The 72,089-nt window shown below is 32.7% G+C and overlaps 5 protein-coding genes across 6 annotated transcripts; all 5 read left to right on the top strand.

The window, feature by feature from the left end:
• Positions 1-7,264: 7,264 nt before the first annotated feature.
• Positions 7,265-8,775, top strand: LOC142637154 (uncharacterized). Its single transcript, XM_075811433.1, has 2 exons — positions 7,265-7,370; positions 7,949-8,775. The coding sequence occupies exon 2, from the start codon at positions 8,003-8,005 to the stop codon at positions 8,585-8,587; it is 585 nt and encodes a 194-aa protein (XP_075667548.1). The 5' UTR covers positions 7,265-7,370; positions 7,949-8,002; the 3' UTR covers positions 8,588-8,775.
• A 3,989-nt stretch (positions 8,776-12,764) lies between these two features.
• On the top strand, positions 12,765-17,432 carry LOC142637254 (F-box/FBD/LRR-repeat protein At5g56420-like). The gene is made up of 4 exons (XM_075811536.1): positions 12,765-12,853; positions 13,343-14,295; positions 16,877-17,041; positions 17,145-17,432. The coding sequence occupies exons 2-4, from the start codon at positions 13,357-13,359 to the stop codon at positions 17,430-17,432; spliced, it is 1,392 nt and encodes a 463-aa protein (XP_075667651.1). The 5' UTR covers positions 12,765-12,853; positions 13,343-13,356.
• Positions 17,433-27,164: 9,732 nt separating this feature from the next.
• LOC142634511 (glucose-6-phosphate/phosphate translocator 2, chloroplastic) lies at positions 27,165-30,724 on the top strand. The gene is made up of 5 exons (XM_075808823.1): positions 27,165-27,875; positions 28,397-28,622; positions 28,840-29,062; positions 29,800-30,013; positions 30,393-30,724. Exons 1-5 carry the CDS (start codon positions 27,372-27,374, stop codon positions 30,402-30,404), a joined length of 1,179 nt encoding a protein of 392 aa, XP_075664938.1. The 5' UTR covers positions 27,165-27,371; the 3' UTR covers positions 30,405-30,724.
• A 16,804-nt stretch (positions 30,725-47,528) lies between these two features.
• On the top strand, positions 47,529-54,049 carry LOC142634510 (beta-glucosidase 46-like). Of its 2 annotated transcripts, none has more exons than XM_075808822.1 (12): positions 47,529-47,767; positions 47,880-47,946; positions 48,035-48,093; positions 50,610-50,685; positions 51,055-51,129; positions 51,328-51,415; positions 51,528-51,780; positions 51,895-52,010; positions 52,128-52,383; positions 52,465-52,567; positions 52,657-52,765; positions 53,628-54,049. In XM_075808822.1, exons 1-12 carry the CDS (start codon positions 47,612-47,614, stop codon positions 53,851-53,853), a joined length of 1,584 nt encoding a protein of 527 aa, XP_075664937.1. In that variant the 5' UTR covers positions 47,529-47,611; the 3' UTR covers positions 53,854-54,049. The 2 variants fall into 2 exon arrangements, with proteins under 2 accessions (XP_075664937.1, XP_075664936.1); XM_075808821.1 differs by having other exon boundaries at positions 52,645-52,765.
• Positions 54,050-58,667: 4,618 nt separating this feature from the next.
• Positions 58,668-65,395, top strand: LOC142634512 (beta-glucosidase 46-like). The gene is made up of 12 exons (XM_075808824.1): positions 58,668-59,106; positions 59,321-59,387; positions 60,221-60,279; positions 60,881-60,956; positions 61,045-61,119; positions 61,289-61,376; positions 61,718-61,970; positions 62,298-62,413; positions 62,731-62,986; positions 64,282-64,384; positions 64,467-64,575; positions 65,036-65,395. The coding sequence occupies exons 1-12, from the start codon at positions 58,951-58,953 to the stop codon at positions 65,250-65,252; spliced, it is 1,575 nt and encodes a 524-aa protein (XP_075664939.1). The 5' UTR covers positions 58,668-58,950; the 3' UTR covers positions 65,253-65,395.
• The last annotated feature ends 6,694 nt before the right edge of the window (positions 65,396-72,089 follow it).

Here is a 72,089-nt window from a genome sequence, read left to right as displayed (position 1 = left end):
TAGTGATTTATAGTAATCTATTTTTTTTCTATTTGTATAGTACTTTACTTTCAAGAAATTGAGTATTGGTTAAATTTTTTTTTTCACTTTTTTTTTTCATTTATAAATTTTAAATTATTAAGGGGAATATAAATATTTAAGATAGTAACTAGTATTTAGAGTGTAGACTCTAGAGTGATTTATTTATTTTTTTCTTTTTCTTTTTGTAAGGTACTTTACTTTCAAGAAATCAAGTACTGGGTAAAAAAATATTTTTCACTTTTTTTCTTTTGTAAATTTTATATTATTAAGTGGATTATAAATATATAAGATAGTAATTAGTATTTAGAGTATGGAATGTGGAGTGATTTATCTTTATCATTTTTTTTCTTTTTGTATAGTACTTTACTTTCCAAAAATCAAGTATTGAGTAATTTTTTTTTCATATTTTTTTCCTTAGTAAATTTTATATTATTAAGTGGATTATAAATATTTAAAATAGTAAATAGTATTTAGAGTGTAGACTCCGGAGTGATTTTCTTTTCCTTTTTCTTTTTGTAATGTACTTTACTTTCAAGAAATCAAGTACTAGGGAAAAAAATATTTTTCACTTTTTTTTCTTTTCTAAATTTTATATTATTAAGTGGATTATAAATATAAAAGATAGTAATTAGTATTTAGAGTATGGAATGTGGAGTGATTTATTTTTATCATTATCATTTTTTTTCCTTTTTGTATAGTACTTTACTTTCTAAAAATCAAGTATTGAGTCAATTTTTTTTTTTTCACATTTTTTTTCTTTAGTAAATTTTATATTATTAAGTGGATTATAAATATTTAAGATAGTAATTAATATTTAAATTATGGACTGATGAGTGATTTATCTTTATCTCTTTTTTTCTTTTTCTTTTGTGTAATACTTTTACTTTCAAGAAATCAAGTACTAAGTAAATTTTTTTTTTCATTTTTTTCTTTTGTAAATTTTATATTATTAAGTGGATTATAAATATATAAGATAGTAGTTAGTATTTAGATGTAAATGTGGAATGTGGAATGCGGAGTGATTTATCTTTATTCTTTTTTTTTTCATTTTCTTCTTGTATAGTACTTTACTTTCCAAAAATCAAGTATTGAGTAAATTTTTTTTCACATTTTTTTCTTTAGTAAATTTTATATTATTAAGAGGATTATAAATATTGAATATAGTAATTAATATTTAGAATGTAAACTTTGTAGTGATTTATCTTTATCTTTTTTTTTTTTTCTGTTCTTATAGTACTTTATTTTCAAGAAATCCAGTACTAGGTGAATTCTTTTTTCGATTCTTTTTTCTTTTGTAAATTTTATATTATTAAGTGGATTATAAAGATTTAAGATAGTAAATAGTATTTAGAGTATAGACTCCAGAGAAATTTATTTATTTATTTTCTTTTTCTTTTTGAACATTACTTTACTTTCAAGAAATAAAGTATTGGGTAAATTTTTCTTTTTCACTTTTGTCAATTTTATAATATTAAGTGGCTTATAAATATATAAGATATAAATTAGTATTTAGAGTGTGGAATGTGGAGTGATTTATCTTTATCATTCTGTTTTCTCTTTATATGGTACTTTACTTTCCTTTCAAGAAATCAAGTACCGGATAATTTTTTTTCCCTTTTTTTCTTTTATAAATTTTATATTATTAAGTGGATTATAAATATTTTAGATAGTAACTAGTATTTAGAGTATAGAATTTGGAGTGATTTATTTATTTTTTTCCTTTTCTTTTTGTAAGGTACTTTACTTTCAAGAAATCAAGTATTGGGTAAAAAAATATTTTTCACTATTATTTCTTTTGTAAATTTTATAGTATTAAGTAAATTACAAACATATAATATAGTAATTAGTATTTAGAGTGTGGAATTTGGAGTGATTTATCTCTTTCATTTTTTCTTTCTTTTTGTATGGTACTTTACTTTTCAAAAGTAAAGTAATGAGTAAATTTTACTTTTCACATTTTTTTCTTTAGTAAATTTTATATTATTAAGTGGATTATTAATATTTATGATAGTAAATAATATTTAAATTGTGGACTGAGAAGTTATTTATCTTTATCTCTATTGTTTTCATTTTTTGTTGTATGGTACTTCACTTTCAAGAAATCAAGTACTAAGTAAAATTTTTTTTTCTTTTGTAAATTTTATAATATTAAATGGATTATAAATATATAAGATAGTAATTAGAATTTAGAGCGTGGACTGATTTATCTTAATCCTTTTTTTTTTCATTTTCTTTTTGTATAGTATTTTACTTTCCAAAAATCAAGTATTGAGTAAAAAAATTTTGCACATTTTTTTCTTTAGTAAATTTTATATTATTAAGAGGATTATAAATATTGAATATAGTAATTAATATTTAAAATGTGGGCCTTGTAGTGATTTATCTTTATCTTTTTTCTTTTTTTTTTCCTGTTTGTATAATACTTTACTTTCAAGAAATCTAGTACTAGGTAAATCATTTTCTTCACTTTTTTTGTCTTTTGTAAATTATATATTATTAAGTGGATTATAAATATTTAAGATAATAACTAGTATTTAGAGTGTAGACTCCGGAGTGATTTTTTTTTTTTTTTTGTCATTTCGTAAGGTACTTTACTTTAAAGAAATCAAGTACTGGGTAAAAAAATATTTTTCATTATTTTTTATTTTGTAAATTTTATATTATTAAGTGGATTATAAATACATAAGATAGTAATTAGTATTTAGAGTGTGGAATGTAGAGTGATTTATCTTTATCAATTTTTTTTCTTTTTGTATAATACTTTACTTTCCCAAAATCAAGTATTGAGTAATTTTTTTTTTCACATTTTTTTTTCTTAGAAAATTTTATATCATTAAATGGATTATATTAGGAGTATTGTGTGATCATAGAATACCTATTATGTTAAAGAAAAAATTTTAGAAGACTGTTATATGACCACCTATGCTCTATGGTACCAAATGTCGGGCTGTTAAGAAGCAACATATTCATAAAATAAGAATAGCTGAAATAAGAGTGAAAATGCACGGAAAAATAAGATTTAAAATAAGAAAATCCGCTTAAAGATAGGGATACCCCTGTTGATGAAAAGATAAAGGTTAGTCACTTAATTTATCAAAATTTTAGTACCTATCAAAATAAATAAATAAATAAATAAATAAAGGAGATACACTTGAGATGGTTCGGTTATTTTGAGAGGAGAGAGACTAACTAATGCACCAGTATGAAAGAATTGGGTGATCTAAGTTGAGGGAATAAAAAAAGGTAAAGTATGACCAAATATTACATGTGGCCAATCCTAACCAATTTGTCAATTAAGGAACTAACAAAGAGTACGACTTTAGATAAAATAGAATGGAAGAAAAGAATACATGTGGCTGATCTTAATTAATTTGTTAAGGATCCATAGCTGACTCCTAAATTTTAGGTCCAAGGCTTGTTGCTGCTGTTTCAAATTTGTTGAGTCAGCTTAAGGGATAAATAGTTCTCAATATTCAAAGTCGACAGGTAAGGATACTGGGGTGTGGAAGATGAAGGAGTGGAAGTCATTAGTAAGGGTTATCAAGAAGAATTGTGACCAATTGACTCTAATGGCTATGATATCATGAACCTCTTAGTCTTAGACAACTATTGGAACAAGGCTGTTAAAATATTAACCATTCTCTATTGATACATTTGACAATATATACAAAAGAGTAAGATAAGTATTTCCTAGTCTGGTAAAGCGGTAGAACAGAAGCTTTTTGTTTCTAGCAATTTGAACTATAGTTAACTTATATAGTAATGTCATGCTCATCTTTATTCTTATCTAGCTTATTCATATGCTCAATGAACGACTTATCCTGACCTCATCTAATCCTTACCACTTTGAGCCAAATACCTGCATCAGTACATGATTGGAAATTACTTAAGTTCTTGTTTAATTCTAATTTATTCTTCTTGTTGCTTATCTCGTATTCATTAATCAAGCATCCATATTTGCATGCTGTTTTAAATGCAGTTATCTTCTTGTATTCTTGCCACAGAAAGTCTCTTAATTATAATACATTGCTGTTCATAGGCTTTAACATATGCAGTAGAAGTTGTAGAACTCCTACCTCATATGCCTATTGTTAGGAACCCGGTGGTTCCTAATGGGGATGGATATGAATTATAGGAGGATTGATGGAAATTGTAGGGAAATTGACTTAATTCGAGGTAGTTACCCTCCATAGAGAAATAGAGATTAAGAGGGAGAGAGAGAGAGAGAGATGTACTAATGCACTAAGAAGTTGGTTTATTCTTCAATTGATATCTCATATTGGATTACAATCATGTATTTATAGGAGATTAGCTCTAATCTCATTAGCCCGCATGGCCTCATCCTATTGTAACTATTATTCCCCATGTGCATTAATAATACCAACATGTGTTAAATATGATTAACATTGGTTCTATTATTTCCCATGTGTATCAATAATTCCAACATATGCTAAATGTGTTTAACATGCTTGGAATTATAACTAACTAACTAACTCTCAATACAACAATGCTTGTAGCATTCCTAACATTTCCCTCCCCTTGAAAACACCTTGCCCACAAGGTGTTGTTGTAAGATGACACCTTCATTAGGGGAAACCAACCACTAAACCAATACGCCAAAGCATCTTGACCGTTGATTACACGAATAGCTCCAAAGCAATTCATCATAGCCCATGACATAGGAGCATAACGCAAAGCAGTCATATTGAACTTAATTTTCAGCAATATAGAACTCAATTTCTTATAAAAATTGTGATCATCTCGGCTATAGAATCCATCATTTATCCCACAACTACCACTAAGAAAAGAAGCATCTAATTCCTTGGCTTTGTGACAACCACTAATGAGCAAGATGTGGCCCCCATAGCAAAGTCCAAATTCAATGGAATTGCTACCAACATGCATGACTGTTAAGTCTATGCCTTCATTCATGATTATATAAGCAGTCCCATTTGTTGAAGCATGAGTTTGGCCAACATCAAACCCCATTGGATCACTTGTATTCACACCAACAGTGTGTTCTTGATCCACGCCAACAGCAACAGGTTCATGTATTGTGGATTCTTGGTCGGTCAAATCAAGAGATTGTAGCTCCTCTTCCGTCAAATTCTCAAAAACCTCTTGCAATCTTGAGAGCTCTTCATTCATGGCCTTGTTAGATTCAGCCAAGGTGTTGAATTTCTTTGAAATAGTCTCGCTAGATTCTGTCAAGGCCTTTACCTTCTCTGAAACTTCATTCACCATTTGTTGTAAATCTTTCAAAATTTCTTACCGGTCATATTCATCCGTCTCAAGATTGACGGCTCTGATACCAATTGTTAGGAACTCGGTGATTCCTAATGGAGATGGGTATGAATTATAGGAGGATTGATGGGAATTATAGGGAAATTGACTTAATTCGAGGTAGTCACCCTCCATAGAGAAATAGAGATTAAGAGGGAAAGAGAGAGAGAGATGCACAAATGCACTAAGAAGTTGGTTTATTCTTCAATTGATATCTCATATTGGATTACAATCATGTATTTATAGGAGATTAGCTCTAATCTCATTAGCCCACATGACCTCATCTTATTGTAACTATTATTCCCCATGTACATTAATAATACCAACATGTGCTAAATGTGATTAACATTGGTTCTATTATTTCCCATGTGTATCAATAATTCCAACATGTACTAAATGTGTTTAACATGCTTGAAATTGTAACTAACTAACTAACTAAATCTCAATACAACAATGCTTGTAGCATTCCTAACACCTATCTTCAAAAACCTGAAGTATTTGATGTTGATGAATCGCTGGTTAATCTTGACAGTGTAGCACTGTTGAAGATATTGCAAAAATCTCCGTGTCTTAAGACAATGGAGTTTTATGGGGTAACTTCACTAGCACTACATTGTTTATTATCATGTATGTGTTCCATATTATTTTTCTGATTTACTGTGATGGTTAAAACATTCTCTTTTTAATGATAATTTAGGAGATCAATCTATTCTCAGATTATGAAAGGGATGATAGAATACTGGATCCAGTGCCTCCATGTTTCTGCTGTAAAGATTTTGCTCAAGAATGCAGTGGTCTTGGACAAAATGGTCATATCTTGTTCACATCATTTTGCAAAGGACTTAGAGAAGCTGAAGAAGGTTCACGAACAGTTATTAAAGCTACCCAGAGGGTCAAAACATTGTGAATTGGTTTTTGATTTGAACCTTTCTTGAGCTTTTACCTCCAGAAAAGTCATTAATTCCTATTTCATTATACTTCGAACTTCAAAAACTAAATTCCCTTTTTTCCTGTCTTGGCCTTCTACGTACCTATATAACTTTTTTTTTTTTTTGAGGACATACCTATGTAACTTGCTATTATATAATGATTTTTTTGTTATTTGATAATATAGTTTTGAATTGTCCAAGCTATAGGCTTACACTCAATTTATGTGCAGTACAGTGCCTCCTAGTTATGAAGCTAAAACAGATGTAATAATTCTAGCTACTAAAGGAAGAAAATAAATGGGTATGCTCAAAATGTGACGATCATATGGTCTAACTGAGAAGATGGGGTAATGAGTAGGAAGATATGAACAATTTCCTTTCGACTTTCTAGCTTTCTTTGTATTATTGGTGATAAAATATATATTTGGTTCAATTTAGGCTACTGGTTATTAGCATGAAGATATGACAACAATAAGTAGTCTCCATGCATATGTAGTGAGATCTATATGTTATGGGAATACCTATAAATCAGTTCTTTAAAATTCTTCTTTCTATTACTGCTTTATGTTGAATATTGACACTAGAGTTTTAGCCTTGCTGAGAATGCAGTGACCATTTAGGCAACATTGTCTTTGTCTGTGCAACTAAGGGTCTTCCTAGTTAGGCAATTTGACAATTTGGGTATATACACATATAAAACCGCATATTGTGAGAGACATGTGCATATAAGTTATATAATATATAAGCATATATGTGATAGCCCAACAATAATAACATCCTCGTACTTGTGGTTTGAACTCTTCTTCCACTTCTCTCACAATTTACTTATTAAAAAAATAATAATAAACATATATCCTTCAGCCAAAAAATAAAAAGACAATAACTGAATCATCCTTGAGTTGAGCGAATAAAATCCAAGTGGGCCTGAATTGTAAGCCGACAATGACAAGCCCAGGTCCATCACATCTTCTCTCCCAAACGCTGTCGTTTTAAAAACCCATTTCACCGTCAATTTGGAGGGAATTCTCTACCTTGTTTCCCACCAAACCAAAAACCCTCTCTGCTTTCTTTTCTCACATCAAACACTGAAACGCCACTCCACCGACGTCGTTTTGGTTCCTGCCAGTGTCACAAACGGTAATTATCTACCCATTTCGTTACCATCCTTATATGCTAGTATTATATAGTTCTTGTTCAGTGATTATCTTGTGTTCTTAATGCATTGAATTTTTCAATTGATCCAAATTTGGCCAAAAGATAAAAAAAAATTGTGACAATCTAAATACATGGCTTTGGAATTTCTGTTCTTTTTATGATTTTGGTAATAATGTTAGAAATGTAAACAAGACCCAGTAGGAATTTTAAAAAAAAAAAAAAATTTATTTAATGGTGGTGATTTTGTATAATGATAGGTCAGTCTAGTCAAGATTCCAAAAAGCTATACTTGTTGGAATTGCTCATGTTTATAGCTATAAAAACAAAATCCAAAATTTTGGGGTTTGTTATGGATTCGCGACAAATTAGTTAGGGTCTGCCATATGTTTGTGAAGTAGCTTAAAAAAAACTTATGTTTTTAGCTATTTTGCATCTCACTATGTTCTTAATATAGTAGCTGTTTCTGGGTCTTGTATCTGATAAAGCATTATGTATATTAAAGGAATTGTTCAACTATCTACAACTATATTGTGCCGTAACTATTGTTTGTACACATGTAGGAATGTCCCTAGGCAACAACCGTTCGCAAAAAAGGTTTGCTGAATTTTGCTTCCATGGAAATCATGTTTGAAGGCACAGTTGCAACGGAAAAAAATGCATGGACCCCAAGTGGTCAAATACCAAAGGAAAGCATCGAAGAGTCTGGGGACTCCATTGATAGCAAAAAATTTGTTGACCCCCAATGTCAGCCCCCTGCGGATGTTGACCCAATGGATGTTGAAGGCCCATCATTGTCGAGGACAGGACCGACAACGAATAAGGGAAAAGGCTTAGCAAGAGGTGTCCACCTCTTTAGGGGAATTCACAAGAAGCGTGGTAAAAAACATTCAATTGTGCAAGAGATGTCCGACTCTTTGAAGATCATTTCAGACTTTATCATTGAAAGGATCATTGAAAGTAGAAGGGTAAGTACTCGTACACCATTTGCTTCTGCAGCAGCTGTTGAGGTTCGAACAGTTATGGACATGGTGTTGAGTCTTCCTGGGGTGCAACCGGGTGATCGCCTTCATATGTTCAGCTCTTTCTTTTTCATGGAAAACCAAGAGGCTATGCACACGTTTGCAGCACATAGTCATTCTAAAGAGTTCCAACTGAAGTGGCTAGAGAAAGAGTACCAAAAAAACCCTGAGCTTTGGTGAAGGAAAGGGGATTGTTTTGATAGGGGTTGCTTGGAATGGTGTTGTAGTAATAGGATTTTCTCTATGTAATTGTTGCTCGTTTTTGTTTTTAAATTTTATTGGCAGACACTATGCTTACCATGGGTGTGTGTATGTAACTGTTGGGAACTCTTTCTATTCTAGTAGTAATTAAAAACGTTGGATTTGTGCTAATAATCTCTCTCTCCTTATGTTTGCAATGTTCTGCTATCTGCTTTATTTTAAAATAGCTTGTGAAACCATAATCCTCCTTTTTCCTCTTTGCATTTTCGGGATAATTTTCTGACCATATTAGTGATGACCCTTTCTATTATTTTAGGTTTTATTGTTATTTATTTGCTGAGTTGCATCTGTATGTAATGACATGTATCTTTATAATATACCAATTTTGCTTATATGCTATAAAATGAAATTATTGTATTTCAATATTGTCTGCAAATGACCTTTAGAAAATATTAAATGATATGAAGCTCATTTTAGTTGAATTGATGCTAATTAATTCTGCGTTAAGGTGAAAAACTGAAATTCATTATTTTATTTTTCTGGCAGCTGTAAGCTGAATGCAGAATTCTTGTATGTGAGCCAGGCTCCAAACACAGGTTGCAAAAGTTGTAGCTCAATTTTCCTAGGTTAGTTGTTTAACAAAGCCAACCGCCATAGTTGATTGGACCCAGCTGGACTTTTTCATTTGATCTCAATTATAGTAATCTAATCATAGAAGACTTGAAAGTGTTGCATTTGAACTCAATGCCAAGCATGACTCTCTTGCTGTTCTGAATAGATTTGCACATGCAAGAGCCACAAGTTTCTGGGACTGTTGAAAAGCAAATATAGCCTATTCAGATGGTCCACAGTGATTTGCTAAAGTCTATCCTAAATGTTTCCTTTAAATTTTGTGTCTCAATTAGATATTATTAGGACAAGAAGGAGGGTACTTGTTGACTTTTAAGCTAGTCCTGCATGATTCTGTCCAATCCCTAAAAAATTGTTAACCTCCTAGACTCAGTGTTGTTACTATTGGGATTACCATTGCCACTATAGTGCATATGGCGAGTGGATTTATTCAGCAAAATTTTTTGAAGATCATAGGGGCATAAACCTTGGTTAATTAGGACTTCTCTAACATTTGCAGTAGACAAAAGGGTCTCTTTCTAGCCCCATTACTTGCCATGCAAAAGGTTTATTACGCAGTGCTAGCCCACTGCCCAGGTTAAAGCAAGGTCTTGGGAGGGTGGCTTGGTACAGTTATTATATATACCGTTCAACTCTTTTTGCATGAAGTAGCCACTCTCAAGATTCATTCCCTCACGTTTGCATTTGGCATGTGAGATTTTACCATTACAGCACCATGAGACATAACATAAGTTGTCATTAACTTGTTAAAACATATGACAGCAGTAATAACCATTACTGCATCCTCTGTTTTCCTAAAACTACATTTTGTTGTAAAATGTAATGTTGTAACTTTGTAAGTGATAATCTCTGGTATAAATGTAACATCTAATATTTGATTTATAAAATTTATCATTCAGCCATCCAAGTTAGTATCAGAAAATTTTGACAGTATTCTATATTGAAAATTTCATTATGCTTTGTGGCAGCGAAAATGTGTCATTTGCATTGAAAGACAGCAAGGAGGTTCCATGTTTGGTTTGATTCGGGTTTTGTGCAATATGGACAACATCCTGAAGTTCTAGACTCACTATATCCAATGGCTTAGGAGTCCCAGTGTTAGTGATGGTTTTGTCTTTCCATTTGCATCTCATTAACTTTCCTAAGCATTCCCCATCCAACGTCTATTCAATAAATAAATGTAAATAAATAAATAAATAAAAAAGGAATAATTTTTGAACTAACAAATAAGGGGTGGGGATTTTTGGGTGGGGCAGGGAGCAACCCCCTCAACCCCCTTGACCCAAGAAATCCTAACTGAAGAGAAAGCTGTTACCATAAATTAATGGCATAAATGCACTTTTAGTTTTTACATTTTGACCCAATTTCTATTTTGGTCATTACATTTTATTTTTACCACTTTTAGTCTCTAAACCAATTAATGCATGACGTTTAAGTCCTTACTGTCAACCAACTAACAGAAAATGCTGATGTGACTAACGGAACACCCTATTAGCTGACGTGGCGCTGATGTGGCACTGATGTGGTAATTAAAATATTATTAAAATTATAAAAAAACCTTAAATCTAATTTAATTTTAAAAAAAAATATTACTTATCATTAATAATTTTCATAAGAAAATTACAAACTGTTCTTCTTGATCTTCCCAATCAAACCCAGCAACAACAACTCAAACCCAGATTACAAGAACACAAACCCAACAACAAGAACTCAAACCCAGATTACAAAGAACACAAACCCAACAACCAATAACTCAAACCCAGATTACAACAACACAAACCAAAAAAGAAAAAAAAAATAGAGATCAAACAAGAACAACAAGAACAACAAAGATAAAAAAAACAGAGATCAAACAAGAACAACACGAACAACAAGAACAAATTTACATTACAATAACTCTTTCATTGATGAACCCAAGTTCTCCCATTCATTCCCAACAAGAACAACTCTCTCGGTCTCAAGACCAAACAACATGACCACTCAAAATCATGATCAACTCTCATGGTCTCAAGACCCAAACAGCATGACCCATAAGACAAACCCCAGCAAAACCCAGCAAGACCCAAATAGAATGACCGATCTGACTGATCTGAAGAAGAACGTTGCCGCAAGATCCATCCATGTCCACCAAAACCCCAAGCCGCCACTCCAAAATCACCCTAAGCCGCCATCCTTATCTTCTTTGCCTTCGCCCACTACCATTTGCCAACGCCGCCACCCTAGGCAGTAGCTCCCAAACCCACACCTCCCTCTCTAATTCTCTACCCTTCGCCCACTCTCTCTCTTTTCCTTCTAATCTAAAGGGCCAGTAAGAGAGGAAAAGAAAGCTCACTCTCTCTCTCTTCATGATCTAATATGAAGGGTCAATAAGAGAGGTAAAAAGAGAGGGTGAGTTAAAGAGAGAGTCTGAACTTAAACCAGTTTGAAGAGAAAGGGCTTAAGACAATTTTGAATCTATATTGCTAGTGGGTTGGGATTTTGATCTAGGTTTGTAGGGTTTCAAAAGTTTTCAAAAAAAAAAATTGTGTCTAAAAACTGGTATATTTAATTTTGTGAAAAGAGAGAAGAAGGAATTGACAGAGTTGCAAAGTGGGAAGAAGAAGAAAAATAAAGAAGAAAAAGAAACTAGGCACAAACATAACATAACAGACCTAAGTTCCCCACTTTTTTGTTTTTAATTATGTTTTTTTGTTTTTTATAATTTTTAAAATTAATAAAATTATTTTTTAAGATTAGATACTGATGTGGAAGCTGACGTAGATGGACACGTTAGCATTTTTAATATTATTTTAATAGACACGTCAATATTTACTGTAACAACAGTGCACTCGTTTGCCACGTCAGCTTTTGCTGTTAGTTGAGTGATGGAAATGACTTAAATGTCACGCGTTAATTGGCTTAGGGACTAAAAGTGGTAAAAATAAAATGTAGGGACCAAAATAAAAATCGGGTCAAAATATAGGAACTAAAAGTGCATTTACGCCTAAATTAATTGCTTTAATCCTAGGGTCACAACATTTTCATAACAACAAACATTTAAGCCCACAAATTAAAATAATAATATAAAAGAAGAAAAAGAGACTACATTTGGACTCACCATAATTCACAACAATGTGTGAAATTTTATTTTAAATAACAAGAAATAGGAAAAGAATTAGTCACATTTACATTATATCTCAAAAAAAAATTAATAGATTATAGTAGAACATTTCAAACATAAAGTGGGAGAGATTATTTTCTCTAGTTGTTTTGTGCTAATAAATTTTGATTAACATTCCATTTGTGCAGGTAAAAGTTTAATGCACTAGCTCACAGATAACAAAATTAACAAAAAAAGAAAAACAGATTGTTGAAAATAAAATATATAAAACCGCTGAATTAAAATCCAAGTGGGACTCGTAACCAAAAAAAAAACTAAGTGGGCCTGAATTGTCAGCCAACTATGACAAGCCCAGGTCCATCACATCTTAAAAACCCATTTCACGGTCAATTTGGAGGGAATTCTTTACCTTGTTTCCCACCAAACCAAAAACCCTCTCTGCTTTCTTTTCTCACATCAAACACTGAAACGCCACTCCACCGACGTCGTTTTGGTTCCTGCCAGTGGCACAAACGGTAATTATCTACTCATTTCTTTACCATATTTATATACAAGTATTATATAGTTCTTGTTCTGTGATTATCTTGTGTTCTTAATGCATTGAAGTTTTCAACTGATCCAAATATGGCCTAAAGATAAAAAAATTGTGACAATCAAAATACATGGTTTTGGAATTTCTGTTCTTTTCTTGATTTTGGAAATAATGTTAGATATGTAAACAAGACCCAGTAGGAAATTATAAAAAAAAAAAAAAAAAATTATTTAATGGTGGTGATTTTGTATAATGATAGGTCAGTCTAGTCAAGATTCCAAAAAGCTATACTTGTTGGAATAGCTCATATTTATAGCTATAAAAACAAAATCCAAAATTTTGGGGTCTGCCATATGTTTGTGAAGTGGCTTGTAAAAAACTTATGTTTTTAGCTAGTTTGCATCTCACTATGTTCTTAATATAGTAGCTGTTTCTGGGTCTTGTATCTGATAAAGCATTATGTATATTAAAGGAATTGTTCTAACTATGGATGAAAGTGGTCTTACTCAACAACCCAAAAAGCAGAAGCTAAATGAAGAACGAGACGTTGTTGACAGGAACATCAAATGCTTACGTAATTTACCGGAGGAGATTCTTCGATACATCCTATCCTTACTTCCAACAAAAGATGCTATTAGAACTAGCGTACTTTGCAAGAGGTGGGAATACCTCTGGACCTCCATTCCCAATCTTAATTTTAGCGGGTTGAAGCCGGATAAGAGAAAGCAATTCATGAATTTTGTGGAAAGAGTGCTTCTTCTTCGCGACTCTTCTGATATAAAAACATTCACTCTCTATTGTGATGTGCTAGGTGATGCATCTCATGTAAGTGCGTGGATCTCTGCTGCGGTAAGGCGTAATGTTCAACAGCTGTATATTGGCCTTTACAATTTCAGAAAACCATTTTCATTGCCTCATAGCTTGTTTACTTGTATGACACTGACAGAGTTAGAACTTGCAATGCCTTGTATCCTCAAACTTCCTCCTACAATTTGCTTCACAAATCTCAAGACCTTAAATTTTAGCTATGTTACATTTACAAAAGAGCACTCAACCGAGAAGCTTTTTTCTGGGCTGCCGGTCCTTGAGGAGTTGGAATTAGAGAACTGCAACTGGGTGAATCTTAAGGTTGTGAGTATTTCTGCTCCAAAGCTTCTTTCAATTCGTATAGTTGAGGATTGGGAAAATCAGAATGATGAAAATGGTTGTCAGGTCATGATTTCTGGAGTTAGCCTCAATTACTTTCATTATTCTGGTGAATTCTGTAATGAATACCATGTACACAACTCACCCTCACTTGTAGAGGCATCAGTTCTTGCTAGTTGGTATAATGAGAGAAAAAGACAAATTGCCCACCGCATGTATATGCTTCTTACTGGGTTCTCTGGTGTAAAAGAACTGACACTTGTATTCTGTGCTGTTGAGGTATGCTTTCTTCTCTCTTTATAAGCTTGTTTATTGTTTTTTTTAGTTTATTTTTATTTTTATTTTTTAACTGTATCAAGTGTTTAATTTCTCCTTTGCATTGCTTGCATAATTATGTATCATTTACATTAAATTGGAAAAGGTAACTGATTAAAGGTTGAAGCTAATGTCAGAATAGCATTTTGTGCTTTCATGTTTGTTGAGTTTTGAATCTTGTGATGCATGTTTGAAGCATATTCTTATGGATGAGGAAATTTTATCACATAATGAGTCTTGACCCCTGAGTCCTCAACAATTAATTATATGCGAATAAAACTTTCCTAAGTTTAAACATTATGTTTAACACTTGAACAAACATTTCATCATATAGTAATCAATTTTTTTCTTAACTTTTGCTTACAAGCCACTGCCTTTGTTGGTATCTAAGCCAAAATCCCATATAAAAGTTCAATATACCTTTTAAAACTTGGAATATTATTGAACATAAAAGAGAAATTCAGAAAGGAAGAACAAAAGAGATTATAATGGTGCAGTCATTAAGACCTACATCCACAACATCAAAATTCAAATGGCTATATCTTTCATTCACTTGATTTATACCACTTTACAAGGCAATCCATACTTGTAATGGAATTTCCAAAATTTGAAAATAGCTCAACTATAAATTTATTACATGTATATTTTGAGTTGAGTTGGAATTTTAGATCAATAAAATTGATGGTCAATCAAATTAGATGAATGATAGAATTATTAGTTTTTATTTGCCTTTCTAACATGGCATTATCTCTTTGCACTAGCGATAGATGAACTAACTAAATTGATCCAAGGGCAGGTCCCTTCATCTATATTTTTTACAGATGATATAGTTTTTAGTGGATTAAACTAGAAATGGAGTTAATGCCAATTTAGAAATTTGGTTAGACGCTCTATAATCTAAAGGCTTTTAATTAAGTAGCACTAAGACACAGCACATGGAATGTAAATTTAGTAAAAGTGGAATAGAAACGAAGGAGTGGCAAGAATTGATGGTAAAGAGATACTAAAGGGCGACAACTTTCTATATCTTGGATCAACAATTCATACTATATCTTGGATCAACCATTCATAAAGACGGGGAGATTGAAGAGGATGTGAATCATCAGATAAGAGTAGGGTAAGTGGAGAAGTGTATCAGGAGTATTGTACGATCATAGAATTAAGTTAAAAGGAAATTTTTGTAAGATTGCTATACAACCAATTATTCTCTATGGTAGCGAATGTAATGTTGGGCTGTTAAGTTGCAACATATTCACAAAATAAGTGGAGTGAAACGAGAATGTTAAGATGAATAAGTAAAAAATACACGAAAAGATAGGATTTGAAATGAGGAAATCCACTTTAAGATAAGGGTAGCTCTTATTGATGAAAAGATGAGGGAGAGTGACTTGAAAGGGTTTGGTCGTTTTTAGAGGAGAGAGACTAATGCACCGGTCTAAAAGAGTAAGTTGATCCAAGTTGAAAGAATGAAAAAATGTAGAGTTTGACCAAAAATAACATTAGTGAAAGGAATAAAAAAAAGCATGTCTATTAAGTAAGTAATAGTAAGAATGACTTTAGATAAAATATAATAGTGGAAAAGAATAAATGTGGCTAAGGGATACACAGTTCCCAATGTTCAAAGTTGACAGGTAGGGATACTGGGGTGTGGAAGATGAAGTAGTGGTAGCCATTAACAAGGGTTAAGCTGGTCATCAAGAAGAATTGTGAGCAATTGACTCTAATGGCTCTGAAGATCCTTTGGGTTTTCTTGGGTCTTGCCTGGATCGGTTGCGGATACTCTTTTCAGTTGGTAGAATTGGCCTGGAAGGCATTTGTCTAGCATTTGGAATTTAGTCCCTTTATGCTTGATGTGGTATCTCTGGAGGGAGCGCAATAGGAGGACATTTGAGGACATGGAAAGTTCAGATGACCAGCTTTTGGCCTCTTTTAGTGGCACTCTGTTTGATTGGTCTAGGGCTTGGGGACTTACCTCTAGTGATTTTCTCCCTATGTTTTTTATCTCTCTCCTGTATACTTAGTTTCTTTTCCTTTCCTTTTCTTTTTACTCTTTCTTTTCCCTTTGTATTTTTCTCTCTGCCTTATGTTTTTCTTCTTAAGGTAGTGTTGTTGAATTTATATCTTTTTTACCTATCAAAAAAAAAAAAAAAAAGTCTTAGAAAACTATTGGAAAACGGCTGTTAAAGTATTAGCAGTTCTCTGTTGATACATTTGACAATATATACAAAAGAGTAAGATAGGTATTTCCTAGTCTGGTAAAGCTATAGAACAGAAACAGCTTTTCTGACAATTTGAACTACAGTTATATGGATCCATATGCTAAATGAATGACCTATCATTCCTGACCTCATCCAATATCTTACAAACTGATCCAATACCTACATCAGTAAATGATTGGAAATTACTTAAGTTTTTGTTTTTAATCTTATTGTTGCTTATCTCATATTCATTAATCAAGCATCCATATTTGCATGCTTTTATAATTGCAATTGCCTTCTTATATTCTTGCCGCAGAAAGTCTCTTAATTATGATTGTTGTTCATAGCTTTTAACATATGCAGTAGAAGTTGTAGAACTCCTACCTCATATGCCTATCTTCAAAAACCTGGAGTATTTGGAGTTCGATGAATTGGTGGTTAATCTTGACAGTGTAGCACTGCTGAAGATATTGCAAAAATCTCCCTGTCTTAAGACAATGGTATTTAGTGAGGTAACTTCACCAGCACTACATTGTTTATTATCCTGTATGTGTTCTTTATTATTTTCTGATTTCCCATGATGGTTTAAACATTCACTTTGTAATGATAACTTAGGGGATCAGCCTGTCCTCAGATTATGAAAGAAATGATAGAATACTGGATCCGGTGCCTCCATGTTTCTTGTCACAGCTAAATTGCATCAAAGTCTATGATTATGAGGGAGACGAGGAGGAGCTATCTGCTGTAAAGATTTTGCTCAAGAATGCAGTGGTCTTGGACAAAATGGTCATAACTTGTTCACATCCTTTTGCAAAGGACTTGGAGAAGCAGAAGAAGGTTCACGAACAGTTATTGAAGCTACCCAGAGGGTCAAAACATTGTGAATTGGTGTTTTTGATTTGAACCTTTCTTGAGCTTTTACCTCCAGAGAAGCCATTAATTCCTATTTCATTGTACTTCGAATTTGAAAAACTGATTTCCCCTTTTTCCTGTCTTGACCTTCTACATACCTATGTAACTTGCTATTATGTAATTTTTTTTTTGTGTGTGGTTATTTGATAATATAATTTTGAATTGTCCAAGCTATAAGCTTACACTCAATTTAGGTGTAGTACAGTACTTACGAGTTATGAAGATGGAATAAATTCTAGCTACTAAAGGAAGAAAAGAAATGGGTTTGCTCAAAATATGACTATTATATGGTCCAATTGAGAAGATGGGGGTAATGAGTAGGAAGCTATGAACAATTTCCCATCAACTTTCTAGCTTTCTTTGTACTATTGGTGATAAAATATACTTGGTTTCAATTTAGGCTACTGGTTAGTAGCATGAAGATATGGCTTTCTTGAGCTTGCTCTCAAAGAAGCCATAAATATCTATTTCTTGGAACATGAGACAATTTGTCTAGTTATTTCATTATACCTTGAACTTGAGACTTATTTCCTGTTTTTTCCTTCCTTGATGTTCTACCTATGTAACTTGCTGGTATCTAATGATACTCTTAGTTATTTGGTGATGATTAATTATCCTCCAAGCTATATGCTTATTCTTGATTTATGTGTCTCAGTGTTAGTGGGTTTTTTGTGTATATGCGTGTGTGTGTGTGGAAAATCTAGTGCAGTATTTGATGGTTGGTTGAATTGTTGTTCTATGAAAGGCTTACTTGTGAGATGCAGACTAATATACACGTACTATAACTTTTGGTAATAATGAGATTAGGCACCATGACTGAGTATAGTTTATTGTTAGTGTTGCTTTTCACCACGAAAGTTTTGTAATCTGGTTGCATATAGGTTATCTTTAAAATTATGTAGAATTGCTCTTCACTCTATTCAATGAATAGTACATGGTTAATAATATCAAATTGAGAGAAATTTCAGGACCACAAACTTTTAAACTACAATTTTGACATGACAAATTATGAGTGATGGAGAAAAAAATTATAAGTTCATATAAAAGTGATAAATGTTAGAGGTGTGAACGAAATTGTTGCAAAAGAAGTTGTTTTCCTTGAACCACTCAAACTGAAATCTTCAATCCCTAGTCTCTATCAGGCATTATTAATAGTGTGGGCCTTGGGCACACAAGTTTGAAGGTGTTTGGCGGGAAGCCCATTTTACAAGAGTGCTGGGCTCTGCTTGCCCTTGCAATAAACTCGGCCCACAGGTTGTCCACAACCCATGAGACACATGTTGTGGTTAGAAAAGGGAATAAATTAGAAGGCCACATTAGTTGTGTATGTCTAATGTCTGCTGAATATAACCCCAATCTACAACTACAAAAATTAGACTATTTTGTAGTTGTACTCTGATTATGTAATATATTATAAATCCGGTTTAAAACACTATTATTACTATTTTCGTGTATTCCAATAAATATTACTGTTTCCTAAAAAAAAATATAAATGTTTATCCCATATTGGTTGTGTGTGTCTAGTGTCCATTGTTTATAACTCCAGTCTACAACCACCAATGTTAAACTCCTTTGTAGTTGTACTTTGGTTATGTAATGTATTATAAACCCGGTTTACAACACTATTATTACAATTTTCGTGTGTGTTTCAATAAGTATTATTGTTTATTAAAAAAAAAAGATGTTTATCCCACATTGGTTGTGTGTGTCTAGTGTCCATTGTTTATAACCCCAATCTACAACTACAAAGGTTAGGCCTTTTTGTAGTTGTATTCTGATTATGTAATGTATTATAAACCTGGTTTAAAACACTATTGTGGGGTACAGAAATTCCAATAAGGTAATTGCGCCATGTGTCATACCCATGACCAAGAAGGACTATTATCCTGCCGAGGAAGCTGCGACCTCGGACTGAAGGGTTACGTCAGTAGCACGTTATCAGAGAAGGTTGTACCATACCGAAAGAGCTTCGGGGAGGGGGCTAGCACTGACATGACCAAAAAGTTGGTGGCCGCCACCACATTTAATGCATCCCAACAAATCTCCTAGTTGCATTTATGTGGAGAAGACCCCTGAACAGTACTGCCTTGATTACCGCAACTCACTAAGGGATTGGAAAGGTGGCTAATGGGACAGACACTCAAGTAATGGCCTAGATGGTCAACAAATGGAGGGCCAAAATTATCTAAGGGGGCTATATAATGTAAGGAATCCTTCAGGGACAAAAGATCAAGAAAAAGAAGAGAAGAATAATATAGCATTAAGAACTAGACTTGTAACACAAACTCAAAAGGAGCTTATATATATAAGATTTAGCCTCCTAGGATTGTGCCAAGGACGATTTATTTCGTGCAAAACAATTTTATTCTTGTTCATCTTTTTGTCTGGGCTCACTATTGTTATCTGATTCATTATGGCTAAGTTTTTCAGTCCACTCTCTATAAATTTATTGTATTGGGCTCTTTGGGCCCATATCTTATTCCTCCTTAGGCTGGGAATCCAAATCTAGTCCTTACAACTATTATTACTATTTTCGTGTGTGTTCTACTAATTACTTAGAAAAAGAATGATATTATTATCTAATCTTATGTGATTCTTTTATTTTTAATTTTTTTTAATAGAGTTTCAATTTATGACGTCCTTTTTTTATGATTGCGTTCTTTATTACTAGACCATGATACCAATCAATTTTTGGTAAATGTGAGAATTAAATCTCAGATCTTTTATTCAACTATCAGAGACTTTATTAATCGAGCTAATTAATTGGAACCCACTTAAGAATTTGATTCTTTGGTGTCTAGTTTTTGTTTTGTCTAAACTAGCCCCATTAAATAATTAAAAAGTCTTCTAAAAGAAAAATAATAAAAATGACATATAAGTAAATTCCAACAATTTACATTTATCTATTTTTTTAATAATTCGATTGTCACAAAAATTAAAGAAGGGGAGATTCAAAGCCTAATTCTCCTCATATGCTAGTTTGATTCTCCAAAAAACAAAACAAAAAGTTTAGCTTTTCTTAGTGAATTTTGAAGGAGCCTCTAATTGTTAATCTTCTGGCAATTAGAGTCCTATTTTCGAGAGGGAGCCTCCAATTGTTAATCTTCAAGCAATCAAAGTCTTACTTAAGAGAGGGAAATAGATTTTTTTAATAGGGTAGCATTTTGCTTATATTGGCTTGAAATAATTACAAATCTTAAAAATAAAATGAAAAAAGTTCAGGTCCAAACATATTCGAAGTTATCTTTTTTTAATTTATTATGTGGCAATTAAAAAGATTATTTATGTATAATTTTAGTCACTTGACTGTTAAGGAGTCATTTGACTTGTTTGAATAATACACATAAATAGTTTTATAAATTGTCAAATAAAAGATTGAAAAAAAAAGTTTTGAACATGTTTAGAGCTAAATTTTGTTCAAATCAAATTGTCTTTGCTATTCATTTTGAGGGAAAATTTATTCATATTCAATATATGTGAAAAATTAATTGTGAATATAATTCAAATTAAATTGGCATACCTATTCATTTTGAGGGAAAAATTCGTCCATATTCAATATATGTGAGAATTATTTATTTATTTTTTATAATATATGTGTGAGAAATTAGTTCTGAATATGTGGGCGGGGCGTCTAAAATAAGTGGACCTTTTATTTCATATCTTTTTTCAAGCACGTGAAATATGCTACTTCATTCAGTCAAACCGAATATTATTAAGTCACAAAATTAAAGATGCAAGAGCTTACAATAAATGTCTTTTTTATGTATGCAACTCGAATTACTCTTGTAATGAATCGGTTTCTTCATGTTGAGTGCACTCACAGTGCATCTTACCTCTTGCCACATTCAAAAAAAGCAGAAGCTTCAGTTGACGAATGAATTAAAAAAAAAAAAAAACCAAATATAAGTAGAATTAGAACTAACATTTTACTAGATGAATTCAAAATTATTCTTAAAAAAATTAAGATTGAAAATATGATTGGTTACCTGTTGCTTAGGAGAGATCCAAGTTAGAAAAAACTCTCTTGATACTCTAGCAAGAACAACGACCTTCTTTTTGGCTTTTAATCGGCTTTAATACAGAACTCTTTAGAACCAAAAATGTTCCCGATAAGTTGAACATTCATCATGAAGAAAATTTTAAAAAATGAAAGGTACTCCATCAACTACGCCCTCTAGTTAACTCCTCTAGCTAGAACTCACTATATCAATGTTCAGAATAGGTGCTGCACTTGGATTTATATAGGCCTGAAGGTATATTTTCATATGTTAATTTCCTATGCAACATTTAGGTTGTAAAATTTTATTCATTAAGACATAAATATGCTCAAAATTTCAAGACTAACAACTAATAAATTTATTGTTCCTATCGACTCTCCATATTTGCAAAGATATTCTAAGATCGCCTGCCAAAATTAGCTAGAACTCATAATCTTGCTTGATTTATTTTTCAATTGTACATCGAAGTTTCCATCTTAAGCTTACGCAAGAGACAAGTATTTACGCTAGTAAGATAAGGAAGAAATTTTGATTATGTTCAGTCCTCATGCATGTATTTATGAAAAACTAAAACATGCGTGGGATTCATTGACAATCATTTCATTTATCTAAAGCAAACTTTTTCACCACATTCATATAGTATTATCATCCAAGAGTTCTTTAACATTCATAATATGTTAAATGTGTCGTGTAAAAAAAAAGAAGAGAAATTATAAATAATGTAAATTACGTAATATTGTCCATTACGTATGTTCTGATAGCAACTTTTTTTTAATAAAAAAAATTGAAATTTATTTTTGAGACAAGTAATAATTATTTATAAGTTTTAGCCCCCAAAGTAACACACACATGCATAATAAAATTTGATTAACTTGAACCCATTTCTACATATTGGGCTTTGCCTTTGGGCCTTATATATAGTTCTTAGAGAATTGTGGTCCTTCTTGGTCAGGCAAAATATAAATTGTACGTCATTAATGTTTTGTTGAAAGTTGAAACAGTGTCATTGGAGGAAAATGTAGAAAAACGACGCATGGTTTAGCTCAAAAAAAGGGCCATTTGGTGAAAAGGATTAAAAAAAAAAAACACACCTGAGAAACACACATCGAAAGTGGTTGAAAATATTGTTTTAAACACTAATACATATAATTATAATAATTCAATAATAAAGCTTATCATAAGTTCAAAACTCATCCTAATCTAGAGTAAATGCATTTGAATGTATCATAACATAGCAGCTATAGGATAATTTTTTTTTAATAGAAAGTATTGACTAATTTCAATCTGTCGTTTATAGATGCTTGAATATGATTGGTACCGTGAAATGATAAAGCACAAGAATGAATTGCAAACAAGAAGAGAAGCAATTCATTAGCTCAAACACAAATTGCTTGCAGTGGCTCTAGAGCTTCTTCTGTGTCTTATCACCTACATGCAAATTGCAAAGTTGATAATACACGAAATAAAGAAACAGTTTGACCATCACAAAAAGCATCTCTAATGACACTTTGGGTGCATTTGGCGTTTTTTCTGTGGATCTCGTGCGCTGTTCATGAGACCTACAAGTACGAAATTCAGAAAATTTTAAGTTTAAATTGGGTCTCATGGCACTATTTATATATTTAAAAACTATTTTACTATAGTATTTTCAATTTTAAGCAATAAGCGGTATCCAAACAGACCATTTATCTTAAAAAAATGAAAATGTCCCAACTTCACCAAAGAGTAAGGACCCTCAGTTCCTCATTTCCAAATTAGCCACCCTAGTAACTAGTAAAAATAAGCCCTTTCTGTCCTTGTTGACGGTCGCAATCTCCCTTACGAGAAATTATAAGGTCCTTACGGTGGATAAGTGATGTGGTTCACCATTCTAGTAAAAAACTCAAACCTGTTTAAAATTGTAGAGTTTTAAATAAAAACTGAATACCGACTCAACAAATTTAAACATGTGAGAGTCTTTTGCTGGAATGGTGGACAAGTGACGTGGTCTACTATGAGGACGGTATAACTTCTCGGACAAGTGTCGTGATCCACTATTCCCCTAAAAAACTCCTATCTGTTTAAAATTATTGAGTCATAAATTTCTTTTTAAATAGGAACTGATTACTGACTCAGTAATTTTAAACTAGTGGAAGTTTTTTAGTGAAATGGTCAACAAGTGACGTGGTTTATCATGAGAATTGTATAATTTCTCGAATATTTGAACATTTGTTATGGTATGTGCCCTTTTGGATTTGCCAATGCACAAGTACACAATAAGGGGGCTGCCAATGGAGAAATTATATAATCCTCTAGTGGACCATGTCACTTGTCCACCGTTCCACTAAAAGACTCTCACTTGTGTTAAAATTGTTGATTCAGTAATCAGTTTCTGTTTTAAAAAAAATTTTGTCTCAACAATTTAAACATGTGAGAATCTTTTAATGGAATAGTGGACCACATTATTTGTCCACCATGAGAACCTTATAATTTCTCCTGCCAATGCATGGGTACACAATAAGGGAGCCACACTTCTTGGGGTCTGTACTCGTCTGTTGAGGAGCAAAGAGAATGATGTCTTTGGTCCAATTTGGTTCTATTTAGTCTACTTTAGTCCAAATCAATCGCTTTTGGTCCAATTCGGTTCACTATAGTCTATTTCAGTCCATTTTAGACTAGTTAGGCCTTAAATTGATTCTTTTTGTAGGTTTCATTTTCAATTTTGGGCTCAAAATTTTATTTATTTATTCTTATTTTTTGGGTTGAAAAGTATAAAATTTTCTTCTATTTGAGCTAAATTCTTTAGTTTTGGGCTAAAAAATACAAACAAAATAGACATTAAAAGTTAGAGAAATGAGTCCTAAAAAAGTAATAAAAATGATAAATATTTAAAGGATTAATTTAAAATTCAATTTTCAATGATATTGGGATTATTCTTATATTTGGAAAGAAAAAAAAAATGCTACAAAACTTATATTATAATTTAAACTCAATGTAACATATTATGCATGTTCCATGGAATGGAGTTGTACATTTTTTTAATATCCTTGGATATTTTCAAATTAGTCAACCGATTATGATATATTTTTAAAAAGTCATTTTAATAACATCTGTAATCTTCTTCATTTATATAAAACAATATTCTAATTATGTAATTTAAAGATTTTTATTGAATTATGTTATGTAATATATATATATATGTATGTATGTATATATGTATGTATGTATGCATGCATGCATGTATGTATGAATTGTTGTTGATTGCAAAATACATTATATGCTCCATTACATACATTATATGTATTGTTGTTCAATTTTCAGGATTGAGTGATAGGCAATGCTCTCACCTTTGAGTGGCTACATGAAATGACACAAGGAAAAACGCTAGCTAATAACATTTATGCTATACCACAAAAGGAATAATTTGTCACAATTAAAGCTTATTGTAGTTGTTTATAGAACCTAGATTAACATAGAGTATATAATCCAATGTGAGACGCAACACTCACCCCACATAACACACACTCAATTAATTCAATTCTATATTAATTAATCCATCTAGGACATCATATCCATAGACCCTCTTCTGTGAAAGACATCCAATTGAAAGCAACAAGTACATTAGACACCACATCATCAAATGAGGCTATTGGAATTTAATCCAAAATAAAGGAACAATTTCTTGAGTACGTAGTTTTACCAATATACTAGATCATAAATGATTGTCAAAGGGCTCTAGTCAAGGATTATAAAATGCCAAAAGTTTATAAATTAATTTTGCTATCCCATATTTAGAATATATGAGCAAGCAAACTCCACAATGATGGGAATGGTTGTTGCTTACCACATTCAAAGGGGACTGGTATTACATGCACAAGTTGAGAGTTCACGTGCCCTATATAGCATTATCGAACACTTCCACCTAACATAAGAATGACCCTTAAACCATGGTCCCCTTTATACTTCCTTGGATTCACAACTCAAACCCATGCCTATTTAATCACAGCTTGGAACCAAATTCAAATGAATTCATCCTTCTTCTCCAATGGAGACAAAACACTGTTATTATCACCAACAATCGGTCCACTGGACTAATCTAATTCTCATCTTGCACTAGCCGTCAAGAATTACTTTGAATTGAAAAATCTTCGTCCGTCCAAAATACAAACATGAAAAATAATATTTGCAGTGTAAGAAACATTGGAAATCAGCATCATCGTGTACTTAAAGGAAACAACTTGGCATACGTTTAGCACTAGTTGCCAAGTGACTCACAACTCACAAGCAAAAAGTCCTGGTGTGGTGTGTGTCTTTCTCAATGAGATATTTTTGCTCCTAATCAATCAATAAACTTAGTTTTTGTCATTATATTCAGACTTCGAAGTTGTTGCGAGGAATTTGCGGTGAGGAATTAGCAATGCTAAAGGCATGCACGTTGTGTGGTGTGACAATCTCGGTGGGCTTGAATAGGCAAAAAAAAGTTTTGGGAATAAAGACAATCTTGATATTTAGAATTTATTGGGACTCGATCAATTATATTTGTACTGATTTTAACATACAATGGTCTAGAATAGCATGGTGGGGTAGGACTGTAGGAAGAGAGAAATATCAAATAGAAGTATATTTCTTCCCCATAAAACTTGAATTGATCAACCAAGTAGGAATGACATGAAACTTGGGCACGGCAAAATAAGATCCGGAAAATTTTGTTAAAAAATTCAATATCAAAAGTAATTGCAGCTAAATATTGGGACAAATAAATCGAAATTTGATTCAAATTTGCATTCACCATTCAATTGGAATTAGAAGAAAGTTGAAAAATTGCAAATTGGCTAAGAGAAGGGGTACAAATTTCTAAGACCGACCCATTTCGTCCAAGTTTTGTGGTTCTATCTTTTGGTTGAGATAAAAAAAATGTTGGGAGCTAGATGTGATTAGGCATTGAGTTTAATTTTGAAACTTGTTTATACATGGAAAAAGAAATTGGTAAAGAAGAAAATCACATAATAAACGAACTGAAGATTTCATTACTAACCAAAATTTTTGCAAGGTTAAGCATATCTTAGGTCTTCTTTCTATCTTTTATAATTCCTCTTTAATTCTTCTGAGTATTAAACATTCTTTTCTCAACATTAAAAATTCAACTTTTACAAAATTATCAAGAAAATACCAACTCCATTATTAATTTTTACATGCAGCTTATGCATCTACACAGACTATCATATATTTATGAGAAAAATTTGATTAAGAATAAAAAAAGATAGTTTTTGAAAAATATCCTTAAAAGAACTCACTCAGGTAATAAAAAAAAGGGGAAAAAAGAAGAAGCATTTTAAGCACTGAATAAATAAAGGTATATTAAAACTCAGGAAGTGTCATAACTAAATTATTTACCACTTACAAAAGGTTTTATAAGATCTCACTAAATAGTTTGTAAAATTATTCAATACATGCGATTTATCATGCTCTTCTCTCACATAAGAATGGATTTTGTTTATGAATCATACACATAAAACTCTCATTTATGTGAAAAGGAAGTCAAAATGCCGACAACAAATTAAAAACTTCAAGCCTTAAAAAAAACAAAAAAAAAACAATAAATAAAGTCTTTTTAAAAAAAAAACAAAATTGTAAAAAATAATAATACAAGTCAAAAACGGAGGGAAAAAAAAAATAGAGGTAAGAAAATTCCCACCGCCTCCTTAGTGAGTCCACCTATATAAACCCCTCTGCTTCCCACTTCTTCCCTAGAAAACACCCTTTCAAAACTTTCCCTTAGATCCCAATTCCCTCCCCTTCTCTCTCAAATTCAGCACCAACATTCTTTAATTCTTCAAACCTCTCACATTTTCCTAGTCTTCCCACTAACCAAACAACCCCCTTCCATTTCCTGCGCTCAAACTCACAATCTAAATTTATACATTCTGTTTAGTTCTGAAAAAAACCAAATATCATGATCTCTTCAGTGAAGCTCACAGCCTTGTCCTTCACAAACCGAAAGCTTCCTCTTCCAAAGCCTCAATCTTTTTTACAACCCACTTTTCAAAATGTCAAACAGAACCTTATTAACCATTCCTTCTCTTCTCAGAAGCCACTTTACATTTCATCCATTGAGAATTTCTCATTGCTAAAGAAAACAGAGCAGCGTGGAACAGAGTGCAAGGCCTATGAAGCTGATCGGTCTCGGCCGCTGGAGATTAACATTGATCTTCCGGACGAGCAGGCTCGGTTGGAGGCGGCTCAGAGGCTCAAAATTGGTATATATTTCGTCACCTGGTGGGCTTTGAATGTGGTTTTCAACATATACAACAAGAAGGTTTTGAATGCTTTTCCTTACCCCTGGCTCACTTCAACGCTCTCACTCGCAACTGGGTCGCTCATGATGCTGATCTCGTGGGCCACAAGAATCGCCGATGCTCCAAAAACCGATTTGGAGTTCTGGAAGACTCTTTTCCCTGTAAGTAGCTTGAAATTTTTCTATCGCTCAAGTTTTTCTCTGTTTTCCTCTGTTTTGTTTTTTGGCCGAGAAAGGGAAGCCTACAAGAAAAGAACAAGAAAAAAATCAAATGGAATTGATTAATATTTGAGAAGATTTTATAACACCATTTTTTAGGATTATTTTGAAAACCATAATGACATTTATCAAATTTTCTGTGATTTTTCATTTTTTTCTTGGCTGCGAGTTTTCCTCTGTTTTTGTTTCCTAAGAAAATGTAGCCGAGAAAAATATACGAAAAGAAAAGAAAAGAAAAAAAATCAAATGTAATTTTGAATATTAGAGTAGAATTAAGAACACTCATTCGCATATATATATTTTTTTTTTTTTGAAAAACATAATGAGATTTTTGAAATTTTTTTACTGTGACTTTTGTTTGTTATCTTGTCTTCAAACAGAGTGTGTTGTGGGGCCGGGACTCTGTTTTTTGTATTTTTTCGGGACTCAGTTTTTTGTATTTACTAAGTTGGTTATGTGTGTAGGTTGCAGTGGCGCATACAATTGGACATGTAGCAGCGACTGTGAGCATGTCAAAAGTTGCAGTTTCTTTCACCCACATTATCAAAAGCGGTGAGCCTGCTTTCAGTGTCTTGGTTTCAAGGTTTTTGTCAGGTGAGATGTTTCCGGTGCCGGTTTATTTGTCACTCCTGCCAATTATCGGAGGATGTGCGCTTGCTGCTGTGACCGAGCTCAACTTCAATATGACTGGTGAGAAATCTTACTTAATTAGTTGTTTAAATTAAGGAAAATATTGATGGATGTCATCGTGTTAGTGTAATGTTTTTGGACTATTTGTATGGTCTTGTTAGCCGAGCTCAAAATTTTGGGACTAAGGCTAGGTTGTTATTATTGCTGTTGAATGTAGAAGTATGATCTTGTTAGTGGTGGTGATTTGAGATCTAATACATGATGCAATGTGTTTCAGGGTTTATGGGGGCTATGATATCGAATTTGGCATTTGTGTTTCGGAACATATTCTCAAAGAAAGGGATGAAGGGGAAGTCTGTTAGTGGGATGAACTACTATGCATGTCTATCTATATTGTCTCTATTGATTCTTACACCTTTTGCCATTGCCGTGGAGGGCCCTAAAATGTGGGCCGCTGGCTGGGAAAATGCCATCACTCAGATTGGACCACATTTCATATGGTAATCTCAATTGCCTACTTCTCTCATTGAATTGTCACCATTTTACTTATCTTAGACATTATACTTCTCAATTGTCTGTTTTATTGACTTGATGTGGTTTGGTGTATTTTGGAGTAAAAACTTAATAAATGTTATCAATTCTACAAGGGTAGATTTGCTATGTAAAAACTTAACTTTCTTTTATGTATAATTTGAACTTGTTTTGGCCTTTTTAAGTAAAAAGAAGAGATGTAAGTCACTGTAAATATTTTGTTAGTTTAGGTAATTTAAGTAATTGAAGCTATTCAAATAGAAAGGTCTAGATTGACTGAGTAAAATCATGTACTAATTTGAATGGTGTAGGAGAAATATTTTATTTTAGATAGTTTAATGTAGGAGGCATTCAAACTTCTGAAGTAAATTTTTATCTCTTCATTTCTTTTTAGTCTTGTTATTATTGCAGTTACATAAAATACATGCTTTTAAAAAAAATTAAATGACATCCTAGCCAATGGTAGAATATCTAATATCAAGCTAAAAACTGATTATAATTAGATATGATTGAACTCAATATGTAGGATCTTCTATCTCAGCTCATAAGGGGGCATGTTTTTCCCCTCCTTTGGTTTTGAATGAATGAAGTAGCAATTTTGGTGTGATAGTTTTGATTATTCAGTGGTACTAATCGTTGCTAAAATACTAACATGCTTTCATTTTTGTTGTTACTAAGAAAAATGTGTGGCTCTGAATTTTTGCAGGTGGGTTGCAGCCCAAAGTGTCTTCTATCACTTGTATAACCAAGTTTCCTATATGTCTCTCGATCAGATTTCTCCCTTGACATTTAGTATAGGAAACACGATGAAGCGGATATCTGTCATAGTCTCCTCTATCATAATATTCCACACACCTGTCCAACCCATCAATGCTCTTGGAGCTGCTATCGCAATTCTTGGCACCTTCCTCTATTCACAGGTACATTCTCAGCTCCTTACAGATTAAGCTTGGTTACTTTAAGAGTCGTGAGATTTTCCTTGGACCAATTTGCATTAATGATTTCGTGGATAGTTTCTTATTGATTGGATTCTTCATGAGCAACTTGCTTGTATGGGGTCAAAAACACTGCAGAACAGCCTTTGAATTAACATAGGACCACTAGAGTAATAGGCTGATCATCTTTCTTGCTTATTGAACTCTCACAGGTTATCCAAGAGGATGTGAGCCTTAAAAACATTTAGTTTATATAGCCAATGAACTCTAATCCTAATGACACTTATAGTGATCCTAGAATATGCAAGACCCCCATGGTGATTGTCTGCATATCCTAACAACTTTCCATTGTACTTGTGAGCAGGCAAAGCTGTGAGGAAGTTGAGGATTTGATAATAATCATGCAGCATGGATGAGAGAAAAGCGATGATGATAACATGGGCTGGAGCTGGAAGCATTGCTGATGACTGCTGATTAAGGTTGCTGGTATTAGATTGAGATCATTGGGACTCCACGGTGTTTCTTCTTCAAAATCATAGGAATAGCATATTTGTTCAATTTACAAGGGTGACTATAGATGATATTTTTCATTTCCTCAGTTCACAATTGAGAAAATTTGTTGTAGTAGATGAGTTCAATGTTTGAGACACATGTTAATTTGAGGCAATAATAATGATAATTATGAATTTCCACATTGATTTATTGTAGTTGCATGGGATCGATGAATAACTGAATGTAAGTTTACCAGCTGAAATATGCTAGGGATTAGGCTTTGGCCACCTTTGATTAAATCCACTTTTACCTAGCTTGATTTCTCAAATATGGGTTGTAAAGGCGGATATCATTTTCCATTGATGCCAACAAGAATTTATAGGCAAAGCTTGGGTTGAATCAAAATATGGGTTGAATCAAAATCACTTCAAAGTCTGAAGTCCAAACTAAATAAACCCCAAATATTTTGTATTCTATATGTATTTGTGTTTGCTAGCTCAACTTGCGTAATCTTTGTTATCTCACAAGGCCTTGTGATTGAAAAGAATCCAAGAGACAAGGTCTCAACAGAATGTGGGGGGTTAAACCTTAAAATACAGGTTTGAGTCGTTTCACTTGTTTTCGGTGGCCCAGTGATGGAGATGACACAAGCATGACATGTGTTCTAAAATGGCTACGTGCTGGCCCAGTATCCCATCTAGTGCACAAGAGCACTATATGAATGCCTTACCCAATACTTTACTGTATACATATACGGCGCATATATATGGCAAAGTCTTAGCCACCAAATTCCAAATATCTAGTGTGAAATTTGGGGCCACTAAAATATTAAATGAGTGATATTAAAAAATACTATAAATTTTATTTTATAAGCTTTAGAGCATTCACACAGTAAGGTTGCTAAATAATATAGCTTTTAGCAACTCAAAACACTATTTTATCTATTTTAACACTTCACTTTATAATACACCAAACATCAAAAGTTTTATTTTAACATTCAACACATCTATATAAATGTTAATAACCAAAATTGAGAGAAAATTCAATTAGGTTTCAATTAGATTCTCAATTTCATGTCATTTGTCATATTTAATTTTTAAAATTTTTGTGCCAAAAGAATTATTTTTGCAAAAGACGAGGAATCAATTTCTAAATTTTGCTGCAACTATTTACGACACCGAAAAAATCGAGGAGTCTGGTGAAAAATAAGTTAAAAAGTTACATCTCACTCTCTAATGCTAGATTTAAAAAAATTAAAAAAAAAACTTAGATTGATAGAGGATGCATCCTCTAGCCACTCGATACTTATGTTAAATATGCTAGTGACATTGAAACTGCCATTCAGGATGTTGTGACTTGTGTTCAAGGGAGTTAATCTTGTATCGGAGGTTGTACCGGTTCGACTAGTGGAACGATATATTTCAGTACCGGTCAATATAAGTGTACCATTTTAGGTTTATCATTATTTTTTATATTTATAAATATAAATGTGTGTGGGCGCGTGCGCGCACACGTGTGTGTATTATAATAAATATAAAAGTTTACCATAAAATATTATAATAAATATAAAGTTTAACATAAAATATTATGTTACGACCCAAACCTGTACTTTAGAATTTAGAACATGACCAGCATGTTAATATCAAATTTACCTTAATACTAACACGAACCAACATAAATTGAAGGTGCTTATCAAGAATTGTTTCTTGTATATTTGCTTATTTTCTTGCATAAAAGCCATAATATATAAAAATGATGAAAACCTTGAAAATTCATTTATTTGAACTTTGCAAGATTACCACTTAGCTGAAACTTTAGGTATTCATGCAAATATTACATAGCTAAACATTTAGCAAAAACCCTTATTTACAAACTCAACCCCAAAGACACACAACTGGGGTTCAAACCAAACTAAGGTTCTGAATTACATCTTGATTCCTCCTAAACAACAAAAGAGCTAAACTACTATATATATATATATATATATATATATAAAGACTATACAATCTAACAATTGAGAATCACAGAATCCTTGTGATCTCTAATACTCTCGCTGCTTCTAAGAAGAACCTGTATACTGAAATATAATAGAGTGAGCTGCGAAGCCCAGTAAGGTTTTAAGCTCCATAGGCCTTTGATAAGAATGCATGTAAATCAAATATTTTATGAATATGCCAGCTTTGATAAAATAGCATTCATACTATTCATATTGTTCTTAAAATAACTTATGAACCTTCAAATGAAAATACTTCATTTTCCTTTCATATATTAACAAAAGGACATAATAAGGAACATAAACATAATTCAACATACTTTTCTTATAACTTTCAAATAGTTTAATAGCTCATTTATAATACATATTTGTCAGTATAATTGTAAGTCTGTCACAACTTTGAGAGGCTTTCAGCACATAGTGCCAGGCATCCAGCATTCCTCACAATGCTAGGTAATTCAAGAATCATGTCATAATACATATTTTAAACCATGGGGATAGGTTGACATCCTCCACAAGTTGGTGGTTACCAACAAGGGCAGGTACAGCAGAGCTAGTCCCACTTTTAATGGCCAATCAAAATCTCCATGAAAATACCATTACTATAACCCCTACTGGTTGAGTTCAGATCATAACAATGGAGTAACTAAAAATTATATTTTTCAGATACTTTTACATAAATATTTTATAACAGTAGCATATCCATTTCATTCTTTAAATATTACATTTGTGATATGAGTAATAGCATCCATATGCTAAAATTATCATATACATAGGATTCAATAAGTCGCAAACATAAATCTTTACTTAAATCATGCTTATATGTAATATCTCTAATTAAAAGGTTTTGATGCATAATAATTTTCTAAATAGTTCTTATACTTATCAAACGTACATGTCACATATCCCTTACCTGAAAACAGAAGACGCGAGAGATTTGTACAAGAGGAACTCAAGTGTCCATGTTCTTGTTCTCGTTACCAAAATGAAAGACCAAAACTTATTACTAACAACTCTTCTTAAATATATAAACTTATACCTCAAACACAACCTAACTCTCAAACTTAATATAATCTGAATTCCTATCATATAGAGTTTCCCCAAAAACAAGGTACAATCATCAAACACATTACATACCAAAACATAGAGAAACCAAGGCATAAAAATTCCTCTATGATATAAACATACCAAAAGATAAGCACATTAAATTATAGCTCAAAACATTCACCATAACTTCAAAATTAAATTCACATTACTGCTCATTTCAGAAGCAAATGCCTCATTTGTAAAATACAAATGGGCTATCTAAACACATCCAAATGTCATGTAATTTTACAAAGCTGCTCCCCTGGATGTCTAGTATATACTGTATCAATTTCAGAGTCAAAGTATAAAATCATGATTTATTAAAAATCGTACAAAGCAACATGCTCAAATCTATCCTGACAGAAATTTATGCAACTTAGAAATTAAACCATTATTTTTGTATTAATCCAAATGCAGTGAGACCACTTCCATTATAACTATATCTGTCTTAGGATTCATAAAAACTACTCCTAGCCACCTAATTCACAGAAAATGATTTAATATAGAATATTCTTGTGGTAAACATCAAATCTGTCACAGTGACAGCTTCAATGCATGTTCTGACAGAATCATCAACTAAATGCAATTGGTCTTCATTTCATTTGGGTATTTTCATACCAATACTATAAACATTAAGATATGTTATCAAGCATCCAATAAACCATAACACCATCAATCTTTCAACTTACTAAAACAGAATCACAAGTTTAACTTCTAAAATCATATTAAAGAATAAAGAAGGGAAAATAAACAAAACAATTATACTATCGACATATCCAAAATCAAATGAGGTTTTTATTACTTATCCACAAATTTTGAAGCTGAAACTTTAGTGTCAGGCTCTTAATTTCTTCTTAGAGAGAGGTACATATTGTTTTGGTGAGAGAGGGACAGAGAGGTGTAGTTGTGTAAGAGCAAAGAGAGAAAGAAAACAAAGACACAAAACGCAAAACAGTGCACTGTCTCCTAAAAGTTGTTGCGCATGGATCAAAAAAAAAAAAAGGGAGAAAACGTAGTCGCAAGGTAATTCTATCCAAATAGATACAAAGTGAAAGGAATAGAGAAAGAAGACAAGGGACTGAACTTTTTGATGTAGCTAAGAAGATAAGATAAGGGAAGTGGACTTTTGGGGTGGGCCACGTGTAAGCTAAGGGAGAGTGAGCTGATGACTCATCTTTCCACTTTTTTTTAAAATTTACTTTCTACCCCTTAAAAACTTATATTTCTAGAAAGGCCCAAAGAACAATATAATTTTGCATACATATCCTTACCTTTATAAAACTCCTTTCTACCACGTTAAAAGAGAATATATCTTCTATATTCTCACAATATCAAAGTTTTATGCACTCAAGGTAATTAAGATTATAACAAGCATATAAACCCATACAATTAAATATGCAATTAGGTTGGGATGTTACATATTACCTCAGTTCAGAACAAATTATTCATGGTTTTAGACTTTAGCATCAATTAAAAAAAACAAAATATAAATAGAAAGCTTAATTTTTCATTGCATACTAAGAAAATAAATGATACTAATAAGTTAATATAAATAAGTTACCATTTTCCCTTACAAAAATTCAAAAATTACAAAACTAAAATAAAAAAAAAAAAAAAGCTTTTTTTTGTATTGACAGGTATTTAAACTAGTACGAAATTTTAGCGTTTCAATACCGGTATACGTACCGGTACAATACCACTGGCCGGTATGGCCGGTACCAATATGGTATCGACAACCTTGCTTGTGTTGCGTGAACAAGCTACTATCTCTAGTAGCTCACTGTATCTCATACTAAATTTTTTTTTTAACTGTCTTTTTTGCTGTAGAAGTTATTTTTAGGGTATCGGTTACTAAATTAACTTTTTAGTCCATTTAACAACTTATTAAGGATGCTTTAATTGGTATCTTGACTTTATAACCTATTCGTGTCTTAATCTGATGGCAAAGAGCAACCATTATAAAGTAGAAAACATAGTTTCTAAATCACATTGTGTTTGTATACAAATATATAAGACTTTAAAAATTGATGTGTCACTAATTAACAAAAAAAAAAAATTGACCTTTTTTTTTTGAAAAAAAGTTGACCTTTTTTTTTTGAAAAAAATTAATAAATACCCTATGGGCATTACTTTTTGACAACATTTTTATATTACTCACAAATGTGGTATTAACTTTTTCAATTTAAATTGACACCTATCACATTCATTATTGGTATTTTAGTTTTGTATAAATTTTGTAATAAAATTATAACAGTAACTTTCATATTTTCAATTTTATATATGAAAAGTATCATGAGGAGCTTCTAGAATCTATCTGGCATCAACCAAAAAAGTGGATTAGATATTGACAACCTTGCTTGTGTTGCGTGAACAAGCTACTATCTCTAGTAGCTCACTGTATCTCAAACTCAAAATTTTTTTTTAACTTTGTCTTTTTTGCTATAGAAGTTATTTTTAGGGTATCGGTTACTAAATTAACTTTTTAGTCCATTTAACAACTTATTAAGGATGCTTTAATTGGTATCTTGACTTTATAACCTATTGGTGTCTTAATTTGATGGCAAAGAGCAATCATTATAAAGTAGAAAACATAGTTTCTAAATCACATTGTGTGTGTATACAAATATATAAGACTTTAAAAATTGACGTGTCACTAATTAACAAAAAAAATTGACCTTTTTTTTTTTGAAAAAATTAATAAATACCCTATGGGCATTACTTTTTGACAACATTTTTATATTACTCACAAATGTGGTATTAACTTTTTCAATTTAAATTGACGCCTATCACATTCATTATTGATATTTCAGTTTTGTATAAATTTTGTAATAAAATTATAACAGTAACTTTCATATTTTCAATTTTATATATGAAAAGTATCATGAGGAGCTTCTAGAATCTATCTGGCATCAACCAAAAAAGTGGATTAGATATTGACAACCTTGCTTGTGTTGCGTGTACAAGTTTGTATGCCTTTTGATATACAGCATATGCTTACTTTTCATTTAATTATATATGAATATTTTGTTAAAATAATATATACAGCACAATAAATATCAACCACAACTATCAACACGTTAAAATACAATTTTTTTAACACCCAAACATTAGAAAGTTATTTTTTGTTTTGAGTTTTAAACTACAGCGAGCTGCTATCTATAGCAGCTCACTGTATCTCAAACTCAAAATTTTTTTTTTTAACTTCGTCTTTTTTGCTGTAGAAGTTATATTTAGGGTATCGGTTCCTAAATTAACTTTTTAGTCAATTTAACAACTTATTAAGGATGCTCTAATTGGTATCTTGACTTTATAACCTATTGGTGTCTTAATATTTTGACAAATATCAATCATTATAGAGTAGAAAACATAGTTTCTAAATCACATTGTGTGTGTATACAAATATATAAGACTTTATAAATTGATGTGTCACTAATTAACAAAAAAAAACATTGACCTTTTTTTTTTTTGGAAAAAATTAATAAATACCCTATTGGCATTACTTTTTGACAACATTTTTATATTACTCACAAAAGTGGTATTAACTTTTTCAATTTAAATTGACACCTATCATATTCATTATTGATATTTCAGTTTTGTATAAATTTTGTAATAAAATTATAACAATAACTTTCATATTTTCAATTTTATATATGAAAAACATCATGAGGAGCTGCTACAATCTATTTGACATCAACCAAAAAAGTGGATTAGATACTGCACCGGTGCAATTCACCTTATTTGTTTCACATTTTTTTTTTTTTTACTTTTTCAACTTTGATTTTTTTTTTTTGCCTCTCATAAAGTTTTTTTAAACTTTTTTTAATAAATGGTTGAGATTAGAAGTTGCTTTTTTGCAACTATCAATCTCAGCCATTAAAACCAATTAGATTAGTACACCTGATCTTAATCCCAAAAAAGTAGTCTTTATCATTGTTGGCACTTTAGGGGGACAGTGGGCCACCGCAATCACTGAAAGAGGTCCTTTCCAACCATCAAATAGATGCTCTAGAAATTTCTTCGAATTTTTTTTGATACAAGATAGAATTCTACTTTAGCCTAATCTAAGTGTATATGTGTTTGAAGCTCCCTCCTGGAGATTTGAACCTCGACCCTTGCCCCCTACACCCCACAAGCACTTATACTTGTGGAGTGACCATCGCATTAAGGGTGTGCAGTGGTTCTTCGGATTAATTTCATAGGTCTTCTCTCCGCTGCCGCAACTTTAACCAAAACAATAAATAACTGTCAAAAAGGCTTTGAACTAACTTGACTACTAGAGAAATAGGCTGAAGATTTTTCTTGCTTATTGAACTCTCACACATGTGAGAGTTCAATAAGCAAAAAAAGATGACACAAGCAATATTGCAATGGAGGTGACACAAGCATGACATGTGTTTTAAAATGGGTACATGCTGGCTCAGTATCCCATTCAATGCATAAGAACACTGAATGAATGCCCTAGCCAATACTTTACTGTATACATACACACTGCATATATTTATCAAAGTCTTGGCCACCAAATATCTAGAGTGAAATTTGGGACCTTCAAAATATTAAATGAGTGATATTAAAAAATACTATAAATTTTACTGCATAAGCTTTAGAATATTCACAGAGCAAGATTGTTAAAATATATAGTTTTTAGTAATTCAAAATACTATTTTATTTATTTTAACACCTCACTTTATAATACATCAAACATCAAAACTTTTATTTTAACATCAACACATCTTTATATATATATTAATAGCAAAAACTAAGAGAAAATTCAATTAGGTTTTAATTGGATTCTTAATTTTATGCCATTTGTCATATCTAATTTTTAAAATTTTTGTGCCAAAAGAGTTATTTGTTGCAAAAGACAAGGAATCAATTTTCTTAATTTTGTTGTAACTATTTATTTTTTTACAATACCGATAAAATTGAGGAGTCCTGTGAAAAATAAGTTAAAAAAAATTAAACACCATCTCACTCTCTAATGCTACATTAACCAAAAAAAAAAACCTTAGATTGACAGAGAGTGAGAAATCTAAGGGCCATCACCACGAGAGCCTTGCCCAATTCAGCTATCGTTTGAATGGAATTTGACATAGTGGCATTGTGTGTTTGGATACAACTTCTATACATTTGAAACTTGTGCGCCACCCAACTAAATAAGTTATGGACAAAGTTTAATTATAAAATTAGTTGTAGTCCTAGACTACAACCTTACTCTTTTTTTTTTTGAGCAGTAGACTACAACCTTACTCAATATCATTTTATTGGAGGTAAATTTTGACAAATCCACAATTAGATTATATCTTATTCTTATATCCTCCATGCTTGCAAAATTTTAAGAAAATTAAAGATTAATGGCTATGTCATCAATAAATTGTTTAAATTGCAAATTTTTGTAATTTAAAATTATGCTTAAAATATAAGCTTATAGATTATATAGTAAATAATATCCGACTGACACAAAATTTGATATGTATATTAAGAGTGTAAAGAACGTGCAATTCAACGGTTACTTTTTCAAAATATGTATTAATATTTATTTTATTGAGTAAGGTTGTAGTTTTAGACTATAACTAGTTTTGTAGCTAAACTTTGTCCATAAGTTATATACGGATATATATGATCAAGGATGAAGCATTCTTTATACGCAATTCCCTTGGAGGTGACCACCTTCTAAATGTTTTGGCTTATCTGAATTAATTCTAGACTATAAGCTTAAATTCTTAACCAATCTATGCATATTTTTATTTTCAATCCTTTTGTTTTCTGTTTTTTAGCAACTGTGCACATCTTTAGGCAATATGCTATTTTGAAATTAAATTTAGATTTCATGACTTTTTTTTTTGGTATGAGATTTCATGACTTTAATTCAATCGTAGAAACTGTCATTTATTTTTCAACATATTTTTATTTAGCTCAAATCATAATTCAGTTTATTCTAATACGGTTCAATGTTTTTTTTTTATTCCATCATATATTGGTACCACTTCTTGGGTTCAAAAGCAAGGTTTCATAATGCATGGCTCTGATATACATGTTCTTTGTATTGCATATTAATAAATAGTTCTCCCAATATTTCCAGAAACACTAAAAAAAGGGTGTATATCATCTCTGACTTTTTGTGTTGATATGTATTAATTTGGAATCATGTTGACTTAGAACATTAGCACTGGTTGTGCTAAAAATAGCTATTGCTATTTTTAGCATCACCAATACTAAAAAAATAGGCTGCAATAGTGATATCATAGCTAAAATTTTTTAGTTTCTTACTACAGTTCTCAGCCATCTATAGTTGTCCACTATAGCAAAAAAGCTAAACCAAAAATATTATTTTATTACACTTCCACACTCTCTCTCTCCTGCACGTTCATCTTCTTTTTTCTTTTTCTTTTTTCCTCTTTCTCTCTTGCACGTTGTTTTCTTCTTCTTCTTCTTCTTCTTCTTCTTCTTCTTTGTTTTGTTTTGTTTTGTGTTTTTTGTTTGCCCCTTTCTCCCTTGCACGCTATTTTTCAGCTAATGACTCTCAGCTCTCTTCAGTTTTTATATTTGATATGTTGGGTTGTTTTATAGGTTTTGCAAATTGAAATTTTGTGAATTTTTTGATTTTTTTTTTGCAAATTTGCATGTTAGTGTGTTTGATCGGAAGAAAAATAGAAGGCCAAACCAACTGCAATAGTGGTTGTGATGGTTACTTATTGTAGTGGATATATTATTTTATTGTGTTGTTTATATTATTTTATTATGTTAAAAGCTAAAGTAAAACCACTGTTGGATGTTTTGTAAAGTGAGAAGATAAATTAAATAAAATAACTTTTTGTAATGTCAAATAAATAAATTTATAGCTCCATCAATGTGGATGCTCTTACAAACTCTTAAGCCAGAAACTTGGTATCCTTATATAAATTGCTAATTTTTTATAAATCGCTAATTTTTTATAAATCTTAAATGGTATGCTATACTTATGATGTCATTTGAAATTGGATTACAAAAGTGCGCTGAACAATCTTGCCTATTTTGGCTAGACTTTGGTCATATACACTACTTAGAGCATTCACATCTGGTTTCTTAAATGTCATAGGTTGAAATATTTTAATATCAAACAATTTACAATTTTGCTACAGTATTATCGTGAATTTACGATGGTAATATAGCAACTATCAATCTCTTTTTCTCTCTCATCTCTCTCTCTCTCTCTCTCTCTCTCTCTCTCGCCAGACCTCATCTCCTCCCCTCTCTACAGAAATTTCCAAGCCCCTCTCTCTTACACCTTTCTCTAGCTTCTCAACAATGCACAGTACTAGATCTCTATCACCACCAATGACGCCCTCCCACATGGCAACCTCAAAAATACTAGAGCTTGGATGAGCTCTTCTCTTCTCTCCCAATACGATTGTTGGTCAGCTCTCAAGTACGCAAATGACACGATCTTGATGAACGAGACGATATTGATTTTGGACTCGTTAACCCACTTGACGAGCAACGCGCTGAGCCTGTTGTTTTCGTACGATAATTTCGGAAACAACACCAGTTCGTGGGTTTCAACAAGGACCGAGTGCAATGGGTTTTGGGAGGTGGTGAAGAAGTCCGGTGGTGGGTTTAAAGGTGGGGTTCCGGCGGACTCACGGTGGTGGCTTTTTTCTAGCGTGGGCGTAGGTCTGGCGGCGTGAGCGTGGGTCTAGTGAATGGGCGTGGGTCTCGTGGCTTAATCTTCTCGTCTTTGATGGTGGTCTGCTCAAGCTCGCCAATGACTGGGATTTGTATTCAAGCTCGCCGATGATTTTTTTGCTTTTGGGTTTTTGTTTTTAAATGTTTAATTTGATTGATAGAGTTCTTTTGATTTTAAGATTGAGTTTTTGCTTAATAGGTTAATTGGTTTTTGTTTAAATCTTTCATTTAGCAACTTGGAAGTTTAGTTTTTAGGCAATGAGGCAGTGGTGGTTTGTTTGAGTTTAGTAGCTTTTTTGGGTTTGTTCACGTTAGTGGTCGTGGGAACATGTGGTTGTAGTGGCAGGGGAAGAGAGATGGAAGAGAATAGTGATGGGTTTGGGTTATATTATTTTATTGTATAGATATATTATTTTAATATGTTACATGATAAAATAAAAATTGAAAAATTGAATGTATTATAAAATAATATTGTATAATAAATAAAGTAGTTGATGATGATAAAATTAGATAATTTTTAGATACCCAATGCGAATGCTATTAGACTATCATGTCCTGTGGCATTATTGTTTCAATCATCTATCGTCTAATTTCTTTTTTTGTTTTTGTTTATTTATTTTTTGGTCAGGAAGATTTGACACTATGACATTAATGAAAATCAACATAAGCACTTTGAGTCTTTGACCCAGTTTTACTAAGGATCTGTCTCCAATAATTTGCAAGAAGAGTACAAAAGTGTAGTACATGTTCCGGATATGCATCTTCTAGCCACTTGATACTCGTGATAAATATGATAGTGATATTGAAGCTGCCATTCAGGATGTTGTGACTTGTGTTGCGTGAACAAGTTTGTTTGCCTTCTTTTTTTGGCTAAACAAGTTTGTATCAAGGAAGTCAATACTGTACCAGAAGCTGTACCGGTTTGGCCACCGGTATGATATATTTCGGATACAGGTCAATACCGGTGTACCGTTTCGAGTTTACCGCTATTTTATATATACACACACACACACACCAAAATCTCTAGAACTATGTTTATAAGCATATAATATTTCACTTATATTATAGTAAATATAAAAGTTTATCATAAAACATTACCTCAATTCAGAACAAATTATTCATAATTTTAGACTTTAGTATCAATTAAAAGAAAAAAAAAAACACAATATAAAAAATAGAAAACTTAGTTGTTCATTACATACTAAGAAAACAAATAATACTAATAAGTTAATGTAAATAAGTTACCATTATGCCCTTATAAAAATTCAAAAGTTACAAAACTAAAAAAAAAAAAAAAAGGCTTTTTTCTATACCGGCCGGTACGGCTGGTACCGGTCGGTATTGCTTGAAATTGGCCGGTACGCAGCCGGTACGGCCGGTATTTTTTCCGGTACAAAATAAAAGTGTACCGGTACCGGTGCACTGACCGGTACGGTATGTACCGGCCGGTACGATATCGGTAACCTTGGTTTGTATGCCTTCTGATAGCATGTGCTTACTTTTCATTGCACTATATATGAATATTTTTTTTAAATAATATAAAGAACACAATAAAATAATATATTTAACACAATAAATAACAAACATAACTATCAATACATTAAAATACATTTTTTAACACCCAAACATTAAAAAATTATTATTTTTAACTGTATCTCAAACTTTAATTTTTTTTTTTAACTTTGCAATTTTTGCTGTAGAAGTTATTTTTAGGGTATTGGCTGCTAAATTGACTTTTTAGTTAATTTAACAACCTTATTGAGGATGCTCTAATTGGTATCTTGACATTTTTAAAAAATTTAAAATTTTTATTTATATTTATAACCTATTAGTGTCTTAATTTAATTGTAAAGAGCAATTATTATAGAGCAGAAACCATAGTTTCAAATCACATTGTAAAAGATTTTACAAATTAATGTGTCACTAATCAACAAAAAAAATTGACATTTTTTTACTAAGAAAAGTTAATGGATACCTTATGGACATTACTTTTTGACAACTTTTTTATATTACTCATAAAAGTGGTATTAACTTTTTCCATTTAAATTAGAGTAATGTTATAGATATAAACTATTTTACAATATTTTTTTAAATTGCTGATTTGACAAATTCTTACTAGTTCTAATATTGGCCTATTACTAATATCACATTTTTACATATAATAATTATTTAAAAAATACTAAAACTATATCAATAATTTATAAAAATATTATAAAATAATTTGTGTGTAACATTACTTTTTAAATTGAAACTTATCACCTTCATTATTCGATATATCAGTTTTGTATAAATTTTGTAATAAAATTATAAGTTTATAACAGTAACTTTCATATTTTCAATTTTATATATCAAAAGTATCAAGGAGGTGCTAGAATCCATCTGGCATCAACCAAAAAGTAGTCGTTATCACTGTTTGCACTTTGAGGGGACAGTGGCCACTACAATCACTGAAAGAGGTCCTTTCCAACCATCAAATAAATTCTCTAGAAATTTCTTCCAACTTTAATGTCATAGGTCTTCTCTCCGTCGCCGCAACTCTAACCGCAACGTGACGAAATGAATGATTGAAGGGGGGGGTAAACTATTTTAAACAATAATTTTTAATTTTTAAATAATATTACATGTGTTTTTAAATATTTTTTCACCTATATTTTCATGCATATTTTCATACAATAAAACACATGTATTTAAGTGTATGTAACAAACACACCCTAAAGTGGTAGAAATTGCATGAACTCAATATTTTCTCATCTATCACTAATCACTTTAAAATTAGGACAAAAATTGTGATATAAAAGTTATGTTGGTAAACTTTCTCTTAATTTTATGGCAAAACAGTTACAAGATGTAAGTTAAATCTAACTGAGGTAATAATTTCTGATCAATGATTGTGTGAGATTACCAAATACAAAGGATATGGCTTGTGTTCAATGCTTTTTTGCATTGAAGATGCTAAGATATGAAAAAATATTTAAAACTGGGCATGTGTCCTAATCATATGGTGTCCAATGTAAAAAGATCTTGGACACAAGCTTCACCCAAATACAAATCTCTGAAAATTTAACTGAGGCGATATTGTGGAACATAAGAGCCAAAAAGCGCCCCTGATATTAAATAGAGACATCGTGGAAATTATCCCTGCCATTTCAAGGCCAAGTCTCTTTTCAACATCATGCAATAATTTTAGATGCATACCTTTTCTTTCTTCCCAAGTTTAATGATCAATTCTTTCTCTCTCATTCGCTAACATCATGTTTCTCAGCAATGGCGGCTTCAAATCAAAGAAGTTAATACCGTATCGGAGACTGTACCGGTTTGGCCACCGGTACGATATATTTCGAATACCGGTTAATACCGGTGTACCGTTTCGGATTTACCGCAACACATATAAAAAACTTTATATATATATATATTAATATATCTAATTACATTTCAAATTTTTATCTCTTTTGTTCAAATTATTTTAAGCTAATGCCTAGCACATTTCACTACTCAATTAAAAAAAATTAAAAAACATAGTAAGCCTTCTGCGTGGAAGTGGTAAAGAAGAAAAGAATAGTAAATTGTAAATGATTTTCTAAAAAATTAAAAAACAAAAATCAAAAATTAAAAAATAAAAAAGTCAAAGAGTGGCAGATAAACCATGTTGGTTTGTCTGCCCCTCAGTAACTTTTATTAAATAACAATTAAAAAAAAACTTTTAATAGGAATGAGAAAGTGGATAGGCGTAAAAAAGTGTAAGTCATCTTTTTGATGAAGGTTTGTTCGCCCCTTAGCAGAAAGTGGTTTCTCTGCTAACATTATGTTTAGAAACTCAGACCAGAAATGCCTAAAGAAAGAGTGACAACAAGGAAGAGAAAAAAACTGAAGAAGCTACTATGGGATGGCAGCGAGCTTCAGCCTCAAGATTTGACAATATCTCACTGGTGGATGAAGGTTCAACAATGGTGAAGAGGCACTGTAAGTAGAATTTTTATTATTATTTATGAAAACTCATTTCAGTTTGTACCGGTCTGGAGCAAATTTACTGCCGAAAAGCACTGAAATCCGCCGAAATGGCCGAAACACACCGGTATTTAAGACGGTACGAATCAACCCAGTTCCTGTACCAGTCCAAGCACCGGCACGAAATATTCCGGCCATACCGGCCGGTACGGTACGGAATTAACTTCACTGCTTCAAATATTTTGTTCAGGATGTTTTTTAAGAATCATAAATTACATAATCTTATTTCTTTTTAGCCTTTAGGTAATTAGGCTTGATTCAATGTTATTAATTCAATTCCATTCCGACTGTAACAGCCGGAAATTACCGTGCCGATAAAAAAACCAGAATAGTAACCCACCCTATTCTACTTTGGAAAACATTTCGAGTCATTCCGATCTATTTCGGGTATTTTGGGATGTTTTGGTAAATATCGGCCGAAATTCAAGATTCGGCCAGCATGAAATTTGTGCTTTAAAAAAAAAATTGTTCTTAAAACCAAAACAAATTTGCATTCTGTAAACCAAAAAACCTTAAAAGGAAAAAAAAAAAAGATCAAAAGTACCAGTACAGCTAAAAAAAATCGTATTGAGAAATTTGAGACTTAAAACTTGAGAAGAGGTATTGCTGCACTAGAAGTTATGAACAAGGAGGAAGGCAAAACGTAGATATAAAAGTGTAGATGAAGATGTGATAAAATTTAAAAGTATGAAGTGTAAAAATCGAGGAGACAGAAAACATGTGTGGTTAAGAATAAACAAGAAAAAATAATTAAAAATGAGAAGTAAGTAATATATGTCTGATGAGGAAAAAAAATACTGTAATAAAAAATAATAAAAGGTTGAAAATTGTGTTGTATTGGGCAGTGTGCTTAGTCGAAGGAATTAAGCCACTGTCTAGCCTGTAGTAGTTTTATTATAATTTTTTAAAAAGATTTTAGTTCTATTTTTTTTTTGAGTTTTTCCTTTTTGCTTGAAAGACCCCAATATATTGTTAAGTTGCTCAAATTATGGACCAAAATTTAATTTCTTGGCATAAAAAAAATTCAAAGTTCGTTTGGTTGGAGGAGTGGAAAAGTGGGAGGATGAAAAATTAGTGGGAGAATGGAAAAGTTGGAGGATAGAAATGATTTGGTTTTTCCTCATGTGTATTTGGTTGGAGGGGTGGAAAAGTGGGAGGGTGAAAAACTTTTTTGTTTGGTTAGAGAGAAAAATGGGAGGATAGAAAATGTAGTTAATATAAATTGACTATTATGTCTTTGTTATATAATATATAAGAAATAAATGTAGTGGGAAAGTGAGAGGGTAGGTGAGTGCAATAAAGGGAGGGTATTTGTGTAAATTACATCATTTAGCATCTTTTCCTCCCCATTTTCCTCCCAATTTGGGAGGATAAAAAATGTGGGCCAGGAGGGATTATTTTCCTCCCCATTATCTGTCTTTCTTGTTTTCTCTCCTGAACCAAACGATAAAAAATGCCATTTTTCACCATATTTTCCATCCTCTTTGTTTTCACCCCAACCAAACATACCCTCAGGGTGGTCCTAAATTTTTTTTTAAAGGTAGTCATAAGGTGGTGCCGCCACTGTTTCCCAGTCAATTTCAAATATACATTTTTTCTTTGTCATAGACTTGTGTGACACTGTGACCCCGCAATTTTATTATTTGCAGACTTGTGTGACATTAATGCATTCTTATTTTCCATCCTTTTTGTTTTCACTCCAACCAAACATACTCTCAGAGTGGTCCCAAATTTTTTTTTAAAGGTAGCCATAAGGTGGTGCCGCCACTGTTTCCCAGTCAATTTCAAATATACATTTTTTCTTTGTCATAGACTTGTGTGACCGCGACCCCGCAATTTTATTATTTGCAGACTAATGCATTCTTAATGAAAGTCGCACAATTCTACTAGTCCTAGGCTTCTAACCGCTCCTAACCACAAGTTATATATAGAAGATTTTTTTAAGTGCTTGCTACTTGAAGAAGCTTACTTAATCGCCTTTTCTATGCTATGTAGTTGATGTGAAGTGAAAGTGATGAAAATCATTATTTCAAGAATATGTCAATGAAGTAACAATAATTCATTATCCAGCCACCTAATGATAGTTGCATGTATGGTTTAGTAAATTTCCAAACGCAACAATCAAGGGAGTTGGTTTTTGGGGGAGATTTCACTTTTGTCCGTTCAAACAGTGCAATGTGTCATGTATATCACATTTAGATTCTCTTTCTGATTGTTACCCTTTGAACAACATAAATTCTCATTTTCTAACAAGATAGTACTACATAATAAGTTCTCTAGAGTAACTTTTACTTCTCTTTCTTTCTAAAAAAGGATTCAATTTATTTGGAATAGCATTAACTACTATGGAACTTTCATTAGTATTGCATGCTTTCTTTGTATTTCATATGTGCTTCCCAATTCTAGTGGCAACATGTGATACCATATCTCTAAAAGGAAGTATTGAATCATCTCAGTTCCCAAGCAACTTCCTCTTTGGAACAGCTTCTTCTTCTTATCAGGTTTTCTTGCCTCTCTCTCTCCCTTCTCTCAAAATTAAAGTTCATTCAAACATACTAATCACTAATCAGATTTTTTTTTTCAATATACTTTTATGTTTTATCTCATTTTCAGTTTGAAGGAGCTTTCTTGAGCTATGGTAAAGGACTTAATAACTGGGATGTTTTCACTCATAAGCCTGGTTAGCATATGTTTTCTGTTCTAATGCTCTTCAACACCCCCTTCCCCTTTCAATCTTTTCCTCTGATGGTTTGAGTTGTATGTTACAGGTAAAATCATGGATGGGAGTAATGGAGATATTGCTGTTGACCAGTACCATCGATATCCAGTAACTCAAGTCCTTTTGTTGTTGTTGTTGTTGTTATTTTTGTTTGTATGAGAATGTTAACGATGAATTTGTTTTTAATTTGAATTCAATATAAGCGCAAGGCCAGTGTTAGAGAGAGAGAGAGAAGCAAACACATGCTTAGTTATATAAAGTAAAAATGATATACACAATCCAGGTGAAAGAGTTCTTGTTCTTCTACGGTAATTTTTATACTACAACTTTTACCACAATTTTGATATGGTTGGTTATGAGTAATTGCTTTCCACTTTCACATGTACACTTTACGTTTTCCCTAGCACTCATAGTTGATCATATTAGAGTTGTGGCATTTGTCTAGAAAATTTCTCAGGTGCAAATATTGATGGGGATCAAAGCATTTGTATCAATTCATGCAAACATTCCTATTTATTGAAGCATAAGAACCTACTTTAAAAAAAAAAAATAACTATTTTACATTTTCACTTTTCAAAACATCCAATGTCAAATTATCTATTTTACTTTGTATTAATTATTAAAATATTTATTTTTCTTGATTTTTTTAATTGTTTATCTTTCATCACATATAGCAACCACCATTTACTATCTTCTTTCAACCTCACCAATTACTATCTTCCTTCAACCTCGAGATAAGTAAAGAGAGTAAAAAAATTCAATGCAAAATGAAAAATGTTGGTGTAAAGATTATTGTAGCAAATTTATAAATTTACACAATTATACACTCACTAGTGTAAGTTATTTTTAAGCAAAAATAAGTAATTTTACACATTTTTCTTCATGTGTGAGTCCTTCCAAATTGACGTAGAGAGTTGATGATGTTGATGTGACAACCTCTCAGAAGTATGTGGCTAATAAAATTTAGCGTAAATTGTAAATTATACTCCTAAAGTTTGAGGGTGATTGGATTTCATACCTTGAAATTTTAGAATTTAGATTTTACCCCTTGAAGTTTGGTTTTGGATTTTACACCATAATATTTCAAAATTTGAATTTTACTCCCTATATTTTAGAAGTGTTTGGATTTTACTCCTTAAAGTTTTGGGATATTTGAATTTTACACCCAAAAGTTTTAAAATCTGGAGGTATAAAATCCAAACAACCCTAAACTTTAGGGGAAAAAATTCAAGTTCTGAAACATTAGAGTGTAAAATCCAAATACTCCAAACTTTTGGAAGTAAAATCTAAATTATAAAACTTTAGAGTGTAAAATCCAATCACCTCCAAACTTTAAGTGTGTAATTTGCAATTTACTCTAAAATTTAATTGATAAATTATGAAGCACTCATATCATTTTCATGCACTTTTATCTTATTGTAAGTTCACAATTTTTAATTTAGAGATCTTCTTTGTTTTCTCATCTCTATTACCTCTCAGAAGTATGTGACTAATAAAATCTAATTGATAAATTATGAGGCACACATATCATTGTCATGCACTTTTATCTTATTGTAAGTTCACTTTTTTTATATTTTAATTTAGAGATCTTGTTTGTTTTCTCATCTATATTAAATAAATCATGGTTCATTGAATTATTTGTGCTGATAAGGTCAGTTTTCAACCCACTATATATTAAAGGGATTGGCTGATAGAAAAGGACCCCATGATTATGAGCTCACTTTAATAATTTAAAAGAAACATACTTTAGGACTTTTGTGTTTTAAAGAGCTGAAAAGGCTTTACGCCCTGAAGACATGTAAATTGAAACTAGACATAATTTGAGCAAAGCAGACTCTACAACTGTTTTTTTTGTTGCAAATATACTGCTTAAACGAAAATTATTGAATACTTTGGTAGTACAATAAATGCGTACTCTCCCCTCTTATATGAAGTGGAGGTCCCACCATGAATTTAATTAGAGGGATCTACAATTATGTGGGTCCCTTAGAGAAAAATTAGTGAATATTTGGGAGTATCATAAATGTGTACTTTTCACTCTCATATGAATTGAAAGTCCCACCATGAATTTAATTAGAGGGACTCACAATTATGTGAGAATGGAAGAATATACATTTATGATACTCTGAGAATATTCTATAATTATTCTTACTTAGAGGACCTTCATTAGCAAGAAATGAAGTGTATTAATCCAAAACATATAATGGAGTTATTAGAATTTGGAAAGACGTTGTCTATCTCTCCAAACATTAGAAATAGAGCGTATTTTGATACTGTGGCAGAACAAGGGACGTCCCATAGTACTGTAATAAGGCTTGTCAATGATCTTCTAGGCTTTTAGTTTAAGGTTCTATTAACAGGTGCTTAAGGCATTTGGTAATAGACAATTTTAAAAAAGTTTTGATACCGCTTTTATGGAAAATATATAAATGTTTCAAAAAAGTCAATTGTTTTTTTCTTTTTCTATAAAAAATTTCTAGAAACATTTTCTAAACCAATGTCCTTTGTGTATCCGTCAAATTTTCCCATTGTTAATACTATTCATAAGTAACTAAATAGTTCGAACTATGAAAATTTTAAAAACAAAACTGATCATTATGCTTTGCTATGCTATGAGAAAACAGGAGGATCTATATCTCATGGATCTTATGGGAGTCAACAGCTACCGTTTCTCCATATCATGGGCAAGAATTCTACCCAGTAAGTTCTTCATTTTTTTTTAAGGGAAAGACCTTCTAACTTGATTAAGGGAGTGGTCTTTTTGTTAAATTATTGATTGTCCCAAAAGTTTCGGTAATTTAAGATTTTAGGACTATCAGTAATTTAACATAATATCAAGGCATGAGGTCTTGAGTTTGATCATTGTTTCCTCCACACACTACCTCTAATTTAAAATCTCATGTGTTGAGTCTCACTTATTAAAATAGAGTTTGAGCTCACGTGTGAGAAGGCGTTTTAAAATTATATGTTTAAATAATTAAATTTATCATTTCATAATAATATATACTTTTGGAATAATTGATAATTTAACACTTTTTATCTCTCACACCTACCTTTTCTTCAAACCAGAAGGAAGATTTGGAAAAGTGAATAGAGCTGGCATTGATCATTATAACAACTTCATAAACGCTCTTCTGCATAAAGGTCGATCACTTCAACTTCCACAATTTGTATGTTCATCCAAGTCATTTTCGCTTTATAATCTACTCTCGCAATTTTCACAAATGTGATCACTTGTGAATACATACCACATTGTGACATAGGTAAACAAAATTTTCACTTACAAAAAAAGAAAACATATATTTCCTGATTTCCCTATTAATTTTCATATTCTGGTTTCAGGGATCCAACCCTTCGTGACATTGACTCATTATGACATTCCTCAGGAGCTTGAAGACAAATATGGAGCTTGGCTGAGTTCCAAAGTGCAGTAAGTGGCAGCACTCTCTTACTGCAGTCCTGAAACGGTTTACTTAGGCTATCTGTGCCTTAATTTATATGAGATTGACTACCTCTTATATGGAATAAAATCATTTGTTCAGGGAGGATTTCAAATATTATGCAGATATATGTTTTAGATTCTTTGGGGACCGGGTTAAGTACTGGTCCACTTTAAATGAGCCCAATGTAGTAGCGATTCGCGGTTACAGGTCAGGGATTTACCCACCATGTCATTGCTCCTGGCCATTTGGGAATTGTAGCAGTGGAGATTCAGAGAAAGAGCCTTTTGTTGTGGCTCATAACATGATCCTATCCCACGCTGCTGCTGTCGGTATTTATAGAACCAAATACCAGGTAAATTAGTCAGTGTCTTCTAAGTCCTTGATGCAACACTCTTTAGGAGATATAATGAATGAAACAATAAAGCAGTTTTTTTCTTTACTGAAATGCTTCTTACTCAACATCCAGAAAAAACAAGGAGGTAGCATTGGAATTGTTATGAATGCTATGTGGTATGAACCTATTAGTGACTCCTGGGAAGATAAGTTAGCAGCTGAGAGGGGTAAATCTTTCTACATGAACTGGTAAATAAATCATCATTAAATGATCCACAATTTAAAAACTTGTTGACATTGATTTCTTTAGAACTCTGCATTCATAATAGAGGCACTGCTCTGACTTAATCTAGAAGTTTAATGCAGGTTCTTAGACCCAATTATACGTGGGAAATATCCAATAGAGATGCAAGAAATTCTTCAATCTGACTTGCCTATGTTTTCAAAACATGATTTGGAGTTACTGAAGAATAAATTAGACTTCATTGGCATCAATCAATACACCAGCTTTTATATAAAAGACTGTATATTTTCCCCGTGTGAACCTGGACCAGGAGCTTCGAGAACAGAAGGTTTTGCTTTACGAACAGCTAAAAAGAACAACATCTTCATTGGAGAGCCGGTATGAATATATAATCTCACTCTTCAAAATTACCACAACTATGCATTTTTGCTAAATAACTAAGTCTCCATATTGATGCAGACGGCAGTTGACTGGCTATTTGTCTATCCTCAAGGAATGGAAAAGATGGTGACATATATAAAAGAGAGATATAACAACGTTCCATTGTTTATAACAGAAAATGGTGAGTGCAAATTAAGCTTTTATAGTCTCTAATAAATATTGGCTCTATGTGTTTAAAAAGTTCTTATATAATTCTAGCGTACCTAATAGGGTTTTGTGAGAAGGAGAATCCCCATTCCACCATGGAAAATTCAATTCATGATATCAAGAGAGTGGAGTACATGAGCAGATACTTAGATGCTCTAGCAACAGCAATGAGGTACTAGAAGATGAAGCCATCATTGGCACTAAACGTTTTACATATGTTTATGCTTTGTATTCTATCTTGTTTTGAAAAACAACTAGGAAGTACTCACTGTTAAGGAATCTTATACTGTTTAGATGGGTTTATCAGTTTATGTACTATTTTAGCCTCTCCACTATATAGCTTAAGCTGTTAGAAGAGACATAACCTGCAACAATTTTGTATATTTTCCTCTCTGGTGTTTTCTGACAAATTGTGAGATTTTCCCCTGTCAGAAAATATAAAGTACGGAGCTGATACCATGATAAAGTGTTTGGGAAAATATAAAGGATAAAAAGACAATAAGAAAAAGAGAGACAACGCAAGGAATTCATGTGGTATGGCCTTAGGGACCTACATCCACAAGAGAAAGACAAAACATATTAGAAAAAGATGAGACATGGTTTTTATATCACGTTAGAAAAGATAAAACATGGCGCTGATACAATGTTAAAGCGTTTGGGAAAATATAAAATAAGAAAAATAAATATTATCATAGAGAGATAAGATAAAGAAAGAGAAAGTAGGGAATTAATATAGTTTGGCCTTAAAGACCTACATCCTAGGAGAAAACACTTAATGGTTGCATCTTTACCATATGAACTGTATATTACAATGAACTTATAGTAGCTTGATAAGTATTTATGGTAGGCTAAAACTAGACAAACCATACTTTAAACTAGGGTAGAACTTTTTGCAATTTAACTAGGATTTCTTTGCTTGAACTCCAAGTAGAATTGAACAATAGATTTGAGTCTAGTCAACCCGATATCTTTAACATTTCTAATGAGATGTTTCAAGGCTAGCTGATTTGTGTTTAACTTGGTAATATTATCAGGAAAGGAGCAGATGTGAGAGGGTCTTTTGCATGGTCCTTGCTTGACAACTTTGAGTGGCTAGATGGAGATACCATTAGGTTTGGGCTTCATTATGTTGATTTTGCCACTCTCAAGAGAACTAGAAGACTATCAGCGACTTGGTACAAAGATTTCATTGCTAACCATAAGGCACACAATTTTAGTGCTGATGGGGCACCTCAAGAGCAACTACTTACAAGAAATTAAAGCTGAACGCCACCTCAAACAAGCTGTGTCAGAATTTTGTGTCTCTAGCACATTAGTCTTTCCGTATTGCTTGCCTATTCCTTTCTGGTGCAATTGCTATTACTTCGGTGCTTGCTAGTTTGTAAATTTTCTGCTTTAAGTGAACCTTGCATGTACAACCAATGTGTAAATATCTTAATATATTTCTATTCCATCACGAGTAGTTGTAACTCCCAATAGAAACCCAAGCCTCTCCTTCACCACATAACGCTTAAAAAGGGCAAAATATCGTCATAAAAACACTTAAGTCCTCAAATAGATATAAATCAAGCATACTTTATGTTTAATTTAACCACAAAAATTGTTGGAGGAAGTTTGCCATTGAACATGCTTCTAGCAACCATTTCTTTAGTTGGCATGTTTTTGAAACATTTTAACAAATGAGCATCTTAAGTCTTAGAGGCTTGAGTTCAGTAAAAAAACTTGAGTCTCTTAAACTTGAGTTCTATAGAGCATACAGAGAAAGACAAAAGAAGTAGACTAAGAAGCACACTCAAGGTTTAGAGAGACTTGAGTTCTTTCACTTGACTTGGGTTTTAGAGCCTCGAGATGCTAGTTTGCAAAATAATTTTGCAAACTTAACAACTAACTAAATTGTTCCAAAAATAATGTTAAATAACAAATTTCATTAACATTGTTGTCTCACCTTTCGATTCCGACCATATCTAACCAAAAAAATTGAGAATTTCACTTCTTGCTACTTGATGGGATTGAACCCTTTGTTAGGGACATATTTTATGTAATTGGCAAATTCTTTGACAAAATGCACTTTACTTGTAATTGAGTAGATCTAGGATGGGTTTAGGACTTCAAGAAACATGGTGTTTAAGTCAAGTATTAAAGCCATGAAGATCTGACCAAGAAACAAGTAAAGAAAAGTTGTTCATTAAAGCTCGACAGCAATCTCGATAGAAGGACTTCTATCGAGAATTAAAGTCGAAGCTTGACAGAAGCTCGACATAAGCTGTTTCTGTTGATACTTACGAAATCAAAATTTTCAGATCTGATTTTCGGGCCAAGTTTATGTATTTGTATAGGGTTTCTTTTCTCACAACCCTGAACATATATAAGGCTCATTTTAAAGGCCATTATATAAAATAATGTAAAGAGAATGCATGTACAAAGCACCCTAGTTCATTATTCTCTCTAAAAAAGTTACTGCGTCTTTACACCAAGGGTTTTGTAACCAGTGAGCATCTTGATCTTCATTGTTGAGGAACTGAAGAACTTTGCAGCCAACAATCTTCTTCAAGTTGGTGAGTTAGTCACGTACTGAGATCCATGCATCATTGGTTAGTCACGTACTAGGATTCATGCATTGAACGGAAAGATTGCTGCTACAATATAAGTCTGATTGGGTGTTAGGGTAAGGGTTCAACTGTAGATTGGTATTTCGGGATAGACTAAAGGGTTTGGTAAGATTCCTTATACTTGTAACCGCTTGTGATTGATAATAGTGGATTCTTGAGAGTGGTGACCTTAAAATTACCCCGTGGAGTTTTGCTTCGGTGGTTTTTCCCATTTGTAAACAAATTACCCCGTGTCAAATTTATTTTCCGCTGCATTTGGATAATTTGATGATTTGTTTGTGCTGCCACGCTATTGCATAAAATTTGATCTAATTAATTAACTTGGATAATTAATTAATTAATTGCAAATGGTCAAATCATTTTAACCCAACACCCTTCCCATTATTTAATTCAACTCATCATTTTAATATTTTATATAATTTTACTTAATTTTAACTTCTCTATAATAGGATTTTCATTATTCTCCTCCACAATAATCTTGATTTTAGGATCTTCTTTCATAACAAGGCCTTCATTAATTTCTTCAGAAATTTCTAAATTTTGTTCTTTGACTTCTACATAATCTTCGAGAACAATTTTTTTTTCAACATGCAATTCTTTCTTTAATGGTGGAATATTTGACTCTTCAAAATAATTCAAGTATGAACTTCTTGGCTAGTAATAATCTTGTTTTGTATACGAAAAAAGTTCTTCACAATCCAAAGGACAAAAGTTGATAGCAAGCATCTTTTTCATCCTTGGCCATGAATGAATTTTCCCTTTACCTCGTCTAATTCTATCAAACTGTATTCGTTCCCACCAACATAAGGCATACTCACTAAAATTTATACAAAGTAAGTTTAACTTTTCTTTCATAATAAATATTCTCAAAGTCAGATAAATCATCTTTTTTTTTTTTTTGAGAAGGAATAAATCATCTAGATCAAGTAACCAATCAAGCAAGTCTTCCCACGAAATACTTGCGAAATGTTTTGTTTGGCAAAATGTCATGTTTTGTTTTACCAAGTTTTTACCTATACTATATATACCTTCATTACTCACATATTGTAAGGAGTGCTTTTCACAGAGAAAACCCTAGAAAATACACTTGAGAGTAAGAGATTGTTATACCCACAATCATCTACACATTTTCTTGTGGTTTTCCTCTACTTCTACCTTTTCATCTCTAAATCCTTGAGAGGTTGATAGCCCATTCATTTACCACACCTAATTTGAGTGTTAAGTGAGATTTTGGTGCTGCTGGGAAGCATTGGAATGAGCCATGTATTGGTAGATGCAATCAGGCTGAATTGCGGGATTTGGGAAAGCTAGAGAAGACAAGGTTTTGAGAAGCCAGTTGGTAGTAGGAGCTTGGAGGGCTCAAATACATTGGGTGGACTAGGCTTGGAGGGTCTTTTGTTATTGATGTATACTTCAACTTTATATTCTAGTGGATCGATTTCGACTTGGAGGGCCGCGAAGAGGTTTTTGGCTGAGTTCTTTGGTTTCCTCTTCGATAACACATCTTAGTATTATCTTGTGTCTGCATCTCTCTTCCCTACCCTTTAAGCTTTTATTTTATTTTTGATAATTGATGAATATGGCTTAAGGTAGTGTTATCGGTTGTTTATGCTCATTTACTCTTATTCCGCACTTAGTTTAAGTTAGACTAAAAGTAATCTAGCCGTATTTTTTTTTTTTTTTTGGGTCTAAACAAGCTCTTGTGTTTTCACACAAATCCGAGCTTTCATATATAATATCTAATAGTTTAGAAAAGTTTATTCTCATTCTTTACAAAAGTCTAGTACTATCTTTTTGATACCTATATTACCTAGTTGTAAAAGAGGGTACTGTTTTTGAATTTAGAGTTTCTTATCTTACATAGAAGTGCATACTAGTAACTTCTTGGAAAGTGTGGTAGGGCTATTGTATTTTGGGATGGCATGCCTAAAAGGTAAGTTGCATCAGTTGCTAAGCAACAAAAAGTATTATTAATAGCAACAAAAAGTATTGCGAAGCACCATATTCTTAATTTTCTCTCTATTTTGAGGTGATGTACAACTTTTGTAAAAGTACTGTGGAGGGTAAAAGTTCCCGAATAAACATTTGGGCTTTGGGCTTTATTAACGGGTATCGGTTTGTTTTTGGTTAAGGCCTACAGGCCCACAAGTCAGTATGCACTATAAAGGTTCGAGGAGTTGTCCTCGGAGGAATGTCTCCTCGAACTGGCCCGGCAATGACCTTGAGACTCGTCAAGAAGGTTAAAGGCAGAATTCTAGAAAAACTGATGGGTAAGAGGGTGATCCAAGCACCCTCTCAACGCAAGGATGTGATAGAAATATCTAAGAAAAAGGCTGCTACCTCCACATTAAAGACCCTGCATCTACCTCCCTGGCCGCATTAATGGGGAAATGACCTTTGAACAATAGAGTTGAACCTTCCTGCTGTTATTTAAAGATTTCAAGAAGGTGGTGGATGAGACAAGTATCTAAGGGAAAGATTTGTATGACACGTGGATGAACAGTGAAGATGAGGAGGTATATAAGGAGACGAGAGAGGAAAGAGAGGGGGATCGGCTCTTAAACAAAAAAAAAAGAGAACTAAGAATTGTAAACTTTGGCCTAGAAAGAGAATATTTTATACAAATCGTCATCGGCTTACGTCCGAGGAGATCTATTTGTCATATTTGTTCATCATTTGCACAGATTGTAACATTCTAGCTTGCTAATCAAACCTCTAACATCCCGAACTTAGATTTCAAACCCATACTCTACAAATTATATTGTATAAGGCTCATTGGGCTTGAGCCCAACATTTGTTTTTGGGTCTAGGTACAATTGTGCACTTACAAGTACTATTACTTAATGCATAACTTTGTAAATTATAACTTTCAATTTTATTTACTAATTTAAGTTATAGGAAGAAAAAGAAGTGGAGCATCAGCTGCTTTTAAAGAGGGGAATCAAACAATCCTATGGCCAAATAAGAATATTGTTGAGTGAGTTGCGGAGTGGAGAATTAAATTCTTTTTAAGTGGGGAATCGGCAACCCTTTATGGAAAATAGAATAATCGATTTTCAATTTGCTTTATATTATATTTTTGCAGTGAAAAATGCGCGTAACAATTAGAATTAAGCATTGTAACATGTTTTCACGCTAGACTTCAAAAAGATTAATCAAATTTTAATTAGAATTCCTCCTAATCAATAATGCTTCTAGATCGACCTGATATTTATTTGATATAGTACTCAATACACACTCACGCAAGCCCTCTTATTTATATCAAATACAATACCAATCTAGATAGTATGCCGTATCACATTAAATTTGTAAGATTTATGCATATATGCCCGGTTGGTAGAGTTTTTCAAATGGAACATATTCAAAATATTTTTTTTTTCTTTTTTTATAATTTATTTCACTTTTTCAAACAACCCCATTTTTAAGAAGATGAAAAATAAGTTGTACCAAACTTACATATCTACTTGTTTTCACTTGATAAAGTACTCAGAAATGGTTGTCTCATGTCTGAAATTATTGGTTAAAAAACGAAAGAATAGCCTTCCATTACATAACCAAATAGACTTTCATGAAAGTATAATGAAATAAAGGGGAAAAAAAATGTTGGACCTAGGTGGATTACCTACAAAAAAATCCATCTCTCTCTCTCTGTCTCACACATATACTCCTCCTAGTAGTGCATGCATATGCACTGATCAACCATTCCATTTGGTTATAGCATTAGTCCAGCAGGGGATTTCTCGGCCATATGGGAATTCTAATACTACTTCAAAAGGTTTTCTTTCTGTTAGAGATGTTCCTATTACCTCTCTTAATATTATGTGATCTCCAAGTTCTTAAGAGCATGGTTCAATCCCCATTTCCCACAAACTTTCTCTTTGGCACTGCCTCCTCTTCTTATCAGGTTTTCCTTTAAAACTGCTAAATAATAATACTCTCTTTGGCCAATATTTTTAGACATCTTAATTTCTCCAAGTCATGCATAGTATTACCACTGAAAAAACAAACTTCATAAATTGCAATTGATGCTTGATGATTATATATATATATATATATATATATATCTCTTACACACACAGGATGTGTATACGTGAAAATTTTACACGCATACTTTGCAGTTTGAAGGCGCTTACTTAAGTGATGGTAAAGGTCTGAACAATTGGGATGTTTACACTCACAAACCAGGTGATACGACGTCTCATTTTATCTCAAGTATGCTAATATGTTGTCCAAAGTATATTCAGACTAATTCAGTATGAATTTAGGAAAATGCTAAATTTATTATCAATTTTACTATCAAAATACTTATAAACCGGACATAGCAATGAATATAATTAGTACCACATCAACAAAATTATAAGTTTTGGAATTAATTGTAAAACTTATATAATAAAATTGCATGCACCCTAAATCATAACTGATGAATTTAATCTCACTTGCAATAATATGCATGTAACTCATTAATATTCTTGTAGAATTAATATTTTGCATGTAATGTTGTGAGGTGGCAGGCTAATTTGAGAATGTTGTGAAATTATTGTCTGTGAAGTTTTGTTACATTCCTAACTTCATTGATTAAAATATAACAATTCTTTTACTATTCAAGTAATAAACTATAAATCATCATACAAATAATACTTACTCATTACAAAGATGTTATCCACTTTATTTTTGTTTTTCTTATTTGTATATTCCATTTAAGGATGACATTGGAATAGGATAGACTGATAGAGCCATATCATGGATGGCTCGTCCCTTTTCAAGACAAGTGGGATAGGTTCGGGTAGGAAAATGATGGGATGAAAGTATTTTGCCATCTTTAATAGGTTGTTCGTCCTCTCTTGGTGGAGGTTTAGGATACGATGGAACGAGGCTAGTAAAATCAGTTGTTCGTCCTCTCTTGGTGGAGGTGGTATTATATGCACAGCAAGCTAGGCAAAATAGGATGCGACATTTTGTTGTCCCTAATTCCATTTCAATAAGAGATTAAGAGGTTAATCTGGAATTTTTAATTGCAGGTAACATAATTGATGGAAGCAACGGAGATGTTGCTGTGGATCATTATCATCTTTATCCAGCATGACCTTTGTTTCTTTTCTTCCCCTTCAGTTTTTTATAATTTCATAATGCATGGTCTATTGATCTTGAAAAAAAAAATTTTGAATGGTCCATGCATAATTTTTGCTAGAAATTTGAATAATTATAGTCAGGACTCAGGAGCTGCCCATTACATAATAAGCACGAAGGGTTGAGAAATTTTTTTCTTATTTTCTTCCAAAATTTTACAAAAGCCACTTTTTGAAAAAGCTATGCCAATTACAAAATAAATCCTACAATATGAGGTTGAAGTGATTTTCGTAAATACCATGACCTGATATATGCACTAAACCAACGTGAGTTAGATTAATTACCGACAAAGTTTAATGATTTGGAAAAGATCCATTCCAATTATGACCTTAAATTCCCTCTAATTTTAGTCCAACATGCAACACATGATATTTATCTGATTTTTAAATGCTATATATCTTACATCTAATAAAAATTAGAGGAGATTGCAGGATTCAATGGGAGGAGATCTTATCACGTATGTCGCTAGAGATGTCTTTATATAGTGCAAGTAAATTAAATTATATGATGTTGTCATTTATAGAAATTTTAAGGTAAATTGTTGACAACAGGAAGACATAAATCTAATGTCTTCCCTAGGAGTGAACAGCTATCGGTTCTCAATTTCATGGGCAAGAATTTTACCTAGTAAGATTTTTTTGTTGGCATGTATGTAACATAATTTGTGCTTGGAACTTTTGCAAGTAAACATGAAAAATTCTCTAAATTTTCTCAGAAGGGAAATTGGGAGACGTCAATTTGGATGGCATTGACTTCTACAATAAGCTTATTGATGGTCTCCTACACAAAGGTTTACTTCCATCTCAATTAGTTTTTAGCATATTAAAGACAGACTGATTACACCAAGTTATTTGTATACTAAATTCAGGTGAATAAACACCACTGTGAAGCAGCGCATAAAATTATCACTTTAACATTGTATTATGCATGTCTCTATTTCTTAATTGTGCAATCTACAGGAATCCAACCATTTGTAACGTTGACCCATTTTGATATTCCTCAAGAACTTGAGGAGAAGTATGGAGGTTGGCTCAGTCCCAAATCACAGTAAGCAAACCAGATATCAATAGCCTATGTAATTTTGTAGAAGATATAGGTAGATTTTTATTTAATAGAAGAATCACAAATTTTACAAATGGGGTTCTAGTTCTATGGTTTGTGTATCTTTGACTATGCTATACATTACACAGTATTGCTAGAGACAAATTTTCAAAAACTCGTTAAGATGAAAAATTGTTATTGGAAGAACATCACCGTCGCATGACTCATAAATCACTACTAACACAAGTTTTATCTTGCATCAATTAAGACAAGTAACATCAACAGTTTTTATATCACTAGATTTTTTTGACATGGAGCGTTGCAACATGCTGCACACCATTTTCCAGGGAGGAATTTGGATATTTTGCTGAAATCTGTTTTAAGTTCTTCGGAGATCGGGTCAGGTACTGGGCCACCTTCAATGAGCCAAATTGCCAAGTGACAATGGGGTATCGCACAGGTGAATTCCCACCGTCTCGTTGCTCAAGCCCCTTTGGAAATTGTACTCATGGGGATTCAGAACGGGAGCCCTTTGTAGCAGCCCATAATATTATTCTAGCACATGCAGCTGCTGTTCAAATTTATAGAACTAAATACCAGGTACTAACATTATTGAATAACTAGGACAATTTCTAAGGGACCATGACCAAATCAAAACTCAGGCCAGTCTTTCTACTCACATTTATTTTAAAAATTCAATAGTACAATGGGGAAGGGTTTTTGAAAACCCTTCCCCATTGTAAAGAAGAACAAACTATTCCACTTAATTACAACATTCTTAACTATGTATTTTGGTATGAACTATTGAAGCATACTATATATAGAGGGGGATGATGATGATACAAAGTACGGAGTAGTTAAATGTCAAAATACAAAACACTTAAGAAAGACATTGTATGCTTGCTAACTAGATCAATGAACATCCAGAAAGAACAAGAAGGTAGCATTGCGATTGTCTTACATGCCGCCTGGTTTGAACCCATTAGCAACTCCACACCAGACAAGTTGGCAGCTGAAAGAGCCCAATCCTTCTTTTTGAACTGGTAAATATCCATTTGTCAATCATCAATATTTTTATGTGAGTGGTGTTAAGAATACTACAATTTTCATTGTATAAACCTTACAGATTGATGTGTTATCAATCAGAAAAATGTAATATTCACTTTTTGTTTTTTTCTGAGACCATTTAGTCATTTATTTACTATGTTACTGAAGGGACACCAATCACATTTATTATAACATCAGTTTGTAAGACTTTTATAGTAAAATTGACAATGGTTTTCACATTTTATGTGTCAAATAGGCACAAACATACAAATGTGGTTGGCATATCATGAATCTTGAATCAAGTTTAATGCAGGTTCTTGGACCCAATAATATTCGGAAAATATTCAGCAGAGATGAAAGAAATTCTAGGATCTATCTTGCCAGACTTTTCAAGCAATGACAGGGAAATACTAAAGAATGGATTGGATTTTATTGGCATCAACCAGTACACCAGTTTCTATGTCCAAGACTGCATCTCCTCCATATGTGAACCTGGACCAGGGGTGACCAAGACAGAAGGTTATTACCGACAAAGTTCACATAAAGATGGCATGCACATTGGAGAACCTGTAAGAAACTTCAACTTTATAACAAGAGTGATGTTAGGGATACCGTAAACTTTACATAAGCCATACAAACTAATGTGTCAGTTAGTGGTGAAGTGAGAAGTTTTTTATTTTTTATTTTTCTGGAAGGCCAAGTGGTTTTCTATTAGTGCAAAGCTATGAAGCACGGACGTGGCATTAGAGGTGCCGCACCGGCGTCTGACGCGGCATGTAGCGAGCAACATCGGTGCCCACGCGTCGGTGCCGTGTCGGAAATTTTTTTTTTTTTTGTTTCCGGATTCACGCTGACTCGCTCTGATTAGGCTTCGAATCACGCCGAACTGGGCCTATTCGCGCCGATTCAGGCCAAATCGGATTGTATCGGCCAAATATTGGTGTGTTCAGCCGGAAAAAAGAAATCAGCCGGTAAGGGAAAAAAAATTTAAAAAAAAAAAAACTTAAACTGAAAATACCGGTGGATAGCCGCTGTCGCTATCATAAGATACCAATGGCCTTAACCCCTTTCTTCTTCTTTGCTTCTTCATTTTCTTCTTCCTTTTTTCGCTAGAGCCCCTGCCTTATGTTTTGTGTTCTATTTCTTTTTTTGACAAGTTTTGTTTTTGTGTCTTTTTTATTTTTATTTTTTTTTACAGTAAAACGATAGGATATAATAATGCCTTTGTTAGCCACTTAAAGGCTTTATCTTTTTTTTTTTGCCTCTCTAGCCAAACATGTGAGCCAGCCACATCTTTTTCTTTTTTTTTTAATGGGAAGAAGCAACACCTATTTTAATACTTGCCACATATATCATTTATTTTGTTTTTGGACTGACCAAATACGTGAGCTACTAAGTCACATCTTTTTTATTTATTTATTTATTTATTTATGGGAAGCCTCATCTATTTTAATACCTTTGTCAATAATTCAAGTGTCAAGTGTCAAAAACTTTTGTGTACTTATTATTATCTATCTATCTTTTTTTTATTATTATTATTATTATTATTATTATTATTATTATTATTATTATATGAGTTTTCTATTATTATTATATAAAAAAGCATGCTTAGCAATATATAAAATATATAAATATAAATATTTTAATTGCTGCAACCCGCCGCACCCGCACCTTATTTTTTCAAAAATTGCTGAGTCTCACACCCGCACCCGAATCTGGAAACGCACCCGTGCCTCATAGGTGCAAAGTCCAAGTAGGCCTAGGTGCTTACCCTAGATCATCTATATTTAGTTTTCCTATTACAGAGCCCTGGTTTGTCCTCCATCTCTTTGTCAATCATTGCTGAAGCATTTTGATTGTACAGACTGATTTGGAATGGCTAAATGATTACCCACTGGGAATGGAGAAAATGGTTACCTATGTAATGGAAAGATACAATAACATACCCATGTTCATAACAGAAAATGGTAAGCAAAAGGCTTATAATCTCCTTGATGGTTTCTGCATATTTTTAAACTTTTACAGAAATTTATGTCACGGATCTTGTAGGGTATGGCGAGGAGGACAACCCAATTATCACTGTAGAAGAGTTTCACCATGATGTTAAAAGAGTAGAGTACATGGACCGCTACTTAGATGCAGTCTTGAGAGCAGTAAGGTAAGAATATAGCCATAATATTAGGCATTTTTTTCAACTTATATTATCAATAAACTAGCACTATCTTACAAATCCAGGTTTAAATACAACCTATGCTCAGCATCCCATAGAGCAAAAGAGGAAGGCGCCACATTAATGATCTTTGATTTGTTCTGTCCCCTTCCCATCAATGCTAATTAGTCTGCACAATAATTTCATTGATCTTAACAAAATTGTGGTGCACTACCACAAAAGAGGTCTAAGTACTTTTTCAATATTTCTACTTTGACTTGAAATGGTATTGTCCTGGTCAAGTGTTACACTTAGGAGAGGCAATCAGATCAATCCTTAGCAATTACGTTTTGATTTAAACTGAGATGTACTTCAGATAGGCAATATATAATTTCATAACAATGTTCCATTACTAGACGAGTATCTAAGACAATCAAATTCTTATGCTTCTATCTCTCTTTGTGATCAGGAAAGGAGCAGATGTGAGGGGTTACTTTACCTGGTCCTTGCTTGACAACTTTGAGTGGAATTTTGGATATACAATAAGGTTCGGACTCCACCATGTTGATTATACCACGCTGAAGAGAACCCCAAAATTATCAGCAAGTTGGTACAAACAGTTCATTGCAAAGCATACGATCAATCCTATAAAATCAAAGAGTGATCAGAAACAGTTCCAGCATTAATTAAATATCTTATTTCTCAATGTTTTGATACCAAAAAAAAAAGTGAAAAACATGACCATATGTCGTTCACCGGGAGGGGAAAAAAAAAAGTTTGCTGCTTACTAGCATATATCCAAAACATTCTCTACATCCTTCACTTTGAAAACACATGTACAAGCTTGTTTGGCTAAAGTTGTTTTAGTTGTTTCAAAAATTAAGTTTGTAGACCACATAAAGTGCATATCAATGATGGGATGGATGATTGTTTTTGCATGTTGCTACTATGTGCTCAGCGATTTTGAGGATCGTCACTACATTTAACTCTCTTCCATTTGTCCACCCTGCATGTTAGTTCCCTTTCTCTTCTCTCTATTGCTATTAATGCGTGTTCTAAAATACCATGAGAATACAATAGGTATATGTGTGTGTGTGTATATATATATATATATAAATGTCCCTTTTTAAAGTAAGGAGATCTTAAAATGTGATGCATATTCATAGTAAAGAATGCAATGATGTGGGTGAACTTGAAATTCATGGAAAGGATGGAAATGCAATTCATGCAGAAGGTGCAAATCACACAAACTACGATTTTCACAAGATGAGGGTTAATTAGGGCATAATGTGGGGCTGTCGTGTTGATTTTGGGTGTCCTTTGCGAGGAACACTAAGCCAGGATGGATGTGAAAATTCTCAATGAGAAAAGAGGTATTGGGTATGTTAAAAAAAGTGAACATCTATATATGTCATTGAAATGACAACCAAACTATGCAGCTCTAGTACTACAGCAAGTAATTTTACTAAACATCAATTGATTTGAGGCACAATTTTGGTGAGGTCAGATCCAGTACAATTGAGAATTATTGCGCCAGCAGGTTTGTCTAAAACCACATAGCACTCAGTCAGCTATAATTCTTGATTTCCAGTCAATAGCATAGCACCTGATTAAAATTCAAATTTAACAAGCACCATGCTAGTAAAAATGTAAATAAACTCTATCAAACATTATGTTTTACATTGTGAAGGGTTGGGTGTACATGCACTTGTAAGTATGTTCAGCTTCAATAAACTGGTCTACATGAGTTATCCTAAAAGTTTTCGGTGCTTCTCATATTGTTTCCTCTGATGGAAGCTCTATTTCTCAGTACCAACGTAGCTGTAACTTCTTCAAATATCCTAATTTGCTCAGAAGTTGCACATGGAGGAGGCTTTGGACATACGATGGCATAAAATATAGCTCCTAGTTGGATGAGACCTGCAGCAAACTCTTAAACAATGAAATTTTCTATTTATCACTTCATCCTGAAAAATTCTAGCAGAATGAAAGATCATACAGCATACCAACAATTCTAGACTGATGAGAAGAAAGAGCAGCACTCACAGAAGAGGAAGATCCAGAGCTATACCGATATATTCTAGACCAGGCCCTTCTAAGACAACCCAGTATTCAACTCTTGGTGGGCCACTGTGCAGGGGAAATGGAAGCAAGCAACAATATTCAGCGTAGCTTTCACAAAAAAATTTAGTCTTAGAGTCAGCAAAGCCTGTGAACAGGCACTTTTTAGTAATTCAAAAAAACTTCTTTAAAAAAAAAAAAAATGAATCAGCAAGAATTTTTATTACAAACACACAGGTCTAGCAGACCATAAAATCAAGTGAAAATAGCATACAACTCTGTGCACTCCAATTCAAAACACAATAGCTCAGCGCAGGCAAAAAGTACAGTTCCTAAGAACAACAACAAATTCTCACAGTATGATGGCATCCCTGCACTATACTAGACCTGCCACACACCTGCAATGATGCATACTTTTACTTCCCAAACTGAAGGCAAAATCCTGTGTACAACCAATTAGAGACTAAACTCTGCTGTATATGTCACCTGGGCCACAGCAAACAACTAAGCTCTACTAGCAAGAGATCCCTTGTACAAACTCAGGCTTACACACCTAACATTATCCAAGCTGCAGTCCTAGCATAGCCAGATATTTGATATTGCGTATCAGCTCTTAATATGCTAGGGTTGATGCCCCAATTCCTGCCAAAGGGTTGAAGTCCATCAAGAAAAACATACTATCTCACTCGCATTCAACAAAAGAGCTGCATTGTTTGAATTCAACTATAGGTCCCTGTCCTATCAAAAAAAAAAAAAAACTACAGGTCCCTGGTTTCCTGCACTATTAGTTCCCACTATTTGTCAGCATCCAAAAGCAAAGCACATGTCCGAGGAATTTCCAGGCATCTTGAACCCAAGTTGCAAAAATCCAGTCAAAATTGAGTTCCATGAAACATGGTCCTTCGATTCCATGGTGTCAAAAATGAGCAATGCATCTTCCATGCATCTATTCTTAGACTTGAGATACATAGACATTAATGCATTAGATATTGTACTGATTTTTCCAATCCCCTTTTTATTACCAATCCATGCAAGGATTTCCCATGGTTTATATGTGCTTTATCAAAACAGGCACTAATGACACTAGTGTAAGTATAGACGTCTAGTTCAAGTCCAAATCCTTGCCTATCCATGAAGAGTATAAATGCAATTGCTTCTTTACTGTGTACACAGTAAGTAGCAAGCAAGGAATTCCATGTCACCAATCTCGGGTATGAACAGCACCATGAATCACTTTTTTGGCATCTTCTATAGATCCACACTCTGAATATGAAGTGATTAAGGCATTGCGCACGGTATTAGGAAATATCAGCCCATGTTTTACAATGAATTTGCATCGTTCACTTGTAAAACTCAGCATCATCAAGCAACGTCAAATGCAGAGCAAATGTGCCATCATCAATTTTGACAACCTCCCACTCCACACATTCTAACAATCACCCACTTGAACAAATAGACAGAATTACGCCCTGGTAAGCTCTGAAACACCACACATACATCCTCAACTCTCTCACACGTCCAGAATAAAGCACTACAGGAATAAACATTTTCAACATAACCCATCTTGACAATCATGGAATGCACTTGTTGCCCAAGATGAAGCTGATAAGAACAAGTAACTCTCTTAATTATGCTTCCAAAAGTATACCCATCAAAATCATCAAGCCCATATTTGTTCATGATTCTTAGAATCTTCCACGGTGTCTTGAAGTTCCCACTGTTTACATACCAGCTATCATTGTATTCCAAGAGACAGTGTCTCTCAGAGGCATTTCCTCGAACATTTTGTGAGCAATACAACTCTGCCTCGACGTCTATGCACAACAATATGTCCTCGTAAACTTGTTACCGTTTACTTGCTGCACACAAAATTATCACTTTAACAGTGTATTATGCATGTCTGTATTTCTTAATTGCGAAATCTACAGGAATCCAACCATTTTATATCACAATATTTTTTTGGGAGTAATTGTAGTAAGCCCATATGGAGTATCGACGGAGCTAAAACTTGGAGTTAGAGGGACAACTTCGCTGTTGATTGTGTGTGATGGTTTCAGCTTCTATCTCTGCTATGGTCGGCAAGGGTTTTCTTTTATTATTATTAAACCCACATATAGTATGGATGGAGCTAAAACTTGGAGTTAGAGAGGGCAGCTTCCCTGTTGATTGCGTGTGGTGGCTTCGGCTCCAGTTCTGCCGTGGCCGGCAAAGGTTTTATTTTATTATTGTTATTATTATGTGTGTGTGTGAGTGCGTAGAGTGCGTTGTTTGATTTTGTTAAATTCTTGTAATTGTTGTTAGGATTTTCGAAGATAGGTTTATTGCAGTTACTTTTTTTTTTTTTTTTTAGAGAAATGTTTACAGATGTTGTGAGGGCATTTATTAGTGGACTATTTCAGTAAAGTTTTATGAAAAAAAAATTTTATTTTTTGACAGGTTTTTCTAATTTCCATAAAAGCGGTGTCAAGTACTAACCACCTTAAATGAGCCAAATTGCCAAATGATATTGAAAAAATTATTAGGTACTCCTGAAGTACCATAAGTGCACAGTCTTCTCTCTCACATGAATGGTAGATCCCATTATGAATTTAATTAGTGAGACCCATCATTTATGTGAGAGGAGAGAGTACGCATTTATGGTACTCCGGGAGTACACAATAATTTTCCATGATATTGGGGTATGTTTATGCCCAATATCAAGGTGGCATTTTGTATGAGGTAATAATTTAGAATTCTCAAGAATGTTAAAATATTTGCATGTTTAGTTGCAAATCACACATGAGAATGAGATATTTGGGGAATTTGAATTCCCAATCAACCCCTTTTTATAGGAATGTAGATTCCCTTTTTTAAAAGTGGGTATTTACGTTCCCATGTTTGAAAAAATTATAAATAGACAAGTTTGTCCATTCCTCTTTATCCTTTAACCAATAGAAATAAAATTAAAATATAATAATTATTATAAATTGATAATTTAAACAATTATCAATATCAATATATATATATATAAAAGTAGAGACCTCATGCGAGAGAGTATAAGGTTCTGCCATGTGGCACTCTAATTTTGCATTTAGCCTTGATCATTAACTTTCTTCCTACTCTTCCTACTATACTTCAAAACATGGGCTGGCGTTTTAAACTTCATTAAAGGCAAGAAGCCTGTTAAGATGTCAAATTGGAGCAAATTATAGCCCAAGTGTAACTCTATTGATTGTCCCCACATTTAGATGATAGTAATTGATTGTTCCCACCTTTAGCTCATTTCAAAACTAGGATATGTTGTCTCAATGTAGTGATCGGTTTAGTTAATCAATTCTAAAGATTAAAAGATTTCAATGTTTTTAGTCTTCGACTATAGTATTGGACTCTTCCACTACTAATTTACTTATTTTTTCTGAAATCAAAGAGTTTCTCCCATTATTTGCACGTTATAAAAACCTATTATAGTCCTGTAGCTCGCAGGACAAAGAAAAGTGAACCGGTGTATTGTTTTTTTTAAGAATAACCCAAATGCCATTATATTTATATACCTCTAATTTTATTCTCACTTTGCCTTTGCTTCCTCCATCGACACCAATCTGCTTTGAAGCTTACATCTTCCTCTGATAGCTGTGTATAGGATTCAAACTTCATTCCTTCTTTGCTAAACTCAAGGTATTTTTTGCCTTCTATTTTCTTCTCTCCTTTTAATTATTTAAATAGTTCTATTGTCTACTTGAATATCAAATGAGTATTTGCATGCAGAGTGTTCTATAGGATTCAAACTTCATTCCTTCTTTGCTCTTTTTTTTCTTCTTCTTTTTTAGAATTTGATTTTTATAACATACCCCCTATTTGATTTGGCCAGCCCCTAATAGAAATGAATAATAGGATGAAATTACCCTTTAACTTTAACTTTTGTGATTTTACTTTACTGTTATATAAATCTCCACATGAAACAAAGTCTCACTGAGGAAGAAGCTGAGTTGGTTCTAAGTAGTAATGGAAGCCATTGTAGTAGAACGCATAGATTTTTTTAAAGCTCTCTGATTTTTTTTTTCTTGCTGTGTTGATGTTAAGGACTTAGGGTCCGTTTGGATAAAACTTATTTTACTAAAACTGAAAACTGAAAACTAAAAACACTGTAACAAAATAATTTTTAAATGTGTGAATAGTTTTGTGGGACCTATTTTTAATAAAAAAGTTGTTAAAAAGTGAAATTTGTGGGACCTATGAACAGTGTATTTGTGCACTGTTCATGGCTGAAAAGTCAATATATGCTGCTGGGTAATAAAAAAAAATAAAAAAATAAAAAGCAAAAACGCGACGTAGACATACAAACGCGGATCCAAACGCCCTCTTAATGTCAAACTTATTTTGTATAGGTACTATTGTTTTAGTTGTGGGCACAATTTGATGTGTTTTTATGTTTGTGTTTTCTGTTCACAAGCAGAGGGATATTGCTCCACTGGGTGTGAATGGCAATGTTGTGGTGTCAGACAAAGATTGTGAGGTACATGTCTTTGATAACAAGAATTCTGATTTCCTTTTATATCAAGTTGTGATAGTTTCCTTATTAAAAAAAAAAAAAAAAAAAAAAAGTTGTGATAGTTGTGCGGATACTTCCCCAATTAATCGGATTTATCCGCTTTGGGGAGCCAGTCCCTCACGGTTTATCGGCCACATCGGTTAGAGTTCCCTCCCACATATGGTTTATAAGCTTCTGGAGCAACCATATGTGTACCATTACTAACACATGTGTTAGTAATGGTACACATATGGTTGCTCCAGAAGCTTATAAACCATATGTGAGAGGGAACTCTAACCGATGTGGGACTTGGTGTCAAGCCTGCGATTACAAGGTCTAGCCCTTGGTCGAGGTGAAAATCCTGCCTGCACTCGGGGACGAGCCGATAAACTGTGAGAGACTGGCTCCCCAAAGCGGATAAATCCGATTAATTGGGGAAGTATCCTCACAATAGTTTCTTCGGAAGCACACAAACTTAGATTTGTTTGTAGAAAAAAATTAAGCAAGAGGAGTGCCATATGCAATTAGTATTTTCCTAAGTCTAACAATTTTTTTTTCTATTTCGTTTAGTGACATTTAATGCTGCCCCTATTTAACTAAAAGTGAGTTGTTACTTCCTTATTTTTTTGTTTTATTGAAGCTATTTGTAATTTGTGGAGCCGAAGATAAATGTTACGTTACAAACGCCGCCTAAACCTAATTTTTTTGAAGTAGTAATTAATGGAAAATTGTTTTGATGTAGCATGTAACTTCAAATTTTTTTTTTTTTTTTTTTTTGCTCAAGGACAATTGGTGGTGCCCCTATTTAATTTTAAGTGAGTTTTGTTTTATTGAAGTCATCTACAATTTGTGGAGTGGTGGATAAATGTTATGTTAAATGAAAAATTCTATTGATGCAGCATGTAACTAATTAGCAAATGTCATTGGTATAATGCTAATTGAAAATTTAACTGCA

This window comes from Castanea sativa, chromosome 5, assembly GCF_040712315.1.
Source record: "Castanea sativa cultivar Marrone di Chiusa Pesio chromosome 5, ASM4071231v1".
Lineage (NCBI taxonomy): Eukaryota > Viridiplantae > Streptophyta > Magnoliopsida > Fagales > Fagaceae > Castanea > Castanea sativa.
Note: the sequence above shows the minus strand (reverse complement) of the source record. Positions and strands in the feature narration are given on the sequence as shown.

Bases quoted from the DNA above. Each gene is read 5' to 3' on its own strand.
- LOC142637154 (XM_075811433.1), top strand. From the start codon at position 8,003: ATGGAAATCATGTTTGAAGGCACAGTTGCAACGGAAAAAAATGCATGG.
- LOC142637254 (XM_075811536.1), top strand. From the start codon at position 13,357: ATGGATGAAAGTGGTCTTACTCAACAACCCAAAAAGCAGAAGCTAAAT. The intron at 14,296-16,876 runs GTATGCTTTCTT...TGTTGTTCATAG, and splicing joins TTGTATTCTGTGCTGTTGAG to CTTTTAACATATGCAGTAGA. The intron at 17,042-17,144 runs GTAACTTCACCA...ATGATAACTTAG, and splicing joins AGACAATGGTATTTAGTGAG to GGGATCAGCCTGTCCTCAGA.
- LOC142634511 (XM_075808823.1), top strand. From the start codon at position 27,372: ATGATCTCTTCAGTGAAGCTCACAGCCTTGTCCTTCACAAACCGAAAG. The intron at 27,876-28,396 runs GTAAGTAGCTTG...TTATGTGTGTAG, and splicing joins TCTGGAAGACTCTTTTCCCT to GTTGCAGTGGCGCATACAAT. The intron at 28,623-28,839 runs GTGAGAAATCTT...AATGTGTTTCAG, and splicing joins GCTCAACTTCAATATGACTG to GGTTTATGGGGGCTATGATA.
- LOC142634510 (XM_075808821.1), top strand. From the start codon at position 47,612: ATGGAACTTTCATTAGTATTGCATGCTTTCTTTGTATTTCATATGTGC. The intron at 50,686-51,054 runs GTAAGTTCTTCA...TCTTCAAACCAG, and splicing joins ATGGGCAAGAATTCTACCCA to AAGGAAGATTTGGAAAAGTG. The intron at 51,416-51,527 runs GTAAGTGGCAGC...TCATTTGTTCAG, and splicing joins TGGCTGAGTTCCAAAGTGCA to GGAGGATTTCAAATATTATG.
- LOC142634512 (XM_075808824.1), top strand. From the start codon at position 58,951: ATGGGAATTCTAATACTACTTCAAAAGGTTTTCTTTCTGTTAGAGATG. The intron at 60,957-61,044 runs GTAAGATTTTTT...AAATTTTCTCAG, and splicing joins ATGGGCAAGAATTTTACCTA to AAGGGAAATTGGGAGACGTC. The intron at 62,414-62,730 runs GTAAATATCCAT...AGTTTAATGCAG, and splicing joins CAATCCTTCTTTTTGAACTG to GTTCTTGGACCCAATAATAT.